The sequence below is a fragment of the Macrosteles quadrilineatus genome, unplaced genomic scaffold (assembly GCF_028750875.1).
Source record: "Macrosteles quadrilineatus isolate MER2022 unplaced genomic scaffold, UCM_ALF_1.0 Scaffold_9__3_contigs__length_116548681, whole genome shotgun sequence".
In the NCBI taxonomy this organism is placed as follows: Eukaryota; Metazoa; Arthropoda; class Insecta; order Hemiptera; family Cicadellidae; genus Macrosteles; species Macrosteles quadrilineatus.
The window spans coordinates 28,241,003-28,297,961 of NW_026542602.1; the positions used below are offsets into that span (position 1 = coordinate 28,241,003).

The 56,959-nt window shown below is 34.4% G+C and overlaps 3 protein-coding genes across 3 annotated transcripts; 1 reads left to right on the plus strand and 2 right to left on the minus strand.

The window, feature by feature from the left end:
• Window positions 1–3,200: 3,200 nt before the first annotated feature.
• LOC129002768 (glutamate-rich WD repeat-containing protein 1-like) lies at window positions 3,201–18,873 on the plus strand. Its single transcript, XM_054430809.1, has 8 exons — window positions 3,201–3,506; window positions 5,791–5,924; window positions 7,618–7,752; window positions 7,996–8,218; window positions 8,966–9,140; window positions 14,310–14,475; window positions 14,797–14,964; window positions 18,718–18,873. The coding sequence occupies exons 1-8, from the start codon at window positions 3,317–3,319 to the stop codon at window positions 18,853–18,855; spliced, it is 1,329 nt and encodes a 442-aa protein (XP_054286784.1). The 5' UTR covers window positions 3,201–3,316; the 3' UTR covers window positions 18,856–18,873.
• Window positions 18,874–25,222: 6,349 nt separating this feature from the next.
• Window positions 25,223–45,265, minus strand: LOC129002183 (cytochrome c oxidase subunit 6B2-like). The gene is made up of 3 exons (XM_054429804.1): window positions 45,144–45,265; window positions 26,307–26,399; window positions 25,223–25,471 (listed from the first exon to the last, which is right to left on the minus strand). The coding sequence occupies exons 2-3, from the start codon at window positions 26,390–26,392 to the stop codon at window positions 25,303–25,305; spliced, it is 255 nt and encodes an 84-aa protein (XP_054285779.1). The 5' UTR covers window positions 26,393–26,399; window positions 45,144–45,265; the 3' UTR covers window positions 25,223–25,302.
• LOC129002184 (telomerase RNA component interacting RNase-like) lies at window positions 31,060–37,224 on the minus strand. Its single transcript, XM_054429805.1, has one exon. The coding sequence runs from the start codon at window positions 36,026–36,028 to the stop codon at window positions 35,486–35,488; it is 543 nt and encodes a 180-aa protein (XP_054285780.1). The 5' UTR covers window positions 36,029–37,224; the 3' UTR covers window positions 31,060–35,485.
• Window positions 45,266–56,959: the final 11,694 nt, after the last annotated feature.

Sequence of the window (56,959 nt, forward strand, 5' to 3'; positions counted from 1 at the left end):
GCTATCACTTCCTTACAAAGTTTTTAAAGCTAAAATTCATATGTGGCTAGTAAAGAATCCGTTCTACAAACTTAATGATTTTTTAGAATTTCCTAAACCATTAAATATTGAGTAATGATTGTACTTTTTTTTCTATTATAGTTATCCTCATCTGCATGTATTTTATGTTATCTTTGTATATTTTGATTTGACCTTGTACTCTACATCTATTGTACTCTACCTTGACAAATGTTTACCTACATAATACCTTCATTGACCATTCCACATGCATTTGTAATGTCTATTGGAAAATAAAGCTTTGATTTGATTTGATTTATTGTGGATGCTATGAAATAAATTCTAAGTATTTAGGCCCCTGAATATATGGTTTGACCTAGAAATAATTAGAACACAGATGAAACCATTGTTGTTCGATAGTGAAAAGTATTGTGAATAACATATCAAAAGTCTCCAAAAATATCTTTGGTGGAACACCACCATTTTTCCAAAATGGCGGCCAAATCCAGTAGTTTTTTGCTTTTTATTGAAATTCTGACTTTCCAGTCAATATTGGTGAAAAGTCGTCAATACATTTAATGTTCCTCCTGAAATTACCTTTAAAATGATACCAAATACACGTACCTACAACAAAAAATAAACCCCGTAGAAATAATAAAATATTTCAAATAAAAATATTTGTTATAAATTAATGTAATTGTCCATAAGCAAACTAAAAAAATAACAGACACAGGGATCGTATAAAAATTTGCAAGTAAACATTTTATGGTTTTATTTTTATTGTTGTGGTGTGCAGAGTGACATACCAAAAGTTGCAACAAATCAGTCCAGGTGAAACCCCTAAATTAAGGAAAAAAATGGCGGCTTTTCCCAATATTGGACAAATTTTGCAACAAAAGATACCACATTTTTCGAGATATTGACTTGGAACCACGACCGAAATTTTTTTGGATGGTCCGTACTTAATTTCAATAGGGGACGCTTTTTGGGCCACCATCTTGGATCAGCCATATTGGATCTGCCATATTGGACATAAATATTTTTAAATGTAATTATAGTGTTGTGACACAACATTATGAACTATATTTCCACGCTGATTTCAATGCTGAAATCCGTTTTTAAATAGGTTTTTTCGTTGCTTAAGATATATTAAAACGAAAACTCTCCCCTATACATCACTTATGGACGTATCGTACTTTGAAAATGTGTTTGGATTATTCTTCTCCAGGTATTATTAATGCTTGCAGTTCGTTCTAGCCTTAACATATTCAGTGATAAAAGAGCTGTCATTTTAGTTAGCTTTCATTTTGTTTTATTTATAGTTAAAACAGACTAGTTGTAGACGAGGCACAAACCCCAACACAAAATTAAATTTAACTTTTTTTTATCAGTTTCTGTTAAAAGATTTATATCTCGGGTTGTTAATATGTTGTTAACAAGTTCGTTCTGGTATCAAAGTATACTCAGTAAATGTTTGGCTTTAATTTTATTGATTATTAAATGAGACATGACAAATTTAAAACGAATCATGTAGGCCTACCTTCAATGAACTATTGAATGAATTATTGTTATTTTGAAATTTGTCTTTAGTTAAAGACATTTATCCCCAATTCTAAATAACTCCCAATAAGGAATCCATAGCTAAAATAAAAGTCAATACTTGAACGAATAGCTATGGCGAGTTTTTCCCCTTTTCACTCTGCACAACACTACAAAATAAAACCATAAAACGTTTGATGAAATTTTTTAAAGGCCATATCCTATGTTTATCTAAATATAATTTCCAAGTTACACAGTTACAGTTATTTATAAGTACAGTTATTTAAGTAAGTTAGTCATAGGTACCATCAGTCAACACCACTCCCAATCTGTTGGATCTGCTGGTGAACTATTTCCACGCCATACTTGAACCTGATGGTACAATCTTAGGCTGTGGTAGTTTTCAATGTGTTTTTAAATTGTCAAAGTACGAAACGTCCATAAGAAATGTATGGGGGAGAGTTTTCGTTTTTATATATCTTAAAATCGTAAAACGCCATTTAAAAACTGGTTTCAGCATTGAAATCAGCGTGGAAATCTAGTTCATAATGATGTGTCACACTATAATTACATTTAAAAATATTTATATCCAATATGGCTGATCCAAGATGGCGGCCCTAAAAGCGTCCCCTATTGAAATTAAGTACGGACCATCCAAAAAAATATCGGTCGTGGTTCCAAGTCAATATCTCGAAAAATGTGCAAAAAACATGTGCTATCTTTTTTTTGCAAAATTTGTCCAATATTGGGATAAGCCACCATTTTTTCCTTAATTTAGGGGTTTCCGGTGGACTGATTTTTTGCAACTTTTGGTATGTCACTCTGCACACCACAACAATAAAAATAAAACTATAAAATTTTTACTTGCAAATTTTTATACGATCCCTGTGTACGTTATTTTTAGTTTGCTTATGGACTATTACATTAATTTATAAAGATTTTTTTTATTTGAAATATTTTATTATTTCTACGGGGTTTATTTTTTGTTGTAGGTACATGTATTTGGTATCATTTTAAAGGTAATTTCAGGAGGAACATTAAATGTATTGACGACTTTTCACCAATATTGACTGGAAAGTCAGAATTTCAATAAAAAGCAAAAAACTACTGGATTTGGCCGCCATTTTGGAAAAATGGTGGTGTTCCACCAAAGATATTTTTGGAGACTTTTGATATGTTATTCACAATACTTTTCACTATCAAACAACAATGGTTTCATCTGTGTTCTAATTATTTCTAGGTTTTGCTATTTATTTTCTTATTTTAAGGCGCCTAATTCAACGTCCTGTGAACTCAAGTTTTTATTTTATAAGTCAGGTAAATACGAAAACAATTGCAAACATCTTGGATGTTCAATCCAAAGTATCAGTAATTATTTTATTCCCAGCCTGTAACGAATATTATTGTATTTCTACTATTTGATTTATAATGGATAAACTACCGAGAGTATTCAATTCGTCAAATAAAGTGTTACAAAAACAACCCCTTTACTTATTCGGTGCAACCGATACTTACATTCCGAAGAAAAACCCGTAACCACCCGGTACAATCGATATATATACATTCGATATTTATGACGTCAGTATAAGGTTTCTGTACATGTGAACTTGTGCTCTCCTGGCCAGCAGGCTGCAGAGCAGAAGGCTTTTGTCTTTGTCTGTTTGTCATAACATAACCATAACAAAATTTCGAGGTTAGGTTACGCCGTGTTGTAGTTGTATAGGTTAGTTATTTTGTAATATCATTGACATTATTATTTGCCTTACCAATTATATTTACAATGGACATAGAGAATGAAGAAGTCAACGACGAAGAGATGAAAGAAGACGTACAAAACAATGAAAATGATGACAACTCAAAAGTTGAAAAGATACCAAGGAAAATATATCTCCCGGGACAACCCTTAGCCCCTGATGAAGAACTGGTGTGCGATCCATCAGCCTATATAATGCTCCATGAATATAATACGGGTAGGTAATTCAATATTTCTCCCCATTCCATAGCCATTTATCATAACACTTTCGAAAACAGTATGTAGGCCTACCTTGAATAGGTTTTAGATGTAATTCCTATAAGTTGCTACACATTAATTGTCATCAGGATCTTACTGTTTTTTTTTTCATTTAAAACCTAGGCTAACCCCTAAATTATGTTTTTACAATTAACCTAGTCTGAGTTTTTTTTTATCTTCTGGGCCTTTGATAACTTATGAAACACTGTATAGGTTGTACTAGGCCTACATAGGCTACTACACTAGTAGTACGCTTATTCTGCGCGTAACGGGATGAGTGAACGTGGGCGCAACAATGGTCTTCCACCAAGCACATATCCTACTTACCGGTGTCACTAGTGAACACAATGTTATTTGTATGGGCAAATAAACCAAATCTCAGTCAACAACAATCCTAACTTCTCGTCCATTAATTAACCAAACTCATTGGTAATATACGTAATGGATTTCCAACAGTTATCGATAGGAGGTTAATCCATCGTTCATGTACATAACGCCTTTTGATTAAATGAAGCCTATTTCCTTATTTGTTATGACGCCTATAATAAACAAAACTTAGCCAAACTGAACTAATTTCACTTAACCTAATTGCCACAGAACGGTGTAAAGGAGTCTTCTTAAAAATATTGTATGGCTTATAATGATATATAACACATACTAACGATAGCGCTATAATATCACCTAAAAATTAGCAAAAATCCAATATATGTTTATCTAACTAATGAATCTAAATGCCATAAACGGTTCCCACACTGCTTGCCTTTACCACTTCCATTGCCACTACCTACGTGGAACTGTTTCCTTCCCTTCCCTCAGAATTTTAGTATTGCATGTACATTAATCTATCTGCCACAAACTGTTCCCACACTCAGAACTTCTCGCCTTTACCACTTCCTTCCCCACTTCCAACTACGTGAACCTGTTTTCCTCCCTTCCCATAGCCTTTTAGTAGGCTATTGCAGATGCATTAATCTAACCGCCACCAACGGTTCCCACACTAATAATGTAAAAAGCTGCTTAGTTCTAAATATATACATATATATTTGTAATGTAAAGGTGAATTTTAATACTGAACATAAACTGTAGGCACCATCCGTTCAAATTCATATATATATATATATTTATTTATATATGTGTCCGTTAGCGCGATAACTCGAGCAAAATTGATCCGATTTTGATGAAATTTGGTACAAACGTGTAAACCTACATTTATTTGAACGAGTTTGCAAACCAGCATAATCGGACCATGGGATCAGGAGTTTATGGGGGGTTTTATGGGGTAAAAATGGGGTTTTCTCATTTTTGACCCTAAAAACTTTAAATTTCTAAATTTCTCTCTAGACCAGTTTGAAGAGCTTAAAAAAACAAATAATTTAGTATATTGAAGTGTTTTTGAATGTTCATTGACTACGGAGAAAATTAAAAAAAATTGTAAATTTAAAATTCCCATGTTATTCTTATGGAGAATAAATAAACTGTTCTAGTTTGCTTGTTTTTGGATATATTTTAATCAAATTTGGCAATTTGGTTAATTTCATACTAAGCTATCAATATTTCAATTGAAAAAACACACCTCAACATCTTCCCCGTAGCAGCAAACCTAACTACTCACTAAAATTAATGTTATAAGAAATAAATCTGAAAATTTATAGGGAATATTTTAGTAGAAATCAAGCCGGGTAAATGGGAATTAGCTTAGTATGCAGGTTTGCTGCGACGGGGGTATTTTAAGTAAGTTATAGCAGTTAGACAGGGCTGCTTTGATGCTGAGAATAATTAGAGATGTTGTGAAATCTATGGATAAGTTTAAGTTATTGGATTTAATAAAGACATTGCAGTAGCAACTTATATCAACATTCTTTATTTTTGTTTATCATACTAATATTATAAATATATTGTTATAAAGGCTATTTACTATCAGTTTTTTTTTCATTATATTATCATCGTATTCAATAATTCCTGTTGAATAAATTACTCATATTGCGTTTTTCTTGTTAAAATTTTTATTGATATTCGTACTTTAAACATATGTATCTATTATTATCTAGTATATCATTTATGTACTACTGCATTTACCATAATTTATATTTTTTTTTCATTCTCTCAAATCTAGGAATTGTATCTAGCCTACTTGAACTGTTGAAAAAAGGGATTTTCTTTTAATAAATGAAATATTTAGCTCCTTTATATTTCAACATCATAAAAATACTGAGTCTTATTCAACTAAACTGTTTTTATTGCAGGATCCCCTTGCCTAAGTTTTGACATTATAAAGGATTGTTTCGGCAACAACCGAGAGGACTACCCGTTGACTGCTCATATTGTTGCTGGGACCCAGGCAGATCGTCCAAATAACAACAGTGTTATTGTGACTAAGGTAACAGAGTACGGTACCTAAGTGAATTGGAATCCTCTCTGTGCCGAACTAGTTCCTAGTGATATTATCCTAGTAATTGTCCCACCCTCTTCTAGATTGTGGAAAACAATAGTCAGCCACAAATATTTACAAATCAAGTGTTTCAATAGGGTAAATTGCCACCAGAGATCAGAAACCTCAAAATCCAACCATTTAAATAAAAACTGTCAAGCTAGTTTATAAATATAGCGTTTTATTCTCATGATGAATTTTTTTAATATTCATTTTTACCTTATATTTATGAGCTTTTATCCAGTGATACTTTGGTGTGTAATAGTAATTTATTTATTATTGTTAATTTTATTAATTTTATTTTTTATTATTGTTAATTTATTATTGTTAATTTTCACAGTTTAAATATTGATTAAATATTGATTTGTTGCTAATTGTTGTTTGTGATGTTTTATTCAGTTTTTTTTTAGCCAAACAAGTACATTGTAGGCCCTACTCTTTCCTTCTATATTGCATACTAGCTGTACCCGCGGGCTTTGCCCTGTTTAACTTCACAAGTGAGCTTGTGCGCATGGCTCAATCACGTCCTGGTTGAAGTTCGTTCGCTACGCTCACTCACCTTTAGGTTGCAGCTCATTCGCTCCACTCACTTGCCTTCAGGTTAGCTCGTTCGCTACGCTAACTCGCTTCCAGGTTGAAGTTCGTTCGGTACGCTCACTCACCTTTTGGTTGAAAATTGTCTGTAGTCATAAATTTAAAAAAATAATAATGCTGCACCCTGTTGGTAATCTTGTAACTTTATTGCTATTGAACATCATAGAACAGAACCAACTTGTTTAATTGAAACAGCTGTTAAGAAATTTCTTTTAAATATGAAAAATCATAAGGTTAACATGGGAAACTCCAGAGCCACTGGGGGGAGCCCGTAAGCCCGATCAGAATAAAAACTTAGTTTTCCTATTTAATGCCCAAAGAATCAGTGTACCGAATTTCAACCTCCTAGGTAAATGGGAAGTGGGAGAATTAGTGATGAGTGAGTGAGTCAGTCAGTGAGGGCTTTGCCTTTTATATATTTAGATTACCTTATTTCTTGTGTTCTTTGACATCTATAGCAATGTAATGTTGACAAATGACAACAAATGGAACTTTATTCTAATAACTCAACCTTTCTAATAATTAGGCCTACTTTTTTTACTAAAATAAATATGCAAGCCTAAATGGCTTACTTCTTTCAATCCAAATTGGGCAGGCTACAACAAATTCTCCTCCATAGACAATTTCGAGCAATTTTCTTCATATGAACTTAGCTCTTGCCTTCTCTCTCGACTGATCTCCACGTTGTTTTTGGCCCTCTTCTTTTCCTGCTTCTTTGATGGTTACAGAACAGAGCTTGGCTAATGTTATTAGGCCAATAGCCTTTTCTCAACATGAAGCCTATTCACTTGGTATTTTCTCTGTTTTATTGTTGTTTAAACAGGGTCACTTCTGCTCTCCTCCACAACTCTTGGAATCTCAGTCCATTGGATATTGTAGATTCTATAGGGACTTTTCTAAAGAGTCATGTGGAGGGTTTTACATGCAGAGTATCAAATTATCTGCATTTTTATTTTTGTATTTATAGATAGGTTATTTTTAAATTTTTTTATTTTTATTATTGTTAAAAATTGGTGTTTTTTGTCTAAAACATTATACTTTTTTGTAGCTTTCCAATATGCACAAGATACAAGATGAAGAATCAGATTCAGATAGTGATGAAGATGATGAAGAAGATGCAGCGCTAAAACCAAAAATGGAATCCATCTTAATAAAACACCACGGTAGTGTCAACAGGATTAGGGTAAGATTTTTTTCAAATATGTTTGTGACAAATACCATACAATTTTTTTTTTACCCCTATGAATATAAAGGTTTGTAGGTACGCAACTTAAGTGGCAATGAACAAATGATTTGTCATAAATTCCAATTGTGAACCAATTTCCAGTTAGTAGTCTAGTAACATAATTCTACCAATTATTCTGTTATGGCGTTATCAGCAACAAGAAATCAGATAATACGAGTAATTTGATGTTTGGTTACACAGGTGACTCAGAATGGGGACGCGGTGTTGTGTGGAGTATGGTCGGAGCAAGGTAAAGTGACTCTGTTAGATCTCAAGCCTCAGTTGGTATCCCTGGAGGACCCGATAGAAGCTGCGGCTCGGAGGAAGACCGGTGGTCGAGTGGGTGAACCAATCAGGCCGTTGTTTGTGTTCACAGGACATCAGTCTGAGGGCTACGGCATAGCCTGGTGTCCTACTCAACCTGGCAAGTATATATGTGTAAGGTGTAAATGTGTACCTTGTAGTATAGTACCTACTAATTTTGTTAATGGCTGCAATAGAAACAAATTTGCATCCATCCCCCAGTATCCTTGGATTAGTCTTGTTGTTGAGGCCACCTTGATCGTATTTCAGACAGTTTGTAAAAACACATTTATTAATATTGTTTTGCAAAGATAAAATTCATCTTTGTATTATCGAATAATTTAATCAAAAAGCTTATGTACAGGAAAACACTTTCTAATCTAGAACATTTGGACATATTTTATATATAATTTGCCTCCAGGATTGATTTATTGACCTAAAATGAGGTTACTAATCTGTCGTCAATCAGTCCTATATATATACAGTCCTAGTTTAAACACACAACATATATGTGTTAATAGACACTTTGCATGTGTTTATGTGTTAGTATGTGTGAAGTAATTTTGAGGACGGCTTGTGCAAGAGATTATGTTTGACATATGATGACTGAAGAGAAGATTTGAAAATGGGGTTTTAACCCCGAAACTATTAAGTCATCTATGACAATATAGGACTTATTGACGACAGGTTAGTAACCTCATTTTAGAACATTTGGGTCTTCGGCAGAGCTAGATTCTTCCAAAATAAGTTAGATTAACTAGGCCGCCTAAAAATAGCTGTTTTGGTAAGAGTAACTGAGATATTGAAAGAGTCAAAAGAGCTATAATTAGCAGGCCTACTGGTTTCTGTTAATGATGAGCTGTTGTAGGTGTGCTAGCCACTGGAGACTGTCGTCGCAACATTCATGTGTGGAAGCCAGCAGACAATGGGGCCAGCTGGAGTGTGGACCAGCGACCACTTGTGGGACACTCTGCCTCTGTCGAGGACCTGTGCTGGTCTCCTAACGAGCCTTACGTGCTCGCCTCCTGCTCTGTTGACAAGACGTGAGTAGGATAGCAAATCAAATCAAATCAAATCAAATCAAATCAAAATATCCTTTATTCATTTAAGTACAATTGTACAGGAATAGAGTCAGATCTTACAAAATAAAATGTTTTACATTTAAGAACTAAAAATAAGACAGAATATCTATTTTATTTGTTCTCCCAAAACTCTTCAAGAGAATAAGGGGCAATTTTAATCAAATACTGTTTCAGACAATTTTTAAACTTTTTTGTATCATTTTCAGTTAGAAGTATTTTTGGAAGATGGGACATAAATTTATTTCCTGCGAATTTTGTTTTCTTTTTATAAAATTCTAGATTGTGTCTATCAATTTGAGATTGAGAACGAGTGTTATAATTATGACTAATTTTGTTTGATACCTGAGTTTTTGTAATATTTTTTGCATAAATAATAGTTTCCAAGATATATAGTCCATGAACAGTTAGTATTCCAAGATCGGTAAAAATATGTTTTACCGATTCTTTCCTTTTCAAATTAAACATTGCCCTAATTGCCCTTTTCTGGTACGATAGAATCCGTTTTAAGTTTTTTGATGTAGTTGCTCCATATATACTGATTCCATAAGCTAAATTAGAATGAACTAAGGCATAATAGATTGATATTAATGTTTTTAAGCTGCAAACTTTATACATTTGTCTTAAAGCAGATACTCCTGAAGACATTTTTTTGATAACATGATCAACATGTTTGTCCCAGGCTAGATTTTTATCAATTATTAAACCAAGAAATTTTGTATGTTCTACCTGTTGTAATTTATAATCTTCTAAGATTATGTCTGGATTTAATTTGTTTTTGTTTTGTTTTGTAGAAAATGATACAAAATTAGATTTTTCAGGGTTTAAAAGAAGGTTTTTGCTATCTAAGAATTTTTTTATGATGGAGAGACTGACCAATGATGATGCCTCAATACTTTCTTTTGAATTTCCACAAATGGTAATATTAGTATCATCAGCATACAAACAGGCCGCCCCGCCCACAGGCATCAAGTCAGGCAGACCCCTCAAGTATATTAGGAACAAGAGGGGCCCCAACACCGACCCCTGCGGAACTCCATGGCGGACCATCTGCATCTGTGAATTAAACTTTTGGATGTAATTATATTTACTTGAGAAATCTGATTTATAATGTTCTATCTCAACATATTGTTGCCTAAGAAATAGGTAGGATCTAAACCAATTTAATTCTTTGTCATGAATACCTAATTTTGATAAAGTGTCAATAAGATTTTCATGCGATACACTATCAAATGCCCTTGTTAAATCAAGAAAAATGCCAATTACTTTTTCTCTCTTATCCACTGCATTTATTATACTTTCAATAAATTCAATAACTGCAGTGACTGTCGATTTGCCTGCTTGAAATCCATGTTGTTCTGAATCCATTAAGTTATGTTCATTTAAAAAATCCATCAATTGTATAAAAACAACTTTTTCTAAGATTTTTGAAAAAACTGGAAGAAGTGAAATTGGTCGGTAACAGGAAACATCGTTTGGTTCCCCTTTTTTGAAAACTGGAATAATTTTTGCTATTTTGAGTTTATTAGGAAAAATGCCTGAAATGAGAGAAGAATTTACTATATGTAAAAGAGGTTTTAAAATAGCAGGAAGAACTTTTTTAACAGTAATAATTGAAACATCATCATAGCCAGTAGAATATTTGTTTTCAAAAGATAATATTAATTTTTCAAGATCTTTCTCATCAATTTGCTTGAATTTGAATTTATTAATGGAAATTAAATGCTGAGAATGCACCACACTATCTTTTCCTTGAAGAATTTTAGGAAGAACAGAATTATCAACCACAGACACAAAGAAATCATTGAAACTATTACTGACCTGGAGAGGGTCAGTAATAAATATACCATCTCTCAAAATATCAATGTTACATTTTGAAACCTTTTTGTTGTTTACCTCTGAGTTAATTAATTTCCAAGTTTGTTTTGCTTTATTCTTTGCATTATTTACTTTTCTATCAAAAAACATTTTTTTTTTCCTTGTCAATGCATTGCTTTAGTTCAGCTTTCAACTTTTTAATGGTTACCTTAAGACTTTCATTCTTACTTAATCTAAATAAAATTTCTAATTCTTTAATCTGTCTTTTTTTGCATATTATTTCTTCAGTAATCCAATTACTTTTTTAGAAACAATTTATCGCTGTTAAAGTTTTAGGGAAAAATACATTAAAATAATGATTAAATACTATAAAAAACATCATATTTCTTATCTATAGGCGCCTGATAGACTTCTAACCAAGTTTCTGTCAATAACTCTTTCTCAAAAAAATCATAATTATTTGTTGAAAATTTCCTTATTAGTTTTTTTGTTATTTTTTTACTGTTTTTGTTTGAGCATGAAACTTCAAAGAGTTGAGCATCATGGTCCGAAATACAAGTTACAATACCTGTAATTTTACAATCTCTATTCTCTATATTACTTATAATGTTATCAATAGCACTCTGTGAATTTAAATTTACATCTATCCTTGTTGGAAAATTTACCCAGTATGACAAATTATATATCTTTAATATATTAACAAAATCTTTGTATGTTCTATCTTTATTTAACACATTTATGTTAAAATCCCCTGCTAAAATTATATTTGAAAAACGTTTACTTAAAATACTACACAAACTTTCAAATTTATTCAGAAAATTTTTAATCAAACATTTTTTGGGAGACCTATATATACAAGCTATTACACAATTTAAATCAGCGAAAGAGACCTCAGCAAGACAACACTCAAATTCTTTCTCTTCTAATAGAGATTCAACAGCAGGTATTAGGATTTTTTTACTTTTAATGTTATCTTTTATCATGATCATTACTCCACCTCCCACTTTTATAGATCTAGCAAAATATGAACATACTTTGTAATCTGGAATACTAAAAACTGATATTTCTGGTTCTGTCATTTTGTGTTCAGATATTGCCAAAACAGTAGGTTGGATTTCTGTGAGATTAATTTTTAAGATGTCTAATCTGGATGATAGGTGCTGCACATTTTGATGAAATAACAGTAGATTTGAAAAACTTTTAGCTATTTTGGGTCTGTCTGATGACTTACTTGAGAGTTTAAAAGGGATTTTTCTAGTAGGTCTGTTATTGTAGTTATCTAGTGGTCTAAAAAAACATTACTATTTACAAGCTGTGGGATTTCAACATTAGTATTTACAAGGCTTACATCTAAATCAATACTACTATCACTAGACTCTGTGTTACCAATGATCTGGACTACACTCTCACTATTACTCTGCTTTTTGTCACACACTTTCACTATTTCACTATAGGCAAGATGACCAGGAACTACAGTGGACTGCAAACATGATTGGTCATCAGATGTGAGGTCAACTACAACTGTTACAGTTGGCTGGTGGTGGGTAGTGCCAGGTGCAGGTTGTGGGTTGGTTGGAGCAGGTCCTTGTTGAGCATTAGGTGTTGTAGGAGACTCCTCAGCAGCTGAAGTCAGGGGCAAGTGTGAAGATGAAATTATTAGGTCTCGGAGACACTGTACAAAAACTGGGTGTGTCAGTCCATTACGTAAATTTCCTGTTGAGGTTTCATCAAATGTGACAATTAAGATGGATGCACCAGTTCTGCTGCAGAATTTTTTAAGATTAGCAATAAAGTGATGAGGAGGTATGCGATCCCGCACACATCCCATAGGAGAACAAATTAATTTCTTGAAGTTTTTGTTTTTGAAATCTTGTTCTAACTGTTTGAAGGCTTGGTTGTAGTTATTAAGATAGTTGCTGTAGTTCCCTGAGTTAAGAAAATATTTAGGTTTCGTTACCAATCCATAAATTGCTGCTCCATTTTTAGTTTTCTGAAATGTTAGATCTTTAGCACAGAAATCTTTTTCACATGGTTTCCAAATTTAGTTTTGAAGACTTTGGCTACTCCTTGACTCATTTGCTTTCCATCACTGAAATCAGCAGATATGCAGTGTGCAAAGGCTACCTGTGGGTCATGACAAAATTCATTAATTACATCGCTCATATGTGCATCGGTTAGTTGAATATCCTTTTTAGTAGTAATTAGTTTGTTTCGGGCCCAGGTTGTTACTTCATCAATGATGATTCCAGCCAATTTCTCCTTTCCTCGACTGCTAAAGTGAAGACCATGTCTTGTAAAGTCGCAACGCTCAAGCTGGGTCAGATTGATCAAATAAACATTATCCATCCTCTGTGTTAGTTCCTCGATGTAATGATTCACGGTGTATAGATCAACATTTATAGGATGCATTAGGGGCTTGTCATATCTAATAGGTATGGTTGTGATGAAGATGGTTCTTTCTTCACTTTTGAGTTTAAGTTTATGTTCTAGGTCTTTATAGATATCGCCAAACTCGCAATTTAGGCTGTCATTTGTTCCACCAATGATAACCACAGGGGTGGAGGCTTCAATGGCTGTAGAGTCAATGACTTGGGCTAACGTGGTGTTGGCTCTTACGTAACCAAAAGCCTTGATTCTCCCATGGCTTAGATATTCAATTTTATTAGCTACTCCTCTGCCCTGGCTATCCGAGCAGAGGGTTAGCTTTAAGTTTGGGTATAGCTGTTTGGATTTTCTTGTGATTGTTTTTTTATAGTGTGGATTTCTGCATTGTTCGTTTTGTTTTTGATTTATTTTAGCAGTCTCTTTTAGCTTTGGAGAGTGCGTGGCTTGAATCTGTTACTTAAGGCCAGAAGTTTCAAGCACAAACCACCACATCAATCAAGCTAACTACGTATTTCAAATATTTTTTATTTAATGATTAATTTTGTCTAGTTTTACAGTGACACAGCGTTTTCCTCTCTGATGTGCGCAAGTGCCATTGTATGACAGGACAATGTACCATTTACTTTTAAAGCTAATATCGGGCAAATTATTGTCATTAACTTAACGTTGTTATTAAGTTTACATCCTATACATATGAATCAGCTGTAGCTAGTTATTCTTAACTAACCAGCAAATAAAGCTGTAGAAAAATGTGTTACTCACTTACCATTAATCTAGAAAAATGCTTTAATTTGCTTCAAAGTAATAGGCCTAATTGATATGTATTGTAAATTTGAAGAAGATGAACAAATTGAACTAATCACTTTGAATTAGTACACCATTATAAGTTGTCTTCAGACTTTTCTTTTATCACTTGTCGTTGGGTGTCAGGATACGTATCTGGGACACACGGGAAGCTCCGACCAAGGCCTGCAAGCTGACTGTGGAGGCACACACCAGTGATGTCAATGTCATCAGCTGGAATGAGAAGGAGCCACTGATAGCCTCCGGGGGCGATGACGGCTTTCTACACATCTGGGACTTGAGAAACTTTCAGGTAAATAAATATGGTCCCGACTGGTGTGCTTTGGCATTTCACCCAAGTACAATGTTTAGGAAATATTTCAAGAATGTAGTTTCTAGCCTTCAGAAAGCTAACACTGACTTTGCTGGACAAGCTCATAACTACTTTGCAAGAACGTTGATTTTACCAACATTACTAGTGCATTAGTGTATGTTCAGTGCCAATGCGGTCTAAGGTATTGCCTCCCTTACCATCGTATGTTGGAAAAGGGTCCCATTCCTGTTTAGGTTGGGTTTGGGGAGCTCACCTTAAATAACGTGTTTACCAATGTGACTAAACTTTGTTCTGTCACAGACCGGGAGCGCTGTGGCCAGCTTGAAGCATCACTCAGCACCTATCACTACAGTAGAGTGGCAGCCATGTGAGAGTTCCGTTTTAGCAGCTGGTGGAGAGGACGACCAGATATCACTGTGGGACTTGGCTGTGGAGCGAGATGATACTGACACCGACACAGAAATCAAGGTTAGTCGTGTAATACTCTGCAGTCAATGTCTCCAACTACATAGGATCTCAATTTCCATTTGTATTTTTCATGATTGTGTGTTAAATTTTGCATGCCATATACATATTAATATTTGTCGAAGCTTAAAAAGAATTTTTGTGAGGAAATAACAGACTTACCCAGATGGGAAAGAGCCCCCCCTGGCATAAAAAAAAGCATTTTCTTCCTTTGTTTATAGTGTAGTTTTAAGATGCTTGTGCTATTTTGGTGAACCCACAAAAATCATACCGGTAATATAAAACCTATGCCCTAGTGCAGTGGTCCCCAAATGGCGGACCGCGGTCCGGATCCGGACCGCCGCCTGGTTTTTTACGGACCGTTAGTTCGAATTCACAAACTGTGTTTTTTATGTATTTTTATCTTTTAGTGAATTTAAAATTTATTTGAACCTAAAGATATATCGGTACCAACCATTAAAGATTAAAATATTTTATACGAGAAAACTATTTTTATCGAAACATAGTTAATTCATAGTTAATTCGCCGTGCTCCGCGCTAGATAAAAACCGTTATAAGCGATGCTATGCACCGGCGTTTTCTTTACGCTTCCTCCCCCCCCCATCGCTAATTGAACTCGCCCACCCAGTGGCCACGTCACGTCGTCATCGCCCGGCAGGCCGCCCGCACTGGCTGTAGTCAGCACTGTCGATGTCGCGTCGTCTGTTTGTTTACTAATGTGGTGTTTAGTTCTCTCATTGATTATTCATCCTGCCGTGTGTTAGTTATGCAAAAAGTGTAGTGCGAATTACTTACAATGGATAGCAAAAAGCGGAAAGTAGACAGTGAAAATAGGCAGTTTTTACCAGAGTGGACGGACCAGTATTTGTTTATACTTCCAAACAAAAGTGGAGCTGTGCCTGTGTGTTTGATATGTCAACAAACGGTATCTGTTGTCAAGAGTTCAAACGTTAAACGACACTTTGAGACTAAACACAAGCCGTTTGATACAAAATACCCAATAGGAAGTGATCTTCGCAAGTCTAAGATTGAGAGTTTACGTTCGAACTACTTAGCTAGTACCCAGATATTAAATCGAACAATGACTGCCCAAGAAAGATGTGCAGAGGCTTCTTTGCGTATTTCGTGGACTCTCGTTAAACATATGAAACCGTTTACTGATGCAGATATAGTCAAAGAATGCATGATTGAGGCAGGAAACGTGTTATTTGAGAATAAACAAGACGTTGTTGACACTATTCGACGCATGCCGCTTTCTGCATCTACCAGCACACGAAACACTGAAGTTTTAGCAGAAGAAAGTTCTAAAAGCTTGAAACAGATTCTAGCAGCTACAGACAGATACGCTTTAGCATTAGACGAATCATGTGACATTACCGATACAGCTCAATTGATTGTTTTTGTGAGGTTTTTGGACATTAAAAAAGAACAGTTTGTGGAAGAATTGTTAACTATTTTGCCAATATCAGGGCAAACACGCGGAGAGGACTTGTACAATGTTTTAATGGACTATTTTGAGAAAGCTGACTTGGATTTGAAAAAAATTATATCAGTAACGACAGATGGTGCTCGTGCGATGACAGGGAAAAACAAAGGCTTGGTAAGTCGAATGAAAACAGACCCTAAATTTAATGAAAGTTTGCTAGCCTACCACTGTATTATCCATCAAAGCGTGTTGTGTTGCAAACTGAATCCTGCTCTTGAAGGTACAATGCAAACTGTAGTTAAGATCATTAACTTCATACGATCAAAGTCTTCACTTAGGCACCGTCAATTCAAATCACTTCTTGAGGAAACTGAAGCACAGTTTGACGATTTATTACTTCACAACAACGTAAGGTGGCTGAGCAAAGGATTTGTACTTCAACGGTTTTTTGCTGTTATGGAGGACATAAAAGTATTTCTTTCAGAGTGTAGTGAAGAAGTTGCAAATGAACACTTGGGCTTTCTGCTTGATACAGAAGACACTATCCCAAAAATAGCTTTCCTGACAGATGTCTTCAGACATTTCAATATGTTAAACTTAAAGATTCAAGGGAAAGGACTTCTTGTGTGTGAGCTTCTCTCAGAAATTAGAATCTTTACGAGAAAGGTTGTTCTTTGGTGTGAAGATATCAGTAACGAACGAGTGCACTTTCCCAGCCTGAACTCAGTTTGTGAAACCGACGACGTTATTGACATGAAACCGTTTGTAAACTTTTTAAACAACCTCAAATCTGAGTTCGAAGCTCGATGTAGTGACTTTGACAAAATAGGGAATGTGGTTCAAGTCCTAAATAACTGTTTTTCTCTAAAGCCTAATGGAGAGTGGACCAATGAAGCAGCAGTAGTTTTGCATTGTAATAAAGCAGCCCTGCAAATGGAAATAATAGATTTCCAGGAAGACATTGCTCTGAAGGACAAATTTAGACAAGTCCCGAAAGAACTTTCGTGTGAGCTATTTTGGATCAAGTATGTGAGCAGTGAAAAATATCCTGAACTGAAAAACTTGGCCATCAAACTGTGTACAATGTTTGGATCAACGTACACATGTGAGTCTGCATTTTCAAGGATGAACTTTATCAAAAATAAATACAGATCTCGCCTCAGTGACAGCCACCTCAACAACCTGATGAGAATCAGCTGCACAGGACTCATTCCAAACTTTAAAGAAGTGGCCCAGAATAAAAAATGTCATTTCTCTCACTAAGTTTGAATACTCATTGTTCAGTTCTTTTATTTAAAAATTTGTTTAGCCTGTTTAGAATTTTTGAATTAATAAAACAGCTGATGATTTAAAGATAATCCATTGTATTATATAAATAAATAAACATTATTACTTTCTGTTCTTCTTGTAAACATGACTTTCATTTTTTCTCTTAATTTTTCATTAATTTACTTAAACACTCCACACTCATATGTGAGTAATCTTTATGTATAATTTCTAAGTGCAATTAAATTTTATGACACAATTTATAATTTGTGATTTTTTTCCAAACCTAAACAATAGGCTATTTTCTAATAAATTCAAACTTTTTTATGGCATTTAGGCAACAAAAAAATGTTACAAATAGCATGCGCAAATAGGCTTAAATCACACCATTTTAACTGAAATTTTGAAATTTCTTCCGGGGGAGGATCCCCGGACCCCCCTCTTGGCTGGGGGGTATTCCACCCCCCGGATTATTGTGCAGACCGTGACAGTTTTATAGAAACTTAGAATGGACCTCCATTACATTTAATTGGTGACCACTGCCCTAGTGTTCTTTGTTACATTCTCTGTTCATAAAATAGTATATTATGTTACTAGTCCTGAAAATAAGTGTTTACCGGACAAGTGTGGTCGTTCCCGTGCGAGACGAAGTCGAGTACGGGATTACCATACGAGTCCGGTACACACATTTTGAACGAGTTACGTACGATAGTTTATACCATACTACTAAATCTGTACAAATCCTTATATATTACCACCAACTAAAGGACTAAAAATCACTAGTGATAACCTCTAAGAGAGGTTTTTCTGTTTATAACCACTCATTGCCACCCAAATATAGTATAATCAGCTGATTGGTGTCCGGTAAAACTCATTGCAGTAGTACGCAATGAAACCCCATTTGATTAAGCTGGCGGCAAACAGCTGTTTTCTGCACTAAATCCTTGTGTGGGAAGTTCGTCAAAATAGTGTAGTGTGGTAAACATATTTTTAGGTAACTGTAGGAAAACGTTTCCACCTTTTGGCTTAGAAATTGTTTTATTAACTAACTTGATGTCCTCTAGGATTTGCCGCCTCAGCTGATGTTTATTCACCAAGGTCAGACAGAGGTCAAGGAGCTCCATTGGCATCCTCAGCAGCTCGGTGTCATCATCAGTACTGCCAACAGTGGCTTCAACGTCTTCCGTACTATCAGTGTATAATAAAATGATTCTTTTCAACATCTTGTCTGTTAATTTCTTCCAGACCGTATAATATATATACAATAATATTACATTTGGCTACTCTTTGATGCAGCTAAGTTGTAGAAATGTGTAATGATTGTTGGTATACAGTAGATGTAGTGTCCAGTTAACAAATTCAATACCTCAGTGGCTCAGTAACGTATAGATAGATTGGCAATAGATTGGCTCAGTGGTGTAACAGAAGGGCTCGCAATGCGGAGGGACCCAGGGGCCCGTGAAATGGCAAGGTGAAATGGCGAGCTGAAACCGGCGAGCAGAGAGGCCAGTGAGACAAATGGGGCCGAAAATTTGGAGTTCATTCTTATTGAAATGTCATTGCAAAGAGGGTAACATGAAGTTGTGCAGGAAACTTAAGTTTTGTATTTCTCCATAAGATTAACATGGGAAACATTGTTATGAAACTCCAGCTGTTGTCAGAAATTAAAAGTGAGAAGGAGAACATAATATGTTCTCATGTTAATTGTAGTGATGTTCGTATCGATACGTATCGATACATAGAACAAAAAATATCGATATTTCGTATCGATACAGAGGTGCATATCGATACGCCCGTATCGATACACCACCAACTAATATCGTATCGAATACCGTATTGCTTATGTTTTTTTTGTTTGTCTATGTTTGAGATCGGTGATCAGGATCAGACCAGAGTGAGTTGAAAGTTTGAGTTCCTTCCAGCCAGAGTCCAGTCAGCAATCGCCAATCAGCAGTCAGTTTAAAACTCCAAACCCAAACCGTTTGTTTTGTATTTGTAATTGTATTGTAATTGTACAGTTACAGGTTACAGCATGTAACCTATCAAAAGGAACATCATTAGGCTACCTTTGCTAAGTTAGGACTTTTTTTAAATTTACCAACACTAACACAACAATTCCATAAACACTAAGTTGTGGCCCAACATTAGCGCAGGTTGTTTATTTATTGATATAAATCCAATTTTTTAAGTTAGTAACATTTTCTCCAAGCTTCCTCTCCTCGAAGTTTGTTTGTAGGAATTTTATAATTTTATTCGGTACTTTCCTGTTAAAGGGAACATTCATTATTAATATCTAATAATAATAATTATTATTATATGTATTATTATTATTATATTATAATTAATTATTAATAATAGCGATGATTTTTTTCGATTCGTCGATATTCTATTTTTTGATCTGATATACTGGTATTAATGAACGAGAAGTCAGTTGACAACTGCGATAAGTTAATATGGTACTTTCCTGAAAGGGAAAATTCATTATTATCGATGATTTTTTCTCGATATATTGATATTTTTGTTTTCCTTTACGATACATTACAAATTGACAGCTGATCTTTAGGATAAAATATAGTCTATTATATGGATTAAGAAATGAAACTGTTTTAAGCTAACCTAACATAACCAACCAAACTTGCTGTACCATTTAAGAAATCCGTTTGATAACAGAAAATGCGATTGGAGAATATTAAGCGGAGTTTTTTAATGTTACAGCAAGTTTGGTTAGTTTATTTATCGTAGTTTGTCAGCTGATATGTTTCAATTTGTTAATATCGATATATCGAGAAAAAATCATCGATAATAATGAGTGTTCCCTTTTAAATCTGTTTGAAGATATTAAATCAGAAGGCATGGGTTTTTTTCTAGTGGGGCCTTGCATGGATCGTAAAGGAAAACAAAAATATCTATATATATATATATCGACAGAGATCAGATCGATAATAATGAATGTTCCCTTTAACAGGAAAGTACCTTTTATTCTACCATCCTTATAGACAGTAAACAGGGATAAAACATTTTTGTATTTCCACCTATGTTTTGCAAATAACCTCAAAACTGGGCCATAATCATTCATTAATGAAAATGCTTATTAGTCTTAATAGGCCTACTACTAGTAAGTACCCGCCAGCATTGAAAGTACATTTTTATTTTCTATAATTATCCATGTGCAAAAACTAGGAAAAGAATAAAATCTGTTGCGGATTTAGAGGTTATGTGGTAGTTTTATACAAAAAAAACATGGAAAAAGGTTTATCTGAGGGAATATATACCACTAACAATCTTTAGAAGCATGTAATTAACATAGCATTTGTCTCTGCATCTTGTATATTTGAAATATATTTTTTTTAATCATAAATAAACAATACGATACGATATTTGATCCGATACGGGTAAAAATCGATACATGAGGATACAATACGATACACGTATCGATACACTACGTTATGATACGTATCGATACGCAGTATCGATACATTGACCTGTATCGCCCATCACTAGTTAATTGTAAACAGTCAATAAGTTTGCTAATTTAACAGTTTGCTACAAACATTTACTGACTTGGTTGAAATGAAATATTTACTATTTGAATTTGGGTTGGCGTGAATATTACAATATAAAATACCCCCGCCGCAGCAAACCTGCAGACTAAGCGAATTTCCATTTGCCTGATTGGATTTACACTTAAATGTCTCCTTAAAAATATCACATTTATTCCCTATTTAAATAGAATCAGTTAACACATACTTAGGTTTGCTGCAACAGGGAGGGTAAAAGTGTTTTTTATGTAAAATGTTAATAGTTAGTAAGAAATAAAAACATTTTCCAAATTTGGGCAAAATATGTTAGTAAACAAGCAAACTACAACAGTTTCTTATTCTCCATAAGAATAACATGAGAATTTTAAATTTACAATTTTTTGGAATTTTCTCCGTAACCATTAGGCGCATTATAACGCTTCAATATACTAAATTATTTGTTTTTTTAAGCTCTACAAAACAGTTTGGAAAGAAATTGCAGAATTTTATGTTTTTTGGGTAAAAAATGGGAAAAACCCATTTTTACCCCATAAAAGCCCCCATAAACCCCCGTTCCCATGGTCCGATCATGCTGGTTCGCGAACTCGTTCGAATAAACGTAGGTTTACACGTTTGTACCAAATCTCATCAAAATCGGATCATTTTTGCTCGAGTTATCGCGCTAACGGACACATATATATATATATATACTAGCTGTGTGCCCGTTCTACGCACGGGGATCTTATAGTAGTCAGTTAAGATTATATTAAGATTAAGAACAGCAGTTAGTTTATATATTTGCAGATATGCTGGCAAAACTATTATATATAAACCTTCGCAAATACAGTATCTGACAGTTCAAGCCAAAATAAATGCTTCGCAATTAAATGTCACCCGGATCGTTATGGTCCATATGTCCAATGATTAAACTAAAAAATGTTTTATAGATCCATGAAGCGTAGCCCTAAAGTAGGCCTATAATTGAAAGTTACTTTCCACATCGGTTAACTTAAACGTATTTAAAGTACTACCTCAACCTCACCATTTAACACTTTATTCCGGTTGACATTTTCAGTATCAAAGGTGCTCTTGTCCATTCCGTGAAACACTGAGAAATAAGGACATTAATGCGTTACCAACAGACATACACACAACAATCCAAAAAAGGCCACGAACTATTGATACATAAACAATATAAAGGCGTAAACAATTCATGATGGTTTGCCCAACAATAGTTTTACTCAAATAGGTTATCATTTTCTTAGCATACCGGGTAAGCTAAGATTTGGAATCCAGACAGAAAAAGCAAAACTTATACAGAGTTAAGATATCACTTAAATTGAATACGGACGGCTCTAATAAATAAGGTGCAACACCAACGATAACTAATTTGTAAACTACAGTGATGTGTTGGTACCTACGTAAAAATGATTCTAGCAGCTACCAACGGTTCTAAGGAAAAGAACCAGTACCTACGTAAGAACCTACCTAAGAACTATAGTAAATTGGACCAATTAAATACATTAATATCTAGTCCCGAGGTTATTGATCTCTTGCTTTTGGATTTTCTCGTAAAAAGTTATAGCGTAAACTTATCGGTGTCAGTTTGAAAAAAAGCAACCTTACCCAAACAACTTTTTGTTATTTAATAGATTACGCATTCTCTAAACAATGATTAGTATATCTATTAACATTAGAAGGAAATGTGACGAAAATCACACAATGTTGGGGTTTTGGTCATTTGTAATTTTATTTTTTAAGTAGGTAGGCCATGTATTCTATGGAAAAGTACCGGTATCAAGGATCGTCGTCAAAAAGGTCGTTATGAATAAATATGTAGGCTTACGTACCCAAGATATGAGCTATGGGCCTATTGGCTGTATGGTCCAGCGATTGCATCACACGGTGAGTAGAAACAGAAAGTGACACATTGGAAAAGCGAGTTTAGCACTTCCTCTGTTAAACCTCTGTTACAATCACCCACTGCAGTTGTGATTTTTTACTTTAAACTTTACACAACCGCCATTGAAGCGCCGTCAATGAGTGGAAACCTTTTTTGTAAGCTATTGGCGACGATCATTTCAGTGTCACAGCCCTATACAACACTGATTCAAGGTCTTCTTCTTTCTGGTTGTCAAAACTCAAGAAACATTTTATACTCAAAGAATTTCTGGTACCGATTTGGACAATGTCTAGTTATTTAATTTCATTTACGGTTACACTATTAGACTATATTATTGCACTTGCGATTAATTAAATCCGTTATGTAAGAAAAACGTTTTTAATCTCACTTGGTTGGGATTTGCTTTCAAAACGTGATTCGAAATAGTTGCGGTATTTGTAAACAACATTTGTAAACATGTCATTGACAGCTAGAAAAAATAATCTTGATCCGAACAGCTGTTCGTTATTTCATAGACGATTATGTGATAAAAATTGAACGGAAATTTGACAAAAATCGCACAAAACTGCATTTTTGAACGTCCGTAATTTTATTTACAAAGTAGTGAGGCTATATTTAAATCACTAAAGACACTCTCGCCAATCCAGTGAATACATTAAAATGACTTGGATCTTGATATGTACTCTGGTTTTCACGGAGAAGATTGCGTAAAATGCCATCTTGAGTGTTACAGACAAAGGGACAGACAGACAGACAGACAGACAGACAGACAGAAATTGAGATAAGACTCGTTTCTGCTTCTTTAATGTATAAAACGTAAAAATAACCTAAACGTATATAATTCTGAGCAATGTACAGACAAAACTCTAATTTTATTTATATAGATATAAATATATATATATATAAATATATATACATATGAATTTGAACGGATGGTGTTTTTGGCCTCTAGGGACCTCAAAAACGAAAAAAAAAATCGGTCCCGGGTCCAGGTCTTACCATGAGTACTACGGTAATAGCTTATTCCCTATATGGGAAATTCGCTAAAAGCAAGGAAGACTATGGTCAATAAAAGTGCAATATTGTATGCATACTCAAATTTTCCTGGTAACATTTTACAGTTTAAGTTTGTTTATGCCTTAAAAAATAAATTGATTAGAACACCTATTCGGATTGTTCTGAAAGAATGGCCTCAGCGATTGTGTTTCCTTCAGTCTCAATATTAAAAGATGCAGGTTTTATAATAGAATTTCAATACATGAGGAGCTTCTAGTGGCAATAGTATATTTCATCACTAAAGTGACTTTAAAGAAAAAAATTATTTTAGGAAACTAAAATGGTTTTCATTTCAACTTAACTCAATCTTTTTGTCTACCGGTATTACAATTGTGTTACCGTAGTGTGCACTATCGATACGTCAAACTATTTACAATAAGGCAACAATAAGCTTCAATCGATTAAACAATCGTGAAATTTACAACTTAGTTGACAACAGCTCATTTTTACTCCCTAGGGTCTAAAAACGTTATTACCCTCGAGAGCAAAAATGCTACTTTAGGCCTACAACACATGTAATAAAAACGGCTCTTTGTGCTGCAGCATGACAAAAAAATATCTTGTGTAGGGATTTTAAATGTTAGAATTTTTATCTAATGCTCCTTTACTATAAATCTGCAAAAACTGTTTAAGTACCTAATTTGTTTTTGACCGTACTACCACACTACAAAAAATTATGTAAGAATTATTTTAATATTTGTTGATTTAATTAAGAGATTCTGCTGAACTATACAAAGAAAATATTACTTATATTGTTTTCCACTTGATTAAATTATATGGAAAATAAAATTACCATAGTTGACTGTGGTAAGCATATTAAAAAAGGTATATAGCTCTTCAGGTTTTATGAAAGAAAAAAGTCAACATTTAACTTAATTTTTATATTTACAACTTGACTATAGCCAAGATAAATTCAAGGCAAAAGTACATTCAAAATAATATTCAATCAAAAAATCAAAGATTTATTTAAATTTTCATACATTTTTCACAAGTTTTGGCCGGTTCTTTAAAACTAGATGCAACAAAATAACAAAATTAATTTTTTTGTATGTTTCAAATAATACATTTTGAAGGTGTAAGAAACTCATTCAATTTAACAAAATGGATTTTAATGAACACAACAATAACATATCTATTATTTTGTAGAATGTACTAGAGGTAGGAATACATGTTTATATTTTCCCGGGGAAACTGCCACCTTCCAACTGATCGTCCCACTTCTCCACCCAGCCGTGCGGGCACATGGAAGTGAACACCTTCTTGAAGTAGTTGCAAGGTTCGTAGCTCTCCCCTCTAATCTTGCGGCACCGGTGGAAGTCTAGGTAGCTCTGGTAGCAGTATCTAAAACACACATAATACTCGTACAACTTGGTGACTAAACAATCTGAAAATAGAGTGGATGAATAGTGCTTCTAAAAAACAGGCGATTTTTACATGGATAGATGAAATATAGGCTGCTCTTAGTAGAATTTTGAAGGGAAAATAATTTATAAATAAAAATAACTTTTTAAAATATCACATTTTTTAACAGATTAAAAAGTTGAAAATAATTTATAAATATGGGGAGAGAATAAATGCTTGTAAGATTTAAAACAAAAAACATGGGCGTATGCAATAGCTAATTTACAAATACTATCTTCACCAATTGAACTATATTATCTATTGCATGTGCCCACGTTTTTTGTTTTAAATCTTACAAGTATTTATTCTCTCCACATAAATTATTTTCTACTTAGTCTTTAATGTGTTACAAGAGGTTCTACCTGCAAATTCACGGGTGTACAGAAGCCACCATTAAATTAATTTCATTTAAAGGGCCCAAGTTCAGGAAATTGTCAACTGAACGGATGTTAGAAACAGTGGAACCTCCATACCTTACGTCCTAAGGTAGCCGAGGTGGGTACGGTTGTACCTGAACTCATCGCTCTCTATCACGACGTCTTTTATACTTGAATATTTTTCGATGAAAACCTCTTGGAACAAACAACATACACGATTTGTTAATCTCATAACACCTTTAATTATGTAATAATGTTATGTGTCACTTGTATCAAACAGCTAGAACTAGCTTCGCTGTCCATTCATTGTTTATGAACACTACACATTCTTTTTAGAGTATGATGTTCAACTGATCAGTTTACTGCAGTTAACTAATTGAAGCCACAAAACTACTTACTTTGTCTGGTTGGTGTTGGGGAAACGGGGGTCAAAGGGTGCAGTCTCCAACTTAGGTTCTGCGGAGGCCATGATAGCAGTGCGCATAGCTCAACTGAAACAGGCAAAGTTTAAAAGACTTAATTAAGTTAATTAAATCATTCCGAGGAAGAGTAAACAAATATTACTGTTCTTCAAATTCTAAAATTATTAATAACACGCTAAACATTTTAAAATTATGTGTGTGAATACCCCAAGATTTTGTTTACAACTGGTTGAAATACAAAAGGAAGCTCAGGATTAACAAGTAATAAGAGAGCAAGATGACCAACATGCCAAAGTTGCCAAAACACTTACCGGCTAACCACTCTTTGGAGTTAAAAAAATTCTGCAATATTGATAGGAATGAACTGATAGTACATTGCTTACCTATCCTTAATTTTACGTTCACCGTATATGTTAGCAGTCATGCTGTCAACAATACTGGAGGAAACAACGTTGTCAAGTGGCTTGTGTCAACCGTCTTTGAAACAACCCTTACAAAGGTGCTAAAAAATTAAAATTATTTCCTTACTTTTTATGTTTTAATTAAAATACATTAATATTTTGTCTTAATGATTTAGATATTGACTTTAGTACATTTAACTAAGGGTAGTAACAAGTAAAATCCTCTAGGAGGCTAATGTTATTTATTAAGACAGCTTGTATCATTGAAACTGTCAACTGAAATACATGGATTATAGGCTCTCTGGTAAATATGAAATGGAGTATAGCACTTAGCACTTGATTTCATTAACAACCATTAAGATGCTCGGCAAGCCTGACTATGAAGCAATATTAACAATCATTATACTAAACAGTGCTGTCATCCAGCATGCACCAACTCCATCCACAGACAATTCAAATTTTCAAATTCTTAAGAGGGGCTTTGGTTCTTAGGTTGGGGGGGGGGGTGAGCAGATACAGGTAACTATGAAACTTATCCAAATCCTCAACTAAAATGATACTGAATAACAACCTAAATATCCTAACATCTATATTATTAAAAGAATTTTTGGATTTTTGTATTCAGCAAATCAACCACTAAAAATTTATATGCATATTGGGTATCAATAAATTTAAAGCTCTTATCCTCTAGATGTGCCTTTTGCGGGATTGGATGATATGCCGTGAGAGCCCTTTGTCCTGTAGGCTTTTAAAATTCCAGAGTTTGTGCTGAATTCTGTTGTCAATCATCTGAACTTTTCCAAGTGCAAATCTGTTTACATCAAAACATGGCCATGATACAATGGTAGCACGAATGGTGTGTAATATTGACAAGCAAAAGGGATAAAGTATTAATTCCAAAAATTAAACTGTCTCCGTCAGAGGCATTGCTGCCTTTCAGTATGGAACCAATTTCACCTCCAATTTCCACCAATGTTAGCCTAGCATTTGCATTTACAAAATAAGGCGCGGACAATCCCTCTCTAAAGTGGGAATACACCTCCCTAAATCAGTGTTTTCTTACGTGTAAAAAGATTTTTTTCTGTCCTCCCCATATCTGACCTTTTCACCATTCTGACCATGGGCATGTCAAGGTCAGATATGATGGATTCTACTCTAAAATTGCCACTTTGTAATAACATTTCAAATGCTTAAAATTTAAGTTCATTAAAAATACTTAAGAAACAAAATTTTTCATTAGTATTTTGTATCCTTTAACCTGTGAGTTTGTACCTTCATTTTTGAAAAATGCCATCCACCACCAAGTAGGCTGGCCCACACTACATAGTACTATTCAGCATGCTGGAAGCAACAGTACTTCAGAGCGACTTGGGGAACTACTGAGCTTATCACTAGAGTTTGCTTAACGATGAGTTGTAGTGATCCTATAGGTTAATCCCTAATTGTTAAAACCCAAACATTGCTTTAGTTCCCAATCAATACTACATTTCCACAATTCATTAATTAATTGATATTTTTCCTATATGTACAAATACATGCGATTCAATACAATTACAAATAACTTTGTTGTATGTAAACTTTAAATAGCTGTTAACATACTTAATGTCGATGGCCTTGATCTGCCCCTTGTCAAGTAAAACGTTAAAACAGCTCATCTGTGATTTGACAGCTATCTCGAGGTGGCATGTTCCCACCTGAAGTTGGTAACTTCAACAATGTCTGTAGATTGTCAAGACTTGTTTTCACAGCCAGTAAAGTCTTGGAGCTTGTTTGGTACTATTGAATGAAGTGGTTTTAAAGTGTTAAAAAGGATGGAACAAAGAAGCTGTGATAAAGGTTATTTACTTATTGAACAGGAACCTACAATTTAGAATCAACAGTCTCACTAGTTTTCTTATCAAAATTCTCTATATTGGCCACAACACAAGCCGCTAACTCATCATGTTCATCTCACATAATAAACTACAAAGCTTCAGCTCAAATCCCTGGGTTGCAGTAGAACACAGTCTCTCATTGGCTCAGCTTTTCCCTTCAAGCCCTTCAGTGGCTTTCCAAATAAACAGGCGGCCACATGCTGTGATAACAGTGAAGCTAGTGAATCCCCAACGGACATCTCGAGTCTCGACATCCGTTTACAGATCAGGGTCAACAAGAATGGCTAAGCCGCGCGTTGTGAGAGACGAGGCTACAAATGTTATTGTACATGTCTCGTCATATATTGAGAATGTTTTTTATCATGCTAATAAAGTGTCTCCTAGAGAATGCTGCATGTTGACTTGGCAAGAGGGGTCTCAATTCCGAGATTTTATACGCCAGGATTTCTCCAAAGCCAATTCCAGAATCAATCCTGGAGTTCTATAATTTTAGGATGTTTGCTTTTTAACAATTTAAAATAATTGTGCCATTTGTTGAGCCCCTTGATATTTTTAACCACCCATAACAAATTTTACATAGCACACTTATGATATCAAAATCATTCAAGTTAAAAATAGTACTACATGGAACTTACAAATACAAATTGAAATACGAACAAAAGCTAACACTCTCATGTAAATGTCACTTTCACTCTAAACTTGCTTGGGCGCAGCCGTAAAGATTTTATCGTTACAGAAATAGAACAATTTAAGATTAAGGGACGAATAATATCTAGTCATGCGTATACGAAGTAGGCTTTAGACTGTAAAATAATTATCAGTACACTATTCTAGAATGAATTACAAAGAAAGATAAAATGTTATATAACTAGGGGTCTCAATCCAGGGATCCCGAATCCCGGCCGAATTTTGATACCTAGAAATCCCGGGATTGGTGACTTCTAATCCCGGGATTAACGGGATTCCAAAAGATATGTTTATATTTATTTTTTGTGAATTTGAGTACTTTGACTCACGGATAATAAATAAAAATATGTCCAATAACATTTTAAACACATATGCTCTTTATTTTTAGGACGATAAATATGAAATGGTATAAGTAATGATCTATTTTGATTGGAAAATGTAATTTTCATAAACTTAATAAGAGAGTGAATGTAAATATATGTTTCAGTTTTTAGACGATTTGGATTTACTTTAGGCTTTACTTTTGGACTCGTTGTTTATCGGCTAAGACGAATCCCGAAATCTGGAGATTGGATTGAAGGCCCGGGATTCAGAGCCCTAAATATAGCCTAAACCTCTTAATAATGCAATTGGTGTATGTAAACATTAAACGGTACTTTGGTATTATCGGGAGGCCACCCTTATACAGCGCGCTGTGGCGGTTATGTTAGGTTCGGTTATCATAAATATGTTTGTAGGATTTTCCTGGTTTCATTATGAATCAAACAATACAGGGATGAGTCATACTTTCGCTCGCCAAATCCCCTCCAAGTGGGTCAGTAAAGTTGTTGACCGGAGTGTGCGCATCACCTTTCACCACCTGTATACTGGTGTGGCAGCTTGCGGTAGCGACGCATTCAATTCTCGCCGACATCGCTACCTTCTGGAAGGCAAAACTCAAAGGCCGCTAATTGTAATCATGTCAAATATGGATAGTAAGTCAATTAAAGTATTTTCTTTCCATTGATGATAACCCAACTTAACATAACCGCCGAAGCGCGCTGCATTAGGTGGCCTCCAGATAATACCAAAGTACCTATTAAACTTGCACGAGAGGTCGTCCAGTGGTCGAAATTCGACCAAAAATATATAATGTACAGACTTCTCTATTTTCACCCCACACTGTAAATAAAACATGTGATTGGAGTTTCTTCCATTTGTTTTCATTTTCTGTTTATATTTCGTTGTTATTTCGTCACCAACATGGCAACCCATAAGATCCATGTTAATTTTTTCAAATTTTAAAACTAATTTGTTGTACTTATCTTTGAGCCTATTTTAATTTATAAAGGGATTCTGCACACCTACAGGAAAATAGCTTTCTAACGGTATGCGTAGATTTTCCCTACGATGCACACGAGCTGAGAAAAAAGGTTTTAAAGAAACATGCTTGCCCATTAATATATAGATAGATTAGTATAAAGAATTCAATCACCGATTGTTGTGTTGTGTTTGTCATATCAGAAGCGTTATTAACTTTCAATGTCAAGCTAAACTCCTCAAGAAAACAAATATTCAATAAAAACTGTACGTCCGATAAAAAACAATAATCCCAGGATTACAAGGCACTAACCCTGGGATTTCATGGTATTTAATAAGCTAAAGGTAAATAATAGGATTAAGAGCCCTACTTGGTATAGGGAAAATTTTGGAGAAGGTTGGCATGCCTTTTTTGTATTTTTATTCTGTTGTTCTTTGAGCATAAGGGTTTGATAATAAATATACAGCTTATTCATTAGAATATATTTACTTCAACATAAAATAAATACTAACAACCAAACTACTTGTTAAAAAAACTGTATTAAAAGAACATTATTACACCCAAGTATACTGTAACTCTTGTTTGGAACATTTACAATGAGGAAATAGTTTTTTTTTTTTCAATTACATATAAGACCTAAGGCTTAATTATATTCCATTTTTCACATTGCAAAACAATAAGGGCTAAAACCAGGTACCATCATATTGATTGATACAATTTAACATCCAATATGTTTAGAATATAAGACACAAAATAATAAAAAAACTTTACGGATAATAGTTTGCAAATTAAATGTATTTTTATTAAATGCATATATTTATATAATCACCAAATTTAACTAAACATATCTGACTACTCAAGTTAAACTAAAGGAAAACTTCTTCATTTACAATATTAACTGTCCATCCACCAGGAGCTTTGGCATGCTCACTGTGAAGCCACGTACATAATGTTTTTAACCAGAATACTATCACGGCTATATCTCTTTTCACTTAAATTTAAATACTTAAACCTAATTTTCCAATAGTACAGTCAGTACTACATAACTTTATAGATAATTAATATGTATTTAAAAGTAACATTAAGAATCATAAAAACCTTGCAAGATTTCATACTAAGCTTTCAACACTTCTATTTAAAAAACATCTCATTACCTTCCCTGTAGCAGCAAACCTAAGTAATCATTACAATTAATGTTATTTTAATAGGAAATAAATTTGATAATTTAAAGTGAATATTTCAGAAATCCAGTCAGGTGAATGGAAATTCACTTGGTCTACAGGTTTGCTGCGGCAAGGGTATTTTTTTTTTTGTTTTATCATGCAACACATGAGTAATAACTCATTTATGGACACATTTATGAAAGTAATGCCATGTGAGAACTGTATTAATGCAGTGGTAAGTGCTACTATTTATTAATACAGTATGCCTACAGTTAAAACCCCGCTTAACCAGAATAATGCAGAAGGCTCAACCTTTCTAGTTAACTTTCAGGATGCGCAATGGTTAGTATTATTTACCTACGGCCATTTTTTAAAGTAGCCTTTCAGTTCAGTTCTTAGAATTGAAAAGTTTCACATACAGCATTGTTTACTTTCATAATAGCATAGTTTTACTTATAACAAAATGGGTAATGGACCAATGAGGTTCAAGGATTGAGAGAGAAGAAGAAGTAAATTTGTAATGATTCGATCTTCAACTAATCAGCTGTTCAGGCCAATTTAATTGTTGAGTGGTACAATTAGTGTTTGGTACAATGTTTCGTTGTATCACTGTAAGTGGCAATGAGGAGGTTATAAACGATAACATAACCTCTCTTGGATGTTATGAGTAGTGATTTTTAGTAATTAAAAGACTGTCATAGGTAGCCTAAATTAGTGTACGCAACTCGTGTAAATAGTGTTAACGACACTACTAGAAGTTTTTAAGGAGTGCTTTAAATTTTCTACTCGTGTCTTTAACACTATCTTTACGCAATCGTTGCGTAAACTACTATTTAAGTATAATTTTGACAGAAAGTATTTTAAAAGTAGTCTTTATAAGGTAGGCGTGTGCCAGACGAAGCAAAACAATATGAAGTCTGGATTTAATTTATGGACTGCTCTGTCACACTTTTTTTTTATTGTGACAGGGGCATAGTTAACACACATTTCTCAATTCCTTTAAAACTAATTCAGCTTTTTACTAATGTTATTATATTAAAATATTTACTTACTCTAGACGTGCTCTAAAGTATACTACAAGATGACACAATTCTACAAATGCATTTAACTTTTATTTCTTTGTAACTTGGGCAAACTAGAACCAGATCTAGCGAGAATGAATTATTTATTGTATTTTAATCTATCCTTTGAAGATTGATACTAATTGCAGGTCAGGATGGCAAATCTAAACTTTTAAGAACAAGGTTAATAACCACGGAAGCATTGCACGATGTCCAAAATATTAGGCCTATTTTTGAGCCGTCTCAAGATGTCTAATATAAACTATTCGACTGTTGCACGAAGTCCAAATCTCCGCATGTCCAAAAAAAGCTTTGTACATCAATCCCATGACTTCATACTCTTTAAAACTTAGCAGTAGCACCACGTCCAAATCCACTGTCAGTTGCATAACGTGCAATAGCTCAGCGTGACCCACGACCCTGAGCTTCTTCATACGGAGCTAGGTTAGGTAGAGTTAGGTAAGGTGAGTATGCACTACAGTCAGTAAAACAGTTTTCACAGTGTGCAGGTACTCTGGAAGTTGTGGGACACCGCTGAGCTATTGCACGTCATGCAACTGGCAGCGGCTTTGGAGGTGGTGCAACTGCTTATCTATTAAGAGTGTAAAGTGTGCTGTTTCACAACAACCAATCTCATCACGTCCAGAACTTGTAGAAAGACTATGTTTATTGATGTTACTATACTTTTGGAAATGAGATTTGTACGTCGTGTAACAGTCAAATATTTTATATTGGACGTGGTGAGACAGCTCAAAAATTTTATTTTGAACGTTGTGACACTGACCTATATCATTGGACATAGTGGAATGCATGGATAACCACTACAGCAGTCTTCAAGGTCTGCAACTATTACATTGATATTTTTATTTTTGTTTCTGAGTGTTCATGTAATTCAGTTAGGTGAAGTCTAGTTAAGCAGTGTTCTACTGTACATTGGTTGCCAAATTGGTGAAAACCAACCGTTTTCACTAATTCGGCAACAAATGTACAGTAGAACACAGATAGTTTTAACATAGCCCTAATGAAAACTGTATTACAAAATCTGCAGCAAGGTGTTTTTTGGGTATTTCCTCGTCTATGAATACACTAGAGTAGCAAATAGTACCAAGCTCTAATAACAAAATTAAATTGTTCCACCAAAGCACAAAGAACATTTTTAAACAAAAAGACAAAAAAATCATTGTGAAGAGTCTAAATATTTGCTGAAACACATTATTCTGTGTCCTTTTATAAGATCTCATTTTGTTAGGTGTTTGCATTGTATTGGTATAAGACAGGTCAATTATCAGCCTATACTACAGGCCTGCACTTCCAACCAATTTATACAATGGAATGGGGAAACAACCAATTTATACAATGGAATGGGGGAATGGGGAAATGTATAAGTTTTTTTTTATCAGCAAAGCATCATTAACTTTCAGGTAAACGATGTAATATTATAAGATAGCTCAAGTCTTACCTCAACTGAGTATAGAAACAAGTGCAAGCATCAGGGTTGTTCACAGGAAAATCCCAACCCTCTACAATTTGTACCTTTCAGCAAAATAAAAAACATTCACAAATAAATAAAGCAAATTAGATAAACACAATATTTCAAAAAGCTCCTCAATAATGAAATTTAGAGGAGATTAGCTGGAGCTTTGGATCTAGAAGTTGTATTGCAAGGGAATTCATGTGGCCTACAGATGCTTAATCCAACACGATGCCAGATTAATTATAAGAACCATAACACATTATAATTGTAATAAAAACCGGTTTTTTTTTCTAAAATCAGATTTTGTATTATTTTATGTAGTTTTTATGGGAAAATAACATAAATTAAAATAACTTTTAAACTGTAATTTTAACGGAAATGTTATTTCTACTTTTTGTTTAGAATTTAAATGACCATAACATACCAACTTGAATCAAAACCGGTTTTTTTTTTAATCCGATTATTTGGTAAGCCTATTTTTAATGGAGAAAAAATCAAATAACTTTTAAACCGTGACTTTACAGAAATGGAATCTGTACCATTTTGTTCATAATTTAAATGACTACAACATACCAAATTTCATCAATATCGGACAACAGGCAAGGTCTGTAGCTCTGTAACTTCAAAAACCACTTTCTTGGGTTCAGGGGGATATATCCACTCTCATTCCAAAATGGATATATCCACTCAAAACTCAAACTCAAAAATTTTGTCAAAAACATTACTTTCTCGATATAGGGGGGGAGAACATAAAAACATAATTTGGATTCGTTATAGTAAAAACACAGCTCTCACACCTGGTGATGTTATGAAAAGGTTTGATATGAACTAGCCCTAGCCCATCGCATTAAAATAAACAACAAAATATCATGACCAAAACTACTATTAAATCAAAATAATAGTCTTATGACGACTTACTGGCAAGTTCCCTAAATATTTACATGGAATTAAATGATTAAAATGGAATAAGCAATATCTTTGATAATACTTCCTTACAAAAATACAGGTTTAAAACAGAAGTACTACCTACAATAAATCTGTAATCACTATTCCACAATGAAATATTAAATTTCTTTTCACGCTACGTAAAGAGGGATGTCAAACCTGAAGAATGTACTACATTCTCCCTTTGTAAGGCGAAACAAGAAAAAATTGTCTTTCAAGAGTCCAAGATAACAGATTATAATGATAAAACTCATTTTACAAGAGGCCTCGTTTTCCCTTCTTCCTCACACGTAGTCTGTTTGTATTTTTTCACTTCCGCTAAATAAAGTGACCAAGCGTCTTTGGGTGGAGCTTCTTCTTCCTCTGTCCCTTCCACTTTGAGTTTTTTTACTTTGCCTGTTGCTAAAAACCGCCCACCCCGTCTTTTCCCCACAAATAACGGCTTGCTTGCTGGCTGGGCTGTTTTGCCTTCACTAGAAGAGGAAGTGTCTTTGCTATCACTTACAGAAGTACCTTCTTTCACTTTTAGAGATGTGGAGGAGGAAGATTCCTTTTGTTTGTTACCGTCCGAGTCGGCAGAGGAACTTGAAGACTGACTGCTTTGCTGTTCTTGCATCTTTTTGAACATCTCCATGAAGCTGCCATCGTTGGCAAACACATTTGCCGGTCTGTGACTCGAGCCGGAGCTTCTCTCTGTGGACCTGTGATACACCATCCTCACCTCACCTAAAAAAACAGCACTGCCTCCCATAAGTCTCACACAAGGCAATCTAGTTATGATTTTTATTCCCATCTCAATTTTTAAGATTTTCAGGTTTTTATACAAAAAAAATCAAATGTTAGGCCTACACAACTATATATAACCATATGTAGGCTAGGTAAATATATATTTGTTGTGTCTAGGATAGGCTACATTTAGGCTCAGCCTGGAACTCAGCAGTAACTGCTGGGTAGATTCACTAAAAAATGCCAGCACATGTTGAAGGCTGCAGTTTTCATAGTCTTTTTAAATACCCCGTCACAGGAAAATGATATATTTATTACCCATTTAAATAACATTAGGCCTAGATTTAAAGAGTCTTGCTGCAACTGGGAAGGGGAAAAGTGTTTTTGATAAATGTCAATAAGGCCTACAATAAAATAAATAAATAGGCCTACCCCAAATTTGATTAAGATATTTCCATAAACAACCAAACTACAACAGTTTTATTTTTCTCCATAAAAATAACAAGGGAATTTTAAAAATGTACAGTTTTTTTTTGCATTTTCTCCGTAGGCTAAACTTTAATTGTAGGCTACGAGTAGGTACACAACAATGTTTCAATATATAGGCCTACAAAGTTATTTGTTTTATAAGCTGTAGGCCTATACGATGGTTGGATTGAAAATTAAGCATTTTTGAAAGGATAAAAATTAGAAAAAACCAATTATTGGAAAAGATTTTCAATTTAACTTTAAAACCTAAAAGGTCTAAACCATGACCCCCTTGTGATCTTGCTTGATCATAAACTCAAAGTTCCAATCTATCCTGCCATACACCTTCAAGCCAAATTTGATTAAAATCAGACAAAAATTACTCATCGCGTTCACGGACACACGGTCATGGGTCTAGTCTTAACTATAAGAAATACTGTAGCTTATTCCCTAAATATATTGGCATAAAACATTTTGCAGAATACCTTCCACTGAACTTGAAAATCATGTTAGTAAAAACTCTCATCTTGACTCATTTCAGCTACTGTGATGTGGTGATCAATGACATGACTAATGAAGTTTCTAACAGACTTCAGCGAGCGCAGAATTCCTGTATCAGATTCATTATTGGCCTTAGACGATAAGACCATGTCACTCCCTATTTCAACCTGCTTTCATTAATGAGGCTAAATGAACTTCGGGAATTGCACACCCTCCGTCTTCTACACTCCATTGTCAATAGTAAAATTCCTAAGTATTTATCAGATAACTTCCATTTTATTTATGACATTAGCAACCGTTCTACTCGTAGAGGCTCTCTTCTCTTATCTAGACACCAATTCACCGGTCAACAGTTTTTAATAAATCTTTCTTAGAACCTGCAATTTGATTGTGGAATTTTCTTCCTGACAATATAAAATCCATAGAGAACCGTGCAAGGTTTGGGGCAGAGATAAAATCTATGATTTTGAGCGGCAGGCATGAATGAGTGTCTGGCGCTGGTGTGGCAGGTTGTTGGCGGCTTGTTTGAATGGACTTTTTAGGATTAGAAAATTTAATTTCCAAAGTGGGATAGTTTTATTTAAGTTTTAGTAGTTGAGTGCTAGAGAGGACTTGCTAGTCCTAACTTCGCCACTTAAATAAAGACATTTTTCATTTAATTTCATATATTGGAAATTCGAATTTTGAATAAAAATATTACTGTATTTTATAAGTTAGGCATACTATATTGTAGCCTACATAATAACTTGTTTTAGGAAGGTAGAGAGTGTTGGTATCCTATGTTATTTGTATAGTAATATACCAAACCACAGTTATTCTTAGTGATCTGTCTTTATTAAATAGGTTTTAAGCCTACCAAAAACAGTTGTACTATATTTCGTTTTTTATTTGTCACATAAAAATACAATATACTGTAAATGATAAATAAATTTCATAATGGACATTTTTAAGTCTGGACTTAATTATTTAATTTTTGGAATTAGTAGCCTAATGTTTTTGTAAATTATCCATAAACACTTAAGATTGTTAATAAAATGACTGATTCGCTAACTTTGCATTTTCAAGTCAGCAGACAGACAGACAATAATTCAATCACAACAACCTGACAAAAGATATTACAGACGAGTCAGCAGGATAGCCAATATCCTAAATTTTACATTCATGTTTAATATAAGTCAATCAATAAAGTTACCGATCAGCAGTTCTAGGGTCTTAATAGGGGCTAGTAGCCTATCCTAGACATAATTAGCCTAATAAATTTAAAACAATCATAACATGTAAATTTAAGCTAACAATTTGTTACAACAAACACTATAATAAATAGAAGAGGTAATTATAGCATAGTTCCAAACAAGAGTTCAAATGGGCTATAATATCATTATGATCTCTTAATAAATTTGCCCAAACACATAATAAGATCAGTTATCTATAAGTATGGATGGTATTTAATTAATTTGTAGTTTAATTTGATGATGATATGCAATATTTACTATTTTTAGTCGAGGAAAAGGCTACATAAGTAAAAACCTTTTTAAGCTACTAATAAAACTAGCTAGCAAACTTCAACAGATTAGCCTATCTTGTTATAATTCAACAACAGGAGGAACTAAAAACAGCAATTTATTTACCTACTTGCAATACACTATGTAAGTTAGAAAAATGTAGTGAAATGCAGTTTAAGTGCATTTGTAAGTGTACCTACATTGTGAAAAAGAGGAGAAATATACAAATTGACGTCTTTGTAAATGTAGCCTAATTTATGGAATCTTGTTAGGCCTACCTTGTAAGTTAAGTTATGTTCACAAACTAAAACCAATCCTACTGAACTACATAAACTTACAGAAACCTAAGTTATTTAGGCCTACCACAGCACAGTGTGAAAAAGTGTTTTTGAAAATCCTAAGTAAGTTATAGGTAGGCCTAGCTTAAAATGTTCCTATTCAATATCTATACAACTAATAGGTAGTAAACGGCAGGAAAAAAATATCTGGATTCAAAATAGGTAGCTTTAGCCATATATTACGATATATTACATACGATTTCTTGGAATGATGTGTGTAATATGTTGTATATATTATCCTAAGAACTGTGGGATGTATTTTTAGATATTAATAATATGTATAATTTAGGTTAGGTATGACTCTATTCTTTGTAAACAATTTACATGTGACAGAATAAAGAAGTTTTGAATTGAATTGAATATATCAAACTAACTTAATAGCCTATTTCATCTGATAATATACCGTAGGTTCTCTGCCGAATTGTACCCCTTTCTGACTCTAGAATCCACAATACCGGTAACTTCAATTTCAATGTGATAATCAAGAAATATAAACAATAAAATTGGATTTTCCTTTTAAATACCTATCAAAAATAGATTCAACTTTAAACGTACGTATTCTAATTCAGCAGATGTAACATATCTAGAAATTTAAAGTGTCTATGCCAACACGATTCACTTGCTTATTATGGACATAGACTGAGTGGCGAGGGCATATGTTAAACTCCAGTCAAGGTGATTACGTAAAGACCATAAATATAGCTATGATGAGACTTAAACATTACAAACATGATAAAATACTAAGTTACTATGGGACTAGTCCTACTCATACAGGACAAAAATCCACATAAAATTAAGTTAACCTTAAGTAAATTTGTTTTGATATGATCATCAGTTTTTGCTTAGGACCTTATCACCTGTAAACTATGAAGTTGAAAAAGTCGTACCTAAGTAAAGATATAAACTTAACCCTCCAAGTGTCCATAGTTTTGGTCTTAATGGTCGCCCATTTATTGCGCAATCGCAGGGTTTTAAAAAAACCCATGTAAAATGTATCTTAGAAACTTAAAAACAATGTACCTAACTAAAGTACTGTTTTACACAACGTTACAAAACATTTAAAAAAAATGTTCAACAATTTTTGTGGGGTTAACATTTCTAAAAAATTATAAAATAAATGAAAAAAATTTATGTTTGCGCTCAATAAATTGTTATAATTTATAGGTCTACAAATATTTTAAAATAGCCACTTTGTTCAGAATTTTATGAGGATTCCAAAAATAAAATAATAAAAGGAAGTAAGTTTGCAAATAAATAAGTTATGGGCAAAAAAAAGATTTTGGTACATAGCGTTTAGCTAACCATAGCCTAACCATAGCTAGGAATCTGGCTGATAATTTACATCAATATCACTACCTACTTCTTCAGGATCATCAACCAGCCCTTCAAAATCACTTAAATCTTCTTATAATGCACGACGTATATCACTACTTGTAATTTTTTACCCTAAAACAATGATAAACGTAATTAAAAACACACCAGTCATCGGTGCGAGGTTAACCAAGTTGTTTAGAAATAGATGTCAGCTGTCTGCTACAATATTTTCGGAACTAAAATGAATAGCGTCTAGAAACAGACATCAGGAGAAAGCTCAGAATATGCCAAAAACAACGATACCAATCTCGATCCAGTTCAATCTGATTCAGTCAGTCCCAGAGCCTTCGCTGTAAACAATGTTTGTGGGTCGCAAAAGCGACGCATGACACCACGGCGAGTGTGTTGTGCGTCGATTACGCGACGCTTAACACTCAGAGGGTTGAGCTATGTTATGAAGACTAAAAGGCCTTAATAAAGGTTGCAGAGGCGATTCTAGTGGGATTTTCAGTATCTAGAAGTGGATTTTCAGTATCAGTATTCTAGTGGGATAGTGGGAAATTTCAGTATCACTCATGTTATTCAATGCAAAAAAATTTTGAGGTCTAGTGTTAAAATTTTGATAATGTATTAAACAATTTGTCTATTTTTTATTATATAACTAGGCCTATGTTTGTATATTTGTATATGCATTTCACATGACATTATTGAATAATTGATGTTTTAGATCTCATGACATTATTGAATATTTGATGTTTTAGATCTAAGTTGTGACAATAAATATTCTTGCTTCTTGATTACCTCAAGAGCATAAGTACCTTAAGTAAGTTAATTTAAAGTAAGTTTTCAAGTTGATTATAGGCCTATCGATCACAGACGTCACGTTAAAATTGTATTTTCCACACTAAGTTTACGCCTATTTATTATTATGCTAAATAACCTCCTGAATTTAAAAAATGACTGTTGTTTTCCATGGAAAAGTCAAGTAAAACACAGAAAGTCGGAAAAACAACATAATTATTTTAATCAAAACATTTAAGTTACTTTTAAGGCATTTAAAATAATTGTGAGGAATTCTATGCTGAATCAGTTTATGTAACTTAGGCCTATTAGTTATTTTTCCATGCAATAAATATTAAAAGAACCATTATGGAAAAAATGGGTACTGTAAAACACCAAGGATTATGGGCCTAAACAAAAAATTACTACACTAGCCTACGTTCAAACCGATTACCGGACGCGTGTTGATACAGTATTGTATAATTATATATTCTATGTTTCCATTCCTCTACGTATCTCCATTCCCCTTCCGTTCCACCCTCCAGTTTCATTCCAACTTCAGACACTCTTCCGTCAAGTCAACTCCTCAACATGTGACCCTGTGTATCTGTTGTGATTACAATGTGGTTTTATTAATAAACTTGTGTTACTAATTACACACTTGTTTTAATTAATTAATATGACCCATAAACATGGTGTCAGGTTATGTTGTCAGTTTTCACTTGTGTGAACAGTAAATTCAGTGCTAGTCAGCAGATTAAAGTGGATTAGTTTTAGGTTAGGTTACGCGAGAATTGCCGTAAGTACCTAGCATAACCTATTACTCAGTGTGGATAATCTTCATTGAAGAATGAATTTCAGTAAGAATTGTCAAATTACCGTAGTAAAATGGCTTCCTCATCATCTAGCCCAAATACAAATGCCAGTATCGATTCAAATATAGGCCCCATAAGTTTAGAAGGAAACCTAGCCCAGAATTGGACGTTTTGGTATCAACGTTTCAAGATATTCCTAACTGCCTCAAACCTTGATAAAGAGGAAGATGAACGGAAAATTGCAATCCTTTTGCATAATTTAGGTGCAAAGTGTTTCGAAATTTTGAATTCCTTTAATCTAGACTCTAATTCATTAACCAACTACAACACTGTGGTAGATAAGTTCCAGGCCTACTTTTCCCCAAAGAAGAACTTGACTGTAGAAAGACACAAATTCCTCACTAGAAAGCAAAATCCCGGTGAAAGTTTTGACTCGTTCTTCACAGATTTGGTTAATAAAAGCTTAAACTGTGAATTCAAAGAACTTCGCGAAGACCTAGTGCGTGATGTAGCCTAATGATATGTGGCCTCGAAAATCAGCATATGAAGGAAAGACTTTTACGGGAATCGGACCTCACCCTAAACAAAGCTGCTGCCATATGCTGGCCGCTGAACTGTCGTCAATTCAAATTAAAGAAATAGAAGGAGCCCAAATTGCCCAAGTTAGCGCCTCAAGCAAATTCGCCAAACCTAAAGTGACACCCAGCGCTCATTAGTCAAATAGCCAGTCTAAGTTTAGGCCTAATCATAAGAAATTCATTAATAGTTGTAGAAATTGTGGTAGAAATCATTTAGTGAATCAATGTCCCGCGTAAGGTATTGAATGTTTTTCTTGTAAGCATAAGAACCATTTTGCAAATTACTGTCAATCTAAGTCAAAACCAACTAATAATCATAAAAACCAAAAACCCACTCCCAACCAACAAAAATGTCTAATTCAGCCCAGTCCTTTGATTCCTCCCACTCCCAGTGGTAATGATGAAAATAATGTTATCCAAAACATGGAGGGTTATGTGACTAAAAGAGGTAGAACAATCAGAAATCCTAGGAGACTTACATTTGATGCTAACTAGTACTTCATTGTAACCTAACTAGATATGAGTAGGCTGAAAATGTTTGTTTAGTTCTTTTACATACTTTTAACAGTAAAAGTTAAAAATTTTGTTATTTGTTGATAAGGGAGATGTTGATACAGTATTGTATAATTATATATTCTATGTTTCCATTCCTCTATGTATCTCCATTCCCCTTCCGTTCCACCCTCCAGTTTCATTCCAACTTCAGACACTCTTCCGTCAAGTCAACTCCTCAACATGTGACCCTGTGTATCTGTTGTGATTACAATGTGGTTTTATTAATAAACTTGTGTTACTAATTACACACTTGTTTTAATTAATTAATATGACCCATAAACAACGCGTATCCTCTGTGTGTAAGTTATTGTTATTCATATGATAAGTTAATAGCTTATATCTCAGGTTCTCAACCTTGTAGGCTACCTCGAGTTAAGTTAAGCACTTTACAAATAACGTACTAAACGCGCTAACTTATCATCGAAAAATATGAAAAAATGTTAGCTCACATGGAAAAAACTTGTAGGCCTAAGTTCTTAAAAAAATTTAGCGTAGAATTCCGCACAGTTTAAATAACACTAACTTAGGCCTAAGTTGGGTAGGTAGGCTAAGTACAGTTCCTTAACTGGGCTATGCTAATATTGATTGAAACTATCGATTCGATTAGTAAACCTTCATGCGATTTTTTCACCATCAGCAAGCTTGGTTGGTTAGGTTAGGTTATGATGGTTTAATTTTATAAGTTAGATATATTTAAAAATGCCAATTATTAATCAATATTTTCAATTTGATAGTTTCAATCGATATTTAGCATAGCCCAGTTAAGAAACCGTACCCCTAAGTTACCTTAACCCTCCGAGTGTCATGCGTCGCTGCAGCGACTCACGAACACTGTTTACGGCAAAGGCTCTATGACTGAACTGGATCGAGTTTGGTATCGTTCTTTTCATTATATTCTAAGCTTTCTCCAAAGGTCTGTCTCTAAGCGCTTTATGTTCTCCGAGCCGATCGTAATTGTAGCAGACAGCTGACGTGCGTATTTGTAAACAGGTTAGTTAACCTCGGACCGATGACTGATGTGTTTTACTTATTATGTTTATCATTGTTTTAGTGTTAAAAATCAAAAGTAGTGATATACGTGGTGCATTATAAGAAGATTTAAGTGATTTTGAAGGGCTGGTTGATGATCCTGAAGAAGTAGGTAGTGATATTGATTATCAGTCCAGATTCCTAGCTATGGTTAGGCTATGCATTCTTAGCTAAACGCTATGTACTGAAATCTGTTTTTTGCCCATAACTTATTTATTTGCAAATCTACTTCCTTATATTATTATATATTTGTAATCCTCATAAAATTTAGAACAAAGTGGCTATTTTCAAATATTTATAGGCCTATAATTTATACAATTTCATTGAGCGCAAACTTATTTTTTTTTTCAATTTTTCCAAAATAATTTTTATTTTTACCTAAACAAATTTTTTTGAAACAAATATTCCTTAGGTTTTATGTATGATATTGAAGCCCATGATTTTCCAAACAAAATGGTATATAGAACAGTAGAATTAACTGTTCGCCAAAAATAGGCGGACATTAGGGCCTAAACTATGGACACTCGGAGGGTTAAAAGTGTGTTTTGATTTTGAAGTTTAGGCCGAGGCCTCTAGGTCCTTTTTCTAGTTTACGATGTTTATTTGAGTTTTCCAGGGAAAACGAGTCATTTTTGAATACAGGACGTTATTTGGCATCATAATACTGGTGTACAAAAATAGGCGGGTACGGTAGTTTCTTAACTGGGCTACGCTCAATATTTTCAATTAGATAGTTTCAATTGATATTAGCGTAGCACAGTTAAGAAACTGTACCCAGGCTACTATTTAGGCCTACTGTAAGTTAAATAGGCAAGTAGGAAGTGCCTTATAACTAGGCCTGTGCTAAGTTTAATGACAACCAGAAACATGAATCCTAATTAAATGTTCTGTGGCACATGAGACGATGGGTTTATTGGCTAAATGCTTAGCGCATTTTAGGACAGGCCTTTGGGGGGCCTAGGTGGCTAGAGGTCACAAAGGCCGCGACCAAGTTAAATAAGTTAGGTCCAATCAAACTTAATTAAGTTAAGCAGGAAAAGCTTTTGACTTAAAAAAATGATTTTGACTTTCTGTCATTACAGTCCTATTCGATTGCAATTAATAAAAAGCCAAGCCATAAACTAACAGTTAAGTTATACCAATTTTAAAGGCGAGAATGTTATGACTAGCCTACCCCAGGAGTAAACTTCGTTGTCTCTAGTTGTAAAATACTTGAAATTAAAACAAATTCAAACCTCGAAAACAAACCAATAGGAAAATTAATAAGTTTTAATTGTTATACTTAATAAAGTGTTACAGTACCTGGTTACAAGTCTATGATGAAAAGAAAATATTCTCAACGAAGTCTGAATTTTCTTCGTTTTCACGTTAATATGGTGGTCTGGAGGACAGAGAAAAATAATGCCTCCTTGATCTAGTTAGTACTTATATTTCTAAAAGGATAACCTTTTTTACATGTATAAAACTGTATTACCTTTAAAGATAGTATAATAAATTAAATGATTGATTTAGTTCGAGCATTATTTAAACATTAAAAAAGTTATTCACCTACTGTTAAATATTTAAAATGATATCGATTATGAAACAAGAATCAATGTTTTATTCCAGTAGAAAATACACATAACGTTCATGCATATTATCATAGACTAACCAACACAAGTAGACTTCTCATCCCATTGTAAATTTTGAAGCACGTTTTTCGTGTCTAGTTCATGTACGTGACACAAAGGCGCTAGTGTCGATGAAACTTTGTTTCAATTATTTTAGGGTTAATTTCTTGATATCTGCTTTACTGTTTGGTTATATAATTAGGGGACAAGTTATTGTTTATGATTAGATCGTATTATTTGGCTAAGCGAGGTTTTAAATGGGTTTAATAACGGGAAACGCGAATGTGGAAACATTCTCTCATAATTGTCATCCACAAACCTGGAAAACCTGCATCGCAAGTAAATAGTTATCACCCGATTAGCCTCCTCCCCACATTGTCTAAATTGTTTGAAAAAATCATTAAGCAACGCCTAGACTCCTACGTAGATAGTGCTTCCCTAATACCTCCTCATCAGTTTGGTTTGGTTCACAAAATGGAGAATAGCCATAAATCCGATGAAGAGTGAAGCGAAGATTTTTACCCTCCGAAAACCGTTAGATCCTCCAAATTTAGAAATTCTAGGTGAACAGATTGCATGGAACCCTCCTGACCAAGCAATAAAATATTTAGGTGTATACTTCGACCGAATGTTAAACTGGAAATTTCATATTAATAAAAAATTAAATTTGGCTTATGGCAGATTATCAAAATTGTTTCCTTTAATCAACAAAAAATCATGTATGTCTATAAAGAATGGAACCCTTTTATACAAAACACTTCTACGTCCACTATTGTTATACGCCTGCCCAGTATGGGGAACTGCTTCATCAAGCTCAATTCGCAAACTGCAAACATTTCAAAATAAAGTTTTAAGGATAATTCTAAAATGTCCCTGGTATTTTCGAACCCGTCAGATACATTTAGAACTGGGAATAAAACCTATAGAAGATTTTATCAAGAAAGTTACATCAAAATTGTTTTCAAAACTTCCATTAACCAGCAGCATTGGATTTTATAACACAGGCCAACCTTCTGAAATCCAGAGACTCCGACTAAAACCCAGATTGCCTCAAGATGTTTTATTATAACCATTTTTTTTTTTTCATTGATTTGTGTTTCATTGGTGGACAGTGCCTTTACAGTCCGACCCGCTAAAACAGTGACAATAAGTGCCTGAGGGGCTAAGCTGACCTCTATCCATGTTAATGTAATTAATAATGTTATTTTTGTCTTTCTTATATTATACCTGACCTGTATAGCAATGACATGCTGATCGGTTAATAAAATCTTTTTTTTTTTTATTTGTTTACTTTACAATCTGTTCTATTATAGGGATTGAACAATAAGTAAATACTATATAATACGAAAAATTGACTTTGGAACATTAAAAATAGCTGTTAAGCATTCTCAACAACAAATCTTTCAATAAAAACACTTTACAAAAATCTGAAGGGCAGGTCCAGAATTGATGGCCTCTTAAGTCTGTAAATTGTATCCATGTTGTTTAATAAGTTAAGAGCTAAATGATTTTCATGAGATTCCAATTTCGTAATATATCGTTCACTTATGGTCATGATTTCGTCCTTAACTGTAGGCATCTTAAGGTCTTGATGTAGTGTTCTATTGCTGACATACCATGGTGCATTTGTTATCTTCCTCAGCATCGTCGATTGGTATCGTTGGAGAATTTCTATATTAGAAGTACTCGCTGAGCCCCATAGTTGCACTCCATATGTCCAGATTGGTTTCAATATAGTTTTATATAGCAATAATTTATTTTCTAGACTAAGTTTTGATTTTCTTCCGACGAGCCAATTTAACTGATTAGATTTTAAATTTAGTTGTTGCCGTTTTCTCCAAATGTGTGTTTTCCAAGTTAACTTCCTATCTAAATGGATACCTAAGTATTTAACCTCAGTTACTTCGGGAAGTTGGGTGTTGTTTATTGTGACAGGAGGACAAGAATTTTGATTTAGAGTAAAAGTAATGTGGACAGATTTAGTTTCATTAATTTTGAACCTCCATGTCTTAAACCAATCAGTAATTATGTTCAGATTTTGCTGTAAATTTAGAGAAGCTTGAAATGGATCACGATGAACAGACAAAACCGCAGTATCATCCGCAAATGTAGCAATTTCTACCAACTCATTTTCTGGGAGATCTGCTGTGTAGAGAATATACAAAAACGGCCCGAGGACACTTCCTTGAGGAATCCCAGATTCGATTGGACGTAGGTTAGTGAGGACGTCTTGATATTTAATTTGGAAAGTCCTGTTTTGAAGGTAGGATTTTAAAATGCCATAAATTGAATGGGGTAAAAACTTTTTTACTTTATATAACAAGCCAACATGCCACACCTTATCGAATGCCTGGCTAACATCTAAGAAGGCAGCTGAATAAAACTTTTTATCTTCAATACATTGACGTATCACGTCAACAACTCGGTGAACCTGTTCTATGGTACTGTGTTTCCGTCTGAAACCAAACTGATGTGCAGGAATCACATCTTCGCCAATAAGTTCTTGTATCCTTTTCAGAAGAAGTTTTTCAAATAACTTAGACATTATTGGTAAAAGACTTATGGGTCGGTAAGAACTTACCTGGTCAAGAGGCTTCCCAGGTTTCGGAATGACTATCAATTGTGCTCTTTTGAAATGATCTGGTACATATTCAAGTTTTAACATTGTATTAAATAAAATAGTCAAAAACATTATTCCTTTTCGTGGAAGCTCTTTAAGTATTTTACCAGTTATGAGGTCGTAACCAGGAGCCTTGTCAGAATGAAGATTGTTGGTGATGATTGATTTTAGTTCTGATGGTTTGAACTTCTGCAATGGGAAGTCAAGTTGTAGCGGAGCATCCAAATATTCAAGTATCTCTTCCTCGTTGTTTACTGCCGCATTTGGTTTGAACACATTCTCAAAGTATTGAGCAAAGGCTTCAGACTTCTCTGTGTTACATTTTGCCCAGCTCCCATCAGATTTTAAAATAGGCGAAATTCGAATCTTTGGGCGCTTCATTCGCTTCGTAGCTTTCCAGAGGGAATAATCCGTAGCTTCGGAAGGTGATAGAGATTGGGTGTAATTCTCAAACCAGCGATTTTTTACATCATATAACAGTCGCTTCAAATTTCGAGATGCCCTATTAAAATTTGTTTTATCGACTAGATTCCTGCTATTTTGCCAGATTCTTCTCAACCTTCTTTTTTCCGCAATCTTCTTTTTAACAAAAATAGGGTAACTTAATCCAGGTTTCGACAAATAAGGAAGGACAGGAGTTGATGTTCTCACAGAATTTTGAATACAAGTTATAAATAAGCCAATGGCGTCTTCTAAATTGTGATTGCTTTGTAATTGAATTTTTAAGTTTAAATTTTTGTTTACTTCTTGACGAAAAAGGTCCCAATTAGTGCCCTTATTGTATAACCGTTCAGTTGCTTTTTGATGAAAGACTTGCGTGCTGATTTGCAATATTATCGGTGAATGGTCAGAGGATAGGTCGAGACTTGATTGGATATTAGTGTAGTTTTGATTAATACCTTTTGATATGAAGAAGTCCAATAAATCAGGAGTTTTCCTCATATCAGTCGGCCAATAAGTAGGTTCACCTGTTGAAATATGATTTAGAGTGTTGTCATTAATTACCCTCAGCAACTGTCGACCTCTTGGAGTGGCCAAGCGTGAACCCCACTCTTGATGCTTGGCATTATAGTCTCCTCCAGCGATGAACCTAGTCCCTAGAGTAGTAAAAAATCTGTCAAAATGTTCATAAGCTATAACATGTCTTGGAGGGCAGTAAATTGCAGAAAGAGTAAGAGGTCCTTGCATGTCTTCGAGAACAATGCTTGAAGCTTGTAGGTACTGTTCCCTAAAACCTGGAATTTCATGATGTTTTATACAGTTTTTAACCAATATGGCACTACCTCCGTGAGCTGTATTGTCAGGGTGGTTTGTAGAGTATAAAGTATAATTTGGAATTTTAAAATAGCTTCTATCTGTAAAATGAGTCTCAGAAATAAGTAAAACATCTATTTTATGATTATTAATAAACAATTGAACTTCTTGGCCATGCTGAGCCAAGCCATTAGCGTTCCAAAGAGCAATTTTGAGAACAATATTCATTTTAAACGAGAAATGACTGTTGTTAACAGATTAAGAAGTGTATTAATCTGTTCTGCTTGCTTCGATAGCATACTTTCGAAGCGAGCAAACGAATCTTGGATTATTAATGACAAACCTGCTTCTTGTTCTGTGACTTCGACTTGCTTTCTTGAGTCACAGCCCTCATAACTGTTTCTTGTAGCTTGTGCGAACGAAATACCTTCAGTTATTAAACTGCTCTTACCGGGGACACTAGAGTTTCGGTCACCTGTGTGTTCCTGAGTTTTTTCAGGAGTTTTTCGCCGAAGGGGAGGGAATTGCTTATTTTGAGCATCCTTGTATACGGGACAATCCTTGTAATTTGCCGGGTGTTTTCCGGAGCACAATACACAAGTCGGAGGCTCTGATATGGGCTTAGGACAGACTTTAGTGTCATGATTTTGTGTGCATTTTACACAACGAAAGTCGTTGTGACAGTAGGACCTGGTGTGGCCATACTGTTGACAACGTTTACATTGAACAACTTCTTTTTTCTTTCTAGGTGGTTCAAATGAAACCTTAGCATTTAACAAAAACTGGATCTGAAATATATCCTTGTTTTGAGCGTTAGGTTCCAAATCTACAAAGAAAATAGACATGGGTTTCTTAGTGAATCTATTTTTAAGATTAGTAAGGTTTCTTACCACATGTCCTTTTTCTTCGATTGCAGCTTTAATGTCATCAACACTTGTTGAGTAGTGCATGTCCTTCAAAACAACGCTGTAAGCTCGTTCTTGCTTAAGCTGGTAGGTGTGGAAGCTTACGTTCAATTCCCTTAGACCTTTAACAATTTTTCTGTAATCATCAGATGACGATGGAAACAGTTTGATTCTATCTTGACCAAGACACTTGTATGTATATCCAGTATTGGTAACCAAGGCATCCAAAGCTCTGACCATTGGTCCAATATTTGTTACACCGGGAAGGAAGATTGGTGGAGGTTTGGCCTCCTGCTTAGTCGTCTGCCGTGCCGGCACTTCATCGTCCATTTGGTCGTCATCCTTTGAGTAAAGAGGGTCATAGCTGTTTCGAAGGGGGATGGAGTCTATATGATTTGTTACACGATGACGTTTTTGCACATGATCTAGGGATGAAGCAATATTTCTCTTGACATTTCTTGATTGGACAATTTGCCAGAAATCATTGGTATTACCTTTATCCAACTCATTAGCGTCAGAGAGATTTTGGTCGTTTGAACTTTCCTTGGACAAGGATGAGCTAGGCCGATAGTAATCATGTTCACGTGTGTGAAAGCTTGTTGCCATGGTAACAAAATTAAATAACTAACCTAAGAAACAAACTGGACAGTCACTAACTGAATTAGTTTATAAATGTACGATTTCACAAAAAACACACGAACCTTTAGTATTTACATATTGAAACGGATATAAACAATTGTTTTAACACAAAAAACTAGTTACTTTTTAAAGCAAATCGTAAGAAAAATCAAAAAATATCACTAAGAAAATGCACATACATGTTTGCTTAAGTTCATCAACTGTTCTCTTACCTAATAAAATCTTAAAAAAAAATAACGGGAAACAAATTGTAAACAAAACACGACCTCTACATAAACCGTACATGAACTAACAATAAAATTCTCTTCAGCTGTTCCATAAGGATGAGAAATCTACTAAGGGAGTATGTTTTATCTATGATATTATGGATACGTCAAAAAAAGTGGAGGAATCGTAGAAAAAACATGCTCCGTTCCGTCATAGACAAAACCATAGTTGGTTAGTCTATAGTCTATGATAAAACATACTCTACGTGGAATCATAGATAAAACATACTCCCAAACATACTCCCTTAGTAGATTTCTCATCCTTATGGAACAGCTGAAGACAATTTTATTGTTAGTTCTGTACGGTTTTCTGTAGAGGTCGTGTTTTGTTTACAATTTGTTTCCAGTTATTACAGCCATTTAAAACCTCGTTTAACCAAATAATACGATCTAATGATAAACAATAACCTGTCCCCTAGTTATATAACCAAACAGCAAAGCACAAATCAAGAAATTAACCCTAAAATAATAGAAACAAAGTTTCGTCGACACTAGCGCCCATGTGTCACGTACATGAACTAGACACGAAAAACGTGCTTCAAAATTTACAATGGGATGAGAAGTCTACTTGTGTTGGTTAGTCTATGGTGGAATACTACATGCTGGAAAACACAAGTCAGAGATAAATACAGTACATCAAATTAGTTTTTGTGGACAGTTAAATAGTTATCAGCTTTAAAAAATAGATAAAACATACTCCCTTTTTTGTTGGTTAGTCTATATGTTAAAAAGCTATAAGCCTATATTAATAATAAGTAAGTAAGTTTTGAAGCTCCTGTTTCGTATCTAGTTCATGTCCGGTGACACTGATCGCTAGTGTCGAGGAACTTTTCCTATTACCGTGTTTTAGGGTTTCAGGATTTGTGCTTTACTGTTAGGTTAGAATAGAATAGAAGAAGTGCTTTATTGATTTCATTCATAGTAGTACAGTACATGAAATCAAATACAAATACAGTCATTTTTTCCCCTTAGCGCAATTTTTTGTCCTAGGACGCTAGGCACGAGCCTGGGATCGTTTTTCACATTACTTCAGACTAGACGGGAACGCGCCAAGGCGCCACCACGCCAACCCGCCACCAAGTCAACCCGCCATCAAAAAGAAGAAGAAGTTTGAGGTGGCGGGTTGACGTGGTGGCTCGTTGTCGGGGTGGCACGTTGACTCTAGGGTGCACGACAACCCGCCACCTCGGAAAAATGTGTGGTGGCGGGTTGTCGTGGTGGCACGTTGTCCTGGTGGTGCTTAGACATGTTCATACACGTCAACCAGCCACCTCTTTAGTGTGGTGGCGGGTTGACGTGGTGGCTGGTTGACGTCTACGTGCGAGGTGGTGGGTTGACGACACCGAACATTAAGCGTACACGACAACCCGCCACCTCATAAAATAGTGATGGCGGGTTGACGTGGTGGCACGTTGTCACTTACATGCGAGGTGGCGGGTTGTCGAGAGTTAACATGTGGCGTACACGACAACCCGCCGTCTTTGTTGGCAAAAGCCGCTGTTGTCTGTGTATTATAAAATGCATCACTTTTTGCAGTTTACCTGGACTTGTGTTATCTAGTTTACTGTTAAGTTAACTAGACATTAGTTATTGTGAATTCATTGTGGTGAAAATAATAATACATTGAACCAAAAACATAAAACAAAATATACATCGTTGATACAGAGTACAACAGACTAAAATGTACTTTGTGTGGACTAGCGCGCACCTGTTTTTTTCTATTTAGAAGAATTTGAGAAAGGATAAGACCCAACCGGTAACGTACTTTGACCTCTTGAGTCAAGGGTATTGCCCAGAGAAGTATATACCAGACAGATATATTCAAAAAATATCATTAGGAGATATCTTAAACCAAGATTTCTATTGAATTTATCATGCTCTGCTTGAAATTCCATTTCATGCTTCAGGAAATACCGTACCGTTACTTTGGTATTATTCGGAGGCCACTTGTTTTCTAGAGGGATTTTTTTTACCTGAGACAAAAAAAAACACATAATTAGAAAGAACATACTTTAATTAACTTACTGTCCAAATATGCAATTGCAATTAGCGGTTTTTGAGTTCTGCCTCCCAGAAGGCAAGATTGAGTTGAATGCGTCACCGCCCCTACTAGTAGCTTCCACACGAACTCCGCCGAGTAGATACTGAGTAAATACTGCGCACTGCAGCGGTTATGTCAGGTTGGGTTTCCTCGTTTCATTATGAATCTAACAATACAACATGAGTGACGATACCTGAGATACAGGCGGTGACAGGTGATGCGCGCGCTCCGGCCATTGGTCAACGACCTGACCTTGGCCTACTTGGAGGGGATTTGTCGATGGTATGCTCATCTGGTATCATTCCATCCATAACGAAACTAAGAAAGTTCTACAAACATATTTATGATAACCCAACCTAACATAACCACCGCAGCACGCTGTATAAGGGTGGCCTCCGGATAATATCAAAGTAGCATTAATACCGTACTTTTACTCTTGGCACAATGGGTTCGGCGCATTCCACTAATGTACTGTTGAAAATTGTATGAAATAATTGATTCATATTTAAAAGTATCTTTTACTAACTAAACTAAATCTGTGTACAACTTGTAAGCAAATCAAATATAAACAATAACAATAATCACATAATAATGACATCGATCTGTCCACCTATCATCTACTATATCTATCTATACTATTATAAAGAAGAGGTGGTGTTTGTGTGTTTGTATGAGATAAACTATAAGCTACTGAACCGATTGGACTCAAATTGGACAAAAATCAAGCTACCGCTCCGAGGATTAGAACTACCCCCCACCTTCGATATTGAACTAGTATCTGCTCCACGGGCTTTCAAAATTCTGAGGTGAGGGATTTTTAACTTATTTAATACGCAAGCAGGTTTTTCTGTGACATTTACTCCTCCGAAACTACTAAACCGATTGGCATGTTTTTGGTGTCATTTGGAAAGAGCGTAACGTGAAGTTGTGCAGGAAACTTTCTTTTTAGGGAAATAATTAGGGTGAGGCCCTGGGGCCCTTTACGGGTTCATATTTCTCCATAAGATTCATGGGAAACAGACATTGTTATGTAACTCCAGCTGTTGTCAATAGTTAAAAACGAGAAGAATAACTTATGTTAATTGTAAACATTATGTAATTTACACAACTATGTGGTAGGTTTATTTATGCAATTGATTATTGAAATGAAGAAAAATTCTATAACCATAAGTTATAAAAATTATGTTATTGATATATTTTAATGTAAACAGTAGGGTAATTACAATGTAGGGCATACATTTTTGTAAAAATTTGATTGCTATTTGTTTAAAAATTCAATCTAGGTACTTAACAAGTGTTTGGATTAGGCAGTATGGACTTATGGTACATCTTCCCGTTGCGAATCATGGGCACAGCAGCTAGTTCCGTTTATTCACTAATTGTAAATAAATTATAACGTAAAGATATAATTGACAGTTGGTAGGAAGATGATTACACTAAACAGGTCGCCAATTGTTTTCAGATAACGTATTATCTCGTCACATTATGGTATTTGGTAAGTGACTGTTTAGGACAATTTTAAAGAAACGTGTCCAATATCATTCAAAACAGTGATTTGGATTGTTTTGTCTAAAAATCTTTCAAAAAGTATAATCCGACGACTAAATAAAATAAATTAATACAAGAAATAGAATAGTTTTATCAACAGCAGAATATTAGTTTGGTTCTCTTTTGTGATTACTACGTGAAATGAAAACAGTATTTAGGTTGGAAATTAAAGGACAATCGCGATCTCGCAACTACGGGAAAGTGAACTGACCTGAGTGACCCGACACCTCAATAACTGGAATGGTTGATGTGAAAGAAAAATCTAAGAAATTTCAGATTAAGTCCATTCGTAGAAACGTGCGAGGGGATTAACGGGACATCCCTGTATTCTGTTCCCTAATATTTCCTTTAAAGTTCCCAGTACTGACTGTTATGGGTTTGTTTATATTAAACAATTGGCCGAATACTTTGCACCAGGTGTCCACGTCTACATTTTACAACATGCATTTCGTTCACCTTTCCCAGTAATAATTCGCGGTTCGTTCCTGATTTTTTAATAATGAGGCATATTATGCTATTGTTCTAAATACATACGAGAGATATTCAAAAAGGCAAAAACAAAGAAAAAAGTTTTGAGGTAATAACAAGCCTATATTTTAATCAGGAAAGTGTTATCATCATGCCAAATTTCAGCCTAATCCCGATGTGCCCAATGAATTGTTATTGAGTGATTGAACCCCAAACAAACACACAAACATTCATTTGTAATATTAGTAAAGTAGCACTGTACTTCAACGTATGAATCAGGCCGTAACTTGAAATAAACGCTTAGGCCAGTTACATTTTTAACATCCAAATGTAATATTATTTCGCCAAACACCGTTGATCAGTTATTAAACGGAGGCAACTGGTACCAAAAGTCATTATCTTGCGAAAAAAAAACCAATTTGTTTTCAAACAAAAATCAGTTTAACAAAAATAAAGGACTTTGGCTTTGACTTTTTCAGGTTATAATCCTAAGTCAAATTTGTATCTAATCGTATAATGAAACTTCTTGATGCATAATTAAGGTTCAAATGAATCAGTAATATTATTTTAACCTATGTAGATACGATATCCTGCACATTGTGAAAATTGTTTAGTCGAGGATACATTTACACATAAACATCATCATTATTTAAATATTTAATTGGCCAACACAAATGTTGTGATTATTGTTTTGAAACTGCTACACATCCGATATCATCAAGTTTAAGGTGTCGTTGGATAGGTCGTGACATGTAAATTTGCCATAAAACAAAACACATTTGACATTCCATCAGGGCTCTGCCCCAGTGGCCTTCAGCCAATTGAAAGCGTCAATATACGTGATTCAATTTTTCATATCACATACGATTACTTAATATCAAACATTAGAAATGACAAAATAAATGTAAAAATAAACGGTATCAGCATTCTGAAACATACTTTCTCCCATAAGCTTGTTAACATCCTATATCATGGGAAAGCGGTGATAGTATATAGTTCAAAATCACAAAAGCTGAAATAACTTTTGGACCATAATTGTTACAGCAATGGGGTGTTGTACTATTTTTTTTAAAACATCATTCGTTTATGTTTATAATCCATACCGGGTCTCTTCTAGTACTCGTGGTCTAATCACAGAATACCGATAATTTCACCCGAATTACATTTTGAATTCAAGTGAATGCAATTTTCTTTGCGTCTTGCTTTCGCAATCACCATTATAAAATGGCACAAGACTACCCCTGACTATCGCCGGTTTAAATGTATAAAATGCATGCTTTTCACACGTATGTTGCGTGCGCACGTGGTGGTAGGTGCGCATAAAAACTTATATATATATATATATATATATTTATACGCCTAATGAAAAAAAAAATTGTTTATTCACTTTCAATTAAGTAAAATAACTATTCTATTTTTGTTTTTGGTATACGTTTTTATCATCTCATATTAATACGCGAGGACTGTGTTTTGTGAACGCTACTCCTCCTTTATTTGTGGACAAATTTCAACGTTTAAGGTGTTGGTGTTAAAGGATTCGGACCAATTTGTAGTTTTGCATTAAGGTTTTAGAATTTAAAAGTTCCTACCCTTAAGGGCGTGAGACCCTTTCAAATGTCGGGTTTTCACCATGTTAGTAATTGTATTACCATACCCACGTATTACCTATCAATCTTTCTTCCGAAAATAAACTAAAATGTCCAGATATGCTATTTAAGAGTTAGGTACATTAACTTTCTCTAAATTAACTGAATCAAAGTACAATAT

What these genes read in the sequence shown, in the direction of transcription:
- LOC129002184 (XM_054429805.1), bottom strand. Translation starts at nt 36,028, where the DNA reads ATGGGAATAAAAATCATAACTAGATTGCCTTGTGTGAGACTTATGGGA.
- LOC129002183 (XM_054429804.1), bottom strand. Translation starts at nt 26,392, where the DNA reads ATGCGCACTGCTATCATGGCCTCCGCAGAACCTAAGTTGGAGACTGCA. An exon ending in CCCAACACCAACCAGACAAA is followed by an intron (nt 25,472 to 26,306) that starts GTAAGTAGTTTT and finishes TGTGTGTTTTAG; the next exon opens with ATACTGCTACCAGAGCTACC.
- LOC129002768 (XM_054430809.1), top strand. Translation starts at nt 3,317, where the DNA reads ATGGACATAGAGAATGAAGAAGTCAACGACGAAGAGATGAAAGAAGAC. An exon ending in ACAGTGTTATTGTGACTAAG is followed by an intron (nt 5,925 to 7,617) that starts GTAACAGAGTAC and finishes ACTTTTTTGTAG; the next exon opens with CTTTCCAATATGCACAAGAT. An exon ending in ACACCGACACAGAAATCAAG is followed by an intron (nt 14,965 to 18,717) that starts GTTAGTCGTGTA and finishes GATGTCCTCTAG; the next exon opens with GATTTGCCGCCTCAGCTGAT.